The 60528-nt window shown below is 46.8% G+C and overlaps 2 protein-coding genes across 3 annotated transcripts; both read left to right on the top strand.

The window, feature by feature from the left end:
* Positions 1-15049: 15049 nt before the first annotated feature.
* LOC109782205 (cysteine-rich receptor-like protein kinase 44) lies at positions 15050-24518 on the top strand. 2 transcript variants are annotated; one of them, XM_020340811.3, is made up of 7 exons: positions 15050-15145; positions 16230-16397; positions 16510-16768; positions 16876-17110; positions 17231-17399; positions 17527-17766; positions 24177-24518. In XM_020340811.3, exons 2-7 carry the CDS (start codon positions 16287-16289, stop codon positions 24351-24353), a joined length of 1191 nt encoding a protein of 396 aa, XP_020196400.1. In that variant the 5' UTR covers positions 15050-15145; positions 16230-16286; the 3' UTR covers positions 24354-24518. The 2 variants fall into 2 exon arrangements, with proteins under 2 accessions (XP_020196400.1, XP_020196399.1); XM_020340810.3 differs by having other exon boundaries at positions 23922-24518.
* A 12201-nt stretch (positions 24519-36719) lies between these two features.
* On the top strand, positions 36720-37241 carry LOC120972898 (uncharacterized). Its single transcript, XM_040398451.1, has one exon. The coding sequence runs from the start codon at positions 36720-36722 to the stop codon at positions 37239-37241; it is 522 nt and encodes a 173-aa protein (XP_040254385.1).
* The last annotated feature ends 23287 nt before the right edge of the window (positions 37242-60528 follow it).

Here is a 60528-nt window from a genome sequence, read left to right as displayed (position 1 = left end):
TCTTCACTAAACTGAACTGAACTGCAGTGAGTCTGTAGCAGCTGATCTTGTCAGGCAGGAGGCTTCCACGGTTTCTCCTCTGGTAGTGGTACAAGTACAACCGTCCAGCTGCTAAGCTAGGACACTCTAGATTTTTTTCCTTCAGGTTACATAGACCAGAGGATTTAGAAACCACAAATGATCTTCATTCTCTATAATACACGATTCTGAATTGTTGTAGCCTATCTTGGACAGGACATGCCATGCATGTCCGTCCTCATCTACATCCAATTGGCAAGGTACAGAAAACTGCTGCAACAAACCTATACACTTCACGATAGGGCAAACACACAAATTACAATGACATACCCAGAACACGCCTAGTGCTGACAGCTCCTACAACCAATGAATGAGTCATGCCCACACATGTCACGTATGAACAAAAGAGACATACTCACTGCCATCATGCGTGTTTGCCGATTCTACCTTGATATTGCAGCAAGCAAGCAACTGAAAGAATATAATATGAATCACAAATGGTCTTAGCCTCCATGCAGCTACAATATTCAGTGTTCTCTCAACGCACCCATGAGAGCACATGTATAGATCACAAAAATAGTCTGCTCATAATAATGCACAATGCAAGACACTCCTTCTCCGATGCAATTTTTCGTTCATGCTGCAGCATCACTGTGGATCCATTGCCAGCCAGGACTTGTCGGCCTGCCTGCACAGAAAGGGAGCTAGTAAGAGCCAGCTTCAATAGGCAATGTTCTGCTTAGTACACTGATAATATAAATAGGTGCAAGTATCGACCAGCTTAGCTTTTTTCTAAGTAGTTTTAACACACACCGAAGGGATTTAATAATGATTCCAACTGACACTAATTATATACCAACAAGGAATGGAACTGCGACTTAAAGCACAGGTATAATAGCGGACATAAAAGATTACCAGCTTAATTCACTAGAGAGGGTGGTCTGGCCTGATCTCCTTAGGCCTTAGCTAGCTATATCATGCACTTTCTCCTTTCCTCGATCTGCTGTTTGTGGTCGATGTGCTTGTTCCATGTTTCAATCTGGTAGACAAGATGCAACTGCTGGTTTCAATTTCAATTTTGGAAAAATTTCAGCACAACCGAAATCGCGGAAGTTCAGTGAATTTTTCAGTGATTTCGGTTTGCATTTCGCCCAAATGACCAAAATATTCACTTGAATTCAATTGAACATTTGAATTTTTTTTGAATTCATGTGCACTACTGAAATTGCTAAAATATTTTGGCCGAAGCGTAACCTCACTGCTGCTGCTTGTTATTCCTCCTCCGCAGTCATTGTGTGGACTAACCAAACGATCATCATCTAGTATATATGGACAAAAGGCGGGAGATAAAATCAAATGAACTTATAAACTGGCAGAACCAGAGTGCTTAAACAAATTAAACAAAGCTTGTTTTGATTTTCTAGTGGTTTCTCTACAAAAGATAGCATGGTGTGGTAAACAAGCAGTGTATCGATTGAATTACAGTTTTTTATTGTGATTATGGATGGCATAACTACATATAAGCATCACGTCCAAACATCTATAGACCGTTATCCAATTTCATCTATAGCTAATATTTCACCCAGGACCACTATGTAGTATGCATCTTAAAGTATTAAGTAATAAAACAGAGTATTGTATTAAGTATGATGACATGAATGATATATTGTCTTCACCCTGTGTTCAAAGGAAAACTGCGCACTCATCTTTTTATACCTAGCGGCAACAACACAATACAAGCCATTTTTCATTTTTTGTCACTATGGTAGATTGCTTGCAAGATTTAACCCTACTATCATACACAACTCCCTAGCCGCCCACACGACCAAAGGAGGCAACCACCATCGCCACCATGACGCTTGCCGAAGAGCGAAATAGGCGGACCTCCACTTGGGACCGTCGCCCCGCCATCCAAGACCCCAACCTCATCGCCGCACACCGACACCAACAACCTGACCACTCACACCACCCACCAGCAACAGGGAAGAAAGACCCATCCTTTCCCATGGTGCACCCGACCGACCCCATCATGCACCGCGTGCAAGGGCAGACACCACAGAGTGAGAGGCAGGGCCAAGCCCCCGTGCACACCTCGCAGGGCACGACTGGCAGGCAGTCAGCCATGGGCAGGTTCGGCTAGCAGCCAAACCCTACCGAAACTCCCAAACCTTGGCCGGATCTAGATCCGAGTTTGAGCCAACCCCAACAAAGCCACCAGGCCCTGGTCGGGGATGACGCCCATTGAGGATGCCACACAGGAGGGCCAGATCTGGCCACCTCTAGCCGGATCTAATAAGGAGTCTCCCAGGTGTCGTCAGAGGAGGCCTCAATCGGTGCAGGAGATGCTCATGTGTGGGGGAGGAGAACCACACGAGGAGTAGAAGAAGAAGCTTAGGGCGCCATCCAACTGCCAAATGTACCGGAGATGGCCTGCGAGTGGTGGCATGCATGGGAGCCGATGTGGCAGGCATGACGAAGCAAAGCCACAGGTCACGAACTCCATGGCCCAAGGAACCATGGGGCACCACTGAGAAGGACCCCCGCCGCCACTGGAGGATGCTGGCGGGGATCAAGTGGAGGAAGGAAAGCGGCCCTAGGAATTGGGATTCACGCTCAAGTCGCCTGGGCGTGGCAATGCGGGAGGGAGTGAGGGCAATTCGTGAAGAAAAGTTTTATAACTTCGCACATTTTGAATATCCTGTTTGAGTCGCTTATTCGAATAGGTAACAACTATTTCGTTGGTAGAGACACACCTTTCAATTGCCAACTATCAGACCATTGATTGATATCCACAATATCGTCGAAGAAGACACGAAAGAGTCATGAGATAAAAAGTACGCATGAGTCACTTCACACCACCATCGTGGTCGCTAGCATCAACACGGGCCCAGCCGTCGTTGATAATCCACATGATCAATAATCATCGGCCCGTAGAACCAAACAAAATCATCACAGACTATTGTAAGATACTACTTCCTCCGCACTAGTGTCAAACACGCACATATATTATGGGACGGAGGAACCGAGGAAGTATAACCAAACCAAATCAATATCTTTGTTCTGCAATCGAGTCATCATTGGATTAACATACGAACTTGTTGACGTGGTAGCTAATAGAAACAAACAATTATACTTCAACTTTTTTTGGAACACGGTATAAACGCAAGCGCTCATATAAACGCGCATACACTCACTCCTATGATCGCACACACTCGCAGCCTACCCCTATGAGCATCTTCGAGAGACTGAGCCGGCATATCATTTTGAGATTTTACGAAGTCATCTTAAGCGCCTCGTAGTGAAAACGTCTCCTTCCATTGAATACTTTAACTTCTGATCCGTGTTTCACGACGGGGCCTAGGGAAACTAACAAACGCAAGTGACAAAAAGAAATTTTTAATACGTAGCTTACGTTGGCTCAGCTCGATTAAATAAGTATGGACGGTCCGCTTGTTGTCATCGGCCGATTCGCCGGCAAAAAAAAGAGAAGCTATCCACACGGAAGAGTCCTCATGCCTCTGCACTGATCGACCCACATGGCCAGTTCCACCGCCGGCGGATCCTCGGCTGCTCCACCGCGCCACGCTCCACGTACGGCCCTCCAGCTCCTCCCCCCATGGAGCCGTCGGAGACTAGCCCTGCGGTCACCACCCTTGACTCCCTCAAGGACGACAACATCGAGGACATCCTGCTCCGGCTCCCGTCGCCGGCCTCCCTCGCTCGAGCCGCGCTCGCGTCACCCCGCTGGCGCGGCATCGCCTCAAGCCCCCGCTTCCTCCGGCGCTTCCGCGAGCTCCACCCTTGGTCGCCCGTCCTGGGCCTCTTCGTCACCCACGCGGACCTCGACCAGCTCCCCGTCTTCCACCCCGCGGCCGCCGTCCGGTCCGACGCAGACCTCGCAGCCGCCGCGCGCGGGGGCGACTTCCTGCTCACCCGCCTCGAGCACGATCCGGCGTGGCGCCTCCGGGACTTCCGCAACGGCCGCCTCCTCCTCTGCAGAGGCGACTCCCTCTCCGTCTACGACCCCGTCTCCGTCTCCCACCGGCACGTCGCTGTACCCCGTCCACGGAACGAACCCCTCCCCGAGCCTGACTACATATCGGACTGCTTGCTCGACGGCCATGGAGATGGAGAAGGTGGCGCGCCGTGCTGCTTCCGCGTGGTCACCGTGCAGCGAGAGCGAGACGGCCAAAGGATGCGAGCCATGGAGTACGGCTCATGTACGGCAGGGTGGCGCGTCCACCCGTGGGTGGACGTGGATGGCATCGGCATCGGCATCGACGTGCCCGCGAAGCGCATGCGGCGGCCGATGCACGCTGCCGCGGCCGGGCTCATCTTTTGGAGATATGACCTGAATTCCTCGCTCTTGCTCGACACCAGCACCATGGCGTTCTCAATCGTCCCGCTCCCAGTTCCACGTACACGAGTGTACGCCATTGGAGACACCGATGCCGGCGCGTGTTGCCTTTTGAATATCGTCGGCGCAACCATGTTGCAAGTGTGGATGCTCAAGAAGAAGGGCGGCGGCGATGGGCATGCGTGGGAGTTGGAGAAGCAAAGCCAAATAGGCGAGCTTGCCAGCTTGAACCGGAGCTTTGACGTCCATATGGTGGCTGCCGGACTAGCAATTGTTTACTGTGTGAGTAGCAAGTATTCTCATATCGTCATTGATCTCAAGGACCTGAGCCTCAAGGACAAGTTTCGATGTCATCGTTGCATGGCTTTCCCTTTCCAAATGCCATGGCCACCTGCTGGGTTGGTGGCTACTCCTACGTGTGAGAGATCAACACCTCAACCCTATGCTTGCAGAGGTATGACTATGAGTGAATTTGAAGTTTCTTTGCTTGTCACCTGTTGCAGACAACTGATTACCATGACATGAAAATTTGAAGAAACTGATTATCGAATTGAGCTGATAATACCACCATTTGGCACTAGCAACTGTCGTGATAGACTGAATCTTTTGTTACCGATTGAATTGTGAGTAAAACTGTGTGTATCTTACCATTTACAGATGCTGCAAGTCAACATGAAGCACCTTCCTCTAGTAGAAAGCGAACGAGCAATGATGAAATGGCAAGTGGTAAAGAAACAATGGAGCCATGTATTTCCATAGCTTCTTTCAAGAATGAATCGCCGGAGAAGAAATTTTGCTATGAGATTGGACCACCGTCTTGAACAAAGAAGGCGATCAACACTTTCACGTTTCAACGTCTTGTAAGCAAAATATTCCTTGGTAACCTACATGAACTTGTCATTGCACACACACTGAACTTGTCATTGCACACACACATTGCTCAACTAGAAGATGCGTCATCAGTTCATCTTTGTTTTTTGACGTACTCATGATGTTTTGTAACTGTGTTATTAACAGCAATACTTGGTGTATTCAGATACAACTGATTCAGTTGGAGGGAGCTCCAAGTTTGTCTTGTTGAGAAGACAATAAAGACCCTGTTGTTGTTTCTTGATCTCTTGTTTCCATTTGGTATTTAAGTATATTTATGACTTGTTATAATGCAAAATGAAATATAAATACTATTGCACAATAGATCAAGAGATGAAGAGACCCTGTTGTTGTTTCTTGATCTCTTGTTTCCATTTGGTATTTATATTTCTGACGTATATATTTCCACTTTATCTTATCATATATAAGGTGGCTTGTATGTAGTTCTAAAGAACACCGGAGAGTTTTCAGAATCATAAGAAACGTTTTTTTTTGGTCATGTAGGTGTAAGTTATAGCAGGAATTTCGTGTTGTCCTAGCCTCATTGGCATTGACCAGTGATGGGCTTGGACCTGAAATCACTACTGCCACTTCCTAAAAAAGAACAATATTGCAAATATGTTCGATAAATAGGTGGTCGTCTAAGCACAATATTTTTGGACTGATATGGTGATTTGCATGTTTTATTTATTTTGAAACAGAGGCATAAGATTTGCATCTTATAATTGCAAATAGTTTAAAAGGGTTGGCAACGATTATATGTCCTTGGGAATATTACAGATATCACAACGTTCAAAGGTCTGTGAATATTTATTTCAGATGACAAATTGATATACTCTGAGAGTAGACTCTTGCAGAGAGCACGCGGGGAAGAGAACATGTGCACGAGTGCGGTTAGTGGGTGAGTGGGGCGACGAAGAATATATATACCAATGGAGAATATATTTCTTTTGGTTCCAAAAACAACACGAGTCAGAATATACAATTTTCACAGAAATTCAACCCCAGTTCATATTTTCATTTGTTTTTGCAAAAAAAAGGGACTCAAGTTGCTTGCACACAAAATCAAATCAGTCTATTTGTCACTGTCTGTCTGTGTGTCTCAGCTGCGGCCAGCCGGCCATGCAGAACAGATCGCTCTGGTGTCCTCGATGCGTCCCCCGCCGGCCGGACTTCCACTGTCTGCCGGACCAGAGTTCGCCACCGCTGACCTCTCATCTCTTCTCCCAGGGTCGATAGAGCTCCTCTGTCCCTGTCTTCTCCGTCACCGCGCATCCCCACCCCCTCTCTCATATCTGCTAGGGCAGCGACGAGGACCTCCGCCGCGGCCCAAACTTTTCCAATTTGTTCCATGTAACACGTTTGTCTCATCAACTTAATTCGGATCATCAAGAGGGGGGGACCCAACCGCAAATACAACAGCAACAACAGTAATGCTTGGAGTAGCGGATGCCAGCGTTTGTGGCCACTTGTCCGGAACAACATCCACGGAGACCATGGAAACCGAAAATGGATTTCCCTCGGTTTGACGGTAGTGATATGCGTATTTTGCTGGACTCTGGCAGCACTCACAACTTTACTGACTCTGCTTTAGTTCAGAGAATTCAGGTGCAACCCTCTAACTTACAACAGTCTCAATGTGAAAGTTGCAAATGGAGACATGCTAATGTGTAACTCTGAGGTTCAGCTTGAGTTGGTGCCAGGCCAACAATTTATAATGCATTTTAAAAGGCCGGTCGACAATTTTTTTAAACCAAAATTCTTCATAATCAAAATAAAAAAATCGGTCAATTCGGTCTAACCGAATGCCCAGGCTGACTCGTGTAGCACTAGCTTTTTTATTTTTGAGTGTTGTGTAGTACTCCCTACGTAAAAAAATATAAAAGCGTTTAGATTACTAAAATAGTGTTCTAAGTACTCTTATATTTGTTTACAGAGGGAATACTAGCTAGGAAGTAGCTACTGAGAGATTTCCCATGGGCTGATGGCATTAATGCGGTGTAGTAGTCACTTCGGGAGTCTTTTGTGTGCCAGCCTTGCTCATGCAAGCCTGCTATATCGTGTCAAGCTGTGCTACCCATCTGCTCAATTATGGGACCTCCTATTGCCCGACCTGGATTATGGGGAACGCACACACATGCACCCTTCCCTCTCGCACATGCATTTTGGCTGGCTCATCAGCCGGACAGTGTCCCTTTTTCCCTTTCATTTTTTTTTCTGTTTCTTGCTTCACTAAAAATGGTCAGGATTTTAAACAAAAATCAAATTCAAAATTTCAAAGAATTTAAAAAATGTTATCGAATTAAAAACTGTTTGTGAATTCAAAAAAATGTTCTTGAATATTAAAAATGTTATGAATTCAAAAATATGTTCGTGAGTTTCGACACAACGTTCCAATATTTGAAAAATGGTCGCAAATTCAAAAGGTATTCATGATTTTAGAAAACATATTCGTGATTCCAAAAAAAATCACAAATTACAAAAATGTACATCATTTCAGAAATTGTTCATGATTTCAAAACATATTAGCTACTTTTACAAAATGTTACAAATTTTATAAAAAATGTTCGTGAATTGACAACTTTGTCATTTCAACAAATGTGCATGATTTCAAAAAAACTGTTTACTAATTTCAAAAAATGTTCGCGAATTTGTAAACAAGTTCACTATTCCAAAAATAATTGCAAATTTTAAAATTGTTAAAGAGTCTAAAAACTGTTCAGGATTTCAAAAGAATGTTCATAAATTCAAAAAAAATGTCCGTAAATTTAAAACAATCATGATTTCAACAAAATGTTCACAAATTCGAAAAATGATCATGAAATTTAAAAGAAAAGGAGAAAAGAAAGAAACCAATAAAATAAAAATAAAAGAGAAAACCAATGAAATAGGAAAAAAGGTCTAGGAAGCCTTCTCAAAACCGGAAGAGGGACCTACGCTACTTGGGCCGAAAGAAAAAATGGGATGGTGTAAGATTTTTAGGCTTAGTTTTCCTTATAAATTTGGATCAAGTATATTTCCATATATACAATGTACAATAGTGTCATACCGTTTTGAGTGTTTTCTCAGAATAATTAGGTAAGTGATCGAAATCAACCAGCATATATGACACACACAATGGCCCTCCCGCGCGCTGGACATTCATCTTGTGGGCCCACACGTTCTTCGCCTTATCTCTTCATTTTTTGAACCGTCTCAAGTGTGCAGAAGATATGGTAGAATTGGGAGGAGCTTGCTTGATGATCGGATTGGTGCGATACGTATACATGTCCTTGCCCAAATGAATGCTGGCAAAGTTCGAACCCACGGCCTGCTTTAAGGAGCACCGTAAGGATAGCCACCAGATCAAATGCTTGTTGATGTTTAATATGCACAACTAATAATTATATCCCTTTAATTAGAGCAGACCGTACAAATAAGGTGAAAAGTTTAACGAAGAAACATAGGGCACGGTTCGACCTCATTGTCGCACCCCCGTGCGTGTGGTTTAACCATCCTCACCACAGGAACAAATGATGATATTAAAGAACAAACACCATTTTATCTTGTCAGTTCTTCATGTCTACCCAAAACAATATGTATGGATTTATTTTCAAAACTTTTTTCTTTGAGATAGTGAGACTTCCCTTAAGATGTAGCTTAACATGTAATATTGCATGATTAGCATTTTTCAAATACATGATTAATATGTTTCTATACATCAGAAACATTTTTAGCATGATTAATATTCTTTGAAAAAATATTACATGTTCAAATACACGTCTAACATTTTACAAATACATAGTTAACATTTTTAAAAATATAATTTTTGATGTCCATTAATTTCATAAACACTATCCGTTTTAGTTATACATCTAAAAACAATTTTATATAAGTTTAATATTTTTTTAAACATATGATTAATAGTTTTTCAAATACAAGTTTTTGAAACTCTTTCCAAATACATAGTTAATATTTTTTGGATGTTAGAAAACATTTTTTAAACTATATGAACATTTTTTACATTGTATAAACATTTTTTAAATATGTTTATGAACATTTAAAAAATGCAACGTATGTTTTTTCATTGCAGAAATATTTTTCTAAAACTTTTCACCATTTAAAATAAAATTCACGTATCTTTTATTTAAGCATGAATATTTTCGGGACAAGTTTGGTTTTAAATTTTTCCGTCAGTGTTGGTTGGACATAAAGACCGGTCATTCTTTCCAAACATTAATAATCACTGGCTGGAGTAGTGGTTTACACGCGAGCCTACTTGCTGCAGGTTCTGGGTACGAAATCCCACCCTCGGCATTGTTTTTTCATTTAATTTTAGGGGGACAATATGTAAATAAAAATGAGGGTTTTTCTGAAAATATACCATGCAACAGCAGATGACAGCGGGCCCTGGCCTAGCTGGCATGCGACGCAGGCCATGGATACGACTGCGTAGGTGAAATGTGAGTATTTGCACGTCCGTGCAAGTTTGATTATCAGAAACACGTAGTTTACAAATTTGTGCACTAAACTGACTGTCGCATGCAAATTCTGTAACTCTCGATGTATTTACTAAAAACAAAAGAGATTGGAACAAATGTGGCACGACCGCACGAGCAATGAGCTGGTTTTTTATACCTAGTGGCACGACCGCACGAGCAATGAGCTTTGCTACACCTACATAATTATTCTACATACAGCTATGTGAAACTGATTTGGGGAGAACTTACTTAAACTTCATAATCTACTTCTCTCTCCCCTTGATTTTCATGGGTGGGCCCGGACTATTTTTCCCTTCCAATCAAATCTCCTCAAATCAGTTTTCACGTAGCTGTACCTAGAATAATTAGGTAGGTGTAGCAAAGCCGTGGCACGAGCACATCGCCTCGGATGTGGTCTGCTAGCGCGTCACGAGCAGTCCTACCCCCGCGTCGATGGGACGGCCATGCACGATGCCTGCTTGTAGCACAGCCTTTTGTGCTCGTCGCGTGGACGTGCCTTCGCCGTGGGAAAGGAAAATAAATGGAGCTCAGCATAGCAGGGGCGGTGCGTGCGTGCGTCTCCTTGCTCACATTTTCATCGTTAGTTTCATTATTACATAGGAGTACTTGCAATGCAATGTCGAATCTAGTCCTATGCACTATAAAAGCAAATTTCAGTTTCCAAAGAACGCACGACAAAACAGTCTCCCGCCATAACAAATAAAAAACAAGACATATAAATTTTGTTGCCAAACATATACTCCCTCCATTCCCTTTTGTAGTGCGCATAGTTTTTTTTGCTCATATTCTAAAATGTAGTGCGTGCATGCTGGTTTGGACAAGTGACCCCTTGCTTGGAAACAAGGGACACACAACACCGCTTGCACATGAGTGTGGGGCAGACCGTGCATGCAGGGTCATTTTGGTACAAAGTACAGCTCCAGCTCATTGCATTGGTATAAGAGCTAGCAACTATGCGCACTATAAAATGAACCAGAGGGAGTATGAAACTGAGCCAAAAGCCCTCGTGTTGCCCCCGCCTGGCGATCAAGGGGAACTCTAGATCAGTCACAGCCGTGGCCCCATCCCCCTACCTCCTCCTCCCGCGTCGTTGTCATGAGCGCACCAGGGCAAAGCCTGGCTGGTGCCGGTGCCGGCGGGCCCCCCTCACCTCCTCGCCCTTGGACGTCTAGGGCTCGGGCATGGCGCGGCCGTTCCGACAATGGCGCAGAGGATGGCATCAAGACAGAGTGCACCTGATTTGATTCGTCCTCCGGGTGGCAAGGGAGGCGAGCGGAGCAGGCTACGAGGCCGTCTCATGGCGGCCATGGTCTGCGTGGCGCCGAGGCTGCTTTCACGCCATGTTTCGCCGTGCATGTCCATTGGTTCTCAGTGGATGCATCATCACAGACCAAGCAGCGGGGATGCGAGACTGCCGATGAAAACCGAGCCGACTTGGGTCACGGTGGACGATGGTGGCGTCTTGTGATCGTTTCCTTGTCGAAGGCATCGTCAATGCAGTTTCTCGCCTACTTGCTCTGGTTGTTCCCTGGGGAAACCCTAGATCTAGGCCTCCTAGATTAGACGATGGCGGCGCTACGTGTCGTTCTCTCTTCTGAGGGCATCGTTTTGGAGTAGATGTTGATCGAAGGGGGCAAAAGGTGGAACGACATGGCTGTTGGGGATCGTAGCAGAATTTTAAAATTTTCTACGCATCACCAAGATCAATCTATGGAGTCATCTAGCAACGAGAGAGAGGAGTGCATCTACATACCCTTGTAGATCGCGAGCGGAAGCGTTCAAGTGAACGGGGTTGATGGAGTCGTACTCGTCGTGATCCAAATCACCGATGACCGAGCGCCGAACGGACGACACCTCCGCGTTCAACACACGTACGGAGCAGCGACGTCTTCTCCTTCTTGATCCAGCAAGGGGGAAGGAGAGGTTGATGGAGATCCAGCAGCACGACGGCGTGGTGGTGGAAGTAGCGGGATTCCGGCAGGGCTTCGCCAAGCGCAAGCGGGGAGGAAGAGGTGTCACGGGAGGGAGGGAGGCGCCAGGGGCTGTGGTGCGGTTGCCCTCCCTCCCCTCCACTATATATAGGGGCCCTGGGGGGGGGGGGCGCCGGCCCCTGGGAGATCCAATCTCCAGGGGGGGCGGCGGCCAAGGGGGGTGGCTTGCCCCCCAAGCCAAGTGGGGCGCCCCCCACCCCTAGGGTTTCCAACCCTAGTCGCAGGGGAAGGCCCAAGGGGGGCGCACCAGCCCACCAGGGGCTGGTCCCCCTCCCACTTCAGCCCATGGGGCCCTCCGGGATAGGTGGCCCCACCCGGTGGACCCCCGGGACCCTTCCGGTGGTCCCGGTACAATACCGGTGACCCCCGAAACTTTCCCGGTGGCCGAAACTGGACTTCCTATATATAATTCTTCACCTCCGGACCATTCCGGAACTCCTCGTGACGTCCGGGATCTCATCCGGGACTCCGAACAACTTTCGGATTTCCGCATACTAATATCTCTACAACCCTGGCGTCACCGAACCTTAAGTGTGTAGACCCTACGGGTTCGGGAGACATGCAGACATGACCGAGACGACTCTCCGGTCAATAACCAACAGCGGGATCTGGATACCCATGTTGGCTCCCACATGTTCCACGATGATCTCATCGGATGAACCACGATGTCGAGGATTCAATCAATCCCGTATACAATTCCCTTTGTCAAGCGGTACGTTACTTGCCCGAGATTCGATCGTCGGTATCCCAATACCTCGTTCAATCTCGTTACCGGCAAGTCACTTTACTCGTACCGTAATGCATGATCCCGTGACCAACCACTTGGTCACTTTGAGCTCATTATGATGATGCATTACCGAGTGGGCCCAGAGATACCTCTCCGTCATACGGAGTGACAAATCCCAGTCTCGATCCGTGTCAACCCAACAAACACTTTCAGAGATACCTGTAGTGTACCTTTATAGTCACCCAGTTACGTTGTGACGTTTGGTACACCCAAAGCACTCCTACGGCATCCGGGAGTTACACGATCTCATGGTCTAAGGAAATGATACTTGACATTGGAAAAGCTCTAGCAAACGAACTACACGATCTTTGTGCTATGCTTAGGATTGGGTCTTGTCCATCACATCATTCTTCTAATGATGTGATCCTGTTATCAATGACATCCAATGTCCATAGTCAGGAAACCATGACTATCTGTTGATCAACGAGCTAGTCAACTAGAGGCTCACTAGGGACATATTGTGGTCTATGTATTCACACATGTATTACGATTTCCGGATAACACAATTATAGCATGAACAATAGACAATTATCATGAACAAGGAAATATAATAATAACCATTTTATTATTGCCTCTAGGGCATATTTCCAACAGTGGCTTCTACCACTTCGACTTTGTTGAGTTTCGGCGGCATGGTGCAGTAGGGTCTCGGCGGCGAATGCGTGTTGATGGACGCACGTAGGTTGGTGGCAACGTTTGGCGCCGTGGTGGCGTCGACGATATGACTGCCGAAGACTATGCAGATCTTTGCCCTAAAGATTGCTCGGTGGTTTGACGGTGATGACGACTTCTACAACGTGTGCATGAGGTGCTCGTTGAGATTCTGCTCACCGGATGAGCGCTCCCGTTTCTTCTAGAGGGTGTCTTGGGGTATGTGAATGTTCCGGGTTCCTAGCTAATGTTTTTTTTTTCGTGTTTTCATGGCGTAAGGCCCTGCTGGCATGGTCTTCATTGTAGGGTTTGTAGGTGTTGTGTGGTGGCTTTAGGTTTTTTTTTAATGTATGATGTTTGTCAGAACTTTTGTTGAATAAAGAAGGCACTATGCATCTTTCAAATGCAGAGGCCGGAGTCTCATCCTCATTCTCGTAAAAATATAAATTTTGTCAAAAACCAATACTGTGTAAGTTTAATCATGTGTCTATACAAAAGATATAGTAAATGTCTACAATAGCAAATAAATATCAATAGATCCACTAGGAAATACATTTTCGTAATGTATTAACTAAATATTGTAAATGGCGATATTTTTCTTCTATATATTTGGTCAACATTAGCAAGTTTCGACTGTTGACTAAATTTTTATGCCTTATTTTATTGTGTAAAGTTTGTACGCCCTATATTTTTCTTCTACTGTTGACTAAATTTCAGGGCATAAGGCCATGCTGGCATGGTCTTCACTCATTGTCGGATTTGTAGGTGTTGTGTGGTGGCTTTAGTTTCTTTTAATGTATATCTTTGTCAGCACTTTTGTTGAATAAAGAAGGCACTATGCATCTTTTCAATGCAGAGGCCGGGGTCTCATCCTCATTCTCGTCAAAAATCAATACTGCGCAAGTTTAATCAAAAATAGCAAATCAATATAGTAAATATCTACAATAGCAAATCAATATCAGTAGATCCACCATGAAATACATTTCCGTAATGTATTGAGTAAATATTGTAAAGGAAGATATTTTTCTTCTATATCTTTGGTCAACATTAGAAAGTTTCGACTGTTGACTAATTTTATATGCCTTATTTTATGGTGTAAAGTTTGACCCATTTTTTCACAAAAAATATAAACCTCTACAATTCCAAATCAATCTTATTAGATACATAACGCAATATATTGTTATACTATAGCTACATATTATCATAGTTGATAATGTTTCTATAAATTTAATAAAACTTTGCACTGTTTGATTTCTGGAAAAAAATTATACGCCTTGTTTTGTTGAATGGAGGTAAAGAAAAAAAAACTAAATCTAGCCTATGTAGGCAGACGGGTTAATGACTAGTCCATATAGTTCGATTATGTCTGTTCCAACCCAAACTAAGTAGATCATCAAATGGATATGTCCTGAAGAGGAGAGGAAGTGGGGAGAAATAATGGATACTGCCTCTGTTCCGTAAAGCAAGGCGTATAAATTTGGTCAAAAGTCAAATAATGAAGAGTTTAACTAAGTTTTCTTACAAAAACTATAAATCTCTACTGTGTCTAATCAATCTTATTAGATACATAATGCAATATATTTAATATAATATCATAGCTGTTGCTAATTTTTTCTATAAATTTGATTGGGCCTCATTTGGTTCTTTGGTTCATATGATAGGAATAGTATAGGAATAGGAAAATCAATAGGAAGTGTAAGCTATTGTCTTGCACTGTGAGGCCATGTGAGACAGTGCTGCTAGTGTTTGCTAGTGGTAGGACAGTAGGGACCCTAGTGTCAAAAAGAGACATGTCGCCGTGTTGTCACGGGCTGTGGTGCAGTATCGGTTTCTTGCTTTCACGCTGGCCATCATCGTCTTGTCACCCTAATAAATACTCACCCACCCACCCTCCCTAAGATGCACCCCCACCCTACCTGCCCCTTCTCCTCCCCGGAAGAGGATCCTCTTCCCCCTCCCCATCCCCAGTTCAACCTGGTGCTGCTTGACGGTGAGTTCTTCAAGCGATCCAACTCCATTTTTTTTCATGCACATCAAATGTATTGCTGACGATGCTGTCCTAGTTATGACATGCTTGCATGCACTCTTCCTGCTATCATGTATTTCCATCTCTTCTTGCTTGGATGTACTTTTCCACTCCATTTCCTACACCACCATCTGATAACCTTTTCCTTTTGTTGTTGAGAAATCTATCTGATTTTCTTGTACAGCAGCATGCAAGACAGATTTACGACTCAAATTTGTCTTTTTAGTTGCCGTTGTTTCTCGAGTTTTAAGATCGAATCTATTCAATTTTTAGGTTACGGAGACACAAATAATCTTCCATCTTCTCTTCTTTTGTTTTCTTTCTGAGTGACTATAATAAAAAATCTCTTGTGCACTTCATTTATACAGCCTTATCGACTCAGGTCCGAGTCAAGTCAACCTAGTTTCTTTATCAAGTCTCTCTCCCTCCCTCCCTCTCTCTCTCTCTCTCTCTCTCTCTCTCGGTATGTTCAGACTTCAGAGTGCCTCTTGCTTCCTTATTTCTTCTGCTTTTATTCAGGAATGGATATTGATTTTGACATGGCCGGGTAGTAATGTAGAGTACTTCCTTTAATTCTAGCCACATGATGCTTCAGATACTGGCCTAGTCTTCAGCAAAAAAATAATTATACCATTATTTTTTTCCTATATATGCTTACTATAGATTTCAGAACAATCATTTGGTACCATGGACTGTGCGACTGCATAAAATGTTTCCATTCCGTTAAAGTATTGCAAACGCAAAACTGGATGTCCTTAAGACCCTGCATATTTCGTTCATTTTTTCCCCACATCCCAGAGATGGCCAACCACCAATCTCTAAAAACCGATGATGCCTCCCCCAAATTATTGATGTTTAGGTCAACCAAGTCAAGCCTAGATTTAACCGCTGTCCAGATCCTCGCCCAAATTATTGATGTTTAGGCCAGAGTATGTGTGGGGAACTGGGGATAATGTTCTAGTCTTAGACTTTTACTTGATTTGATTTGAGGGCTATATGGCACAACAATTCTTTGTGAAAATCTAATATGAGATCCTTTTTTTATCAGATGGTGTCCTGAAAAGGTAAAAGGATAACGACGTCTAAGGTGTACTTGTTGGGGAAAATGTCATCATCAGAGGCATCGAGTATCACATTTACATTGTTAAAGGAAATCACAGATGATTTTTCCGAGGAGAAAATGATCGGTAGAGGTGGCTTTGGAGAAGTTTACAAGGTATGGTTAATCATATTATGTATTTGTTAGAAATAGTTATTTTTGGTTGTCTGTAATCAGCGCATGGTGCTTGGTATCTCTAACAACAACCCCCAATCTATACTATGAACAGGCAGTGCTAAATAATGGGGACGAAATCGCTGTAAAGAAGCTTTTCCCCATCTATGACCTTGACGATACGAAATTTGATAATGAATTCAGTAACCTTATGAGTGTTCAGCATAAAAATATCGTACGGCTGCTTCGTTACTGCTATGAGACAAAACGTGGACATACCTTTCAGAAGGGAAAATGTTATTTTTCCGAAGAAACAGAGCGAGCTCTGTGCTTCGAATATATGCAGGGAGGAAGCCTTTCCCAGCACATTTCCAGTATGATGGTTCTCTAACTCAATTCTGCAAAATGTTTTTTAGCTTGCTATCAAAATGATTCCAGCATGTTATGTATATGTAATGAACACTTTTCTGTCTTCCTGCAGAGAACTCATGCAAATACGATTGGCCAACCACATACAAAATAATTGAAGGGACTTGTGAGGGCCTGCATTACCTTCATAAAGGGCGAGGAGAGCAGCATTATATTTATCATCTTGACTTAAAACCGGATAACATATTGTTGGATGAAAATCTAGTGCCCAAAATCGGAGACTTTGGTTTGTCGAGGCTCTTTGGTGAGTCAAAGACCTACGAAATAAGCAAAAAAAAAGGAACCGCGTAAGTTGATACACGTTTGGTTCATGTGTAGATGCCACTTTGGTTTACATTCCTTATTATGAAAATATATTGCACTAACTAATCAAGTCCATTTGGTGCTATTTATATGGTGCTGTGCAGTGGGTTCATGCCACCAGAATACATAGATTATGGCAAGGTGACACCAAAGAATGATGTGTTCAGCCTCGGGGTTGTAATTTTCTACATGTTGGCTGGAAAAAAGGGCTATGGTCATTATAGAGACGCGCTTCTTCGTCAGAATTATTCAGATAAATTTATTATCGATGGTGTAAGAGAATCTCCTGTCCTTGTTCATTTTTCGGACTGCTGTACCCTAACTCTTAATTTGTGATTCATGGGGTACATACACACTAAACATGCATGTTTGTATATATATGTATATTCCAATTTTGCAGGTACAAGAATCCTGGAAGAAAAAGATGGAAGCAGTCATGGGGTATAGGTGGGACGAAACAGACATCCTAGGAGTAAGGAAATGTACCGAAATTGCAATCAGTTGCGTGCACAACAACCGGGACAATAGGCCTTCTACTACAATGATTATCGAGAAGCTGAAGAAACTAGATGCTCGCATCAAAGAAATGCTAAAGGAAGATCCAAAGCCTCCTATGCCATTGGGAAAACTTACAGACCTGGTAATGCAATCCTTCACGCTCAAGGCCTTTCATCATACTATTTTTTTTCTTAATCGAAAAGTGGATATCCTCGACCTCTCTGCAGCTATCAATCCACACAACCATACTGATTACAAAGTAATTATTGTATGTCTTACAAAGTGCACAAAATTGATATGAAGCTCAACTAGCGCCATAGAGAATAGAGGTTTTTTTAACATGCTCCCTCTTACTTCCCCTTTTCACATGAGAGGTAGGAGTATAAAAATAGATTCTAAACCGTTGATTGCATTAAGTAATGGGTTTGATTAGAAGAAGGATACTGTGCGAGATGGATTGATCAGAGGGCAAAGCCCTATATATACACAGGGTACAGACGAGCGGAGCGAGGCTCCTGGCGATCGTGAGCTAGGCTACATGCGGAGAGGACGTGGGCGTGGCCATGATCCCTGGAGCGGGACGTGGGTGTGCGTGGCCGCCGCCCGAGCCGGTGTCTCCAGTGGGTGACGTGTTCCAACAGCCCCCCGCAACCACAGCAGGGTCGTCGACGATGTTGAGGCTGGATCGGAACTCGGAGAAGATGGCCGTCGGCAGCCCTTTGGTGAAGATATCGTCGAACTGGGACGTCGAGGGTACGTGGAGCACACGAACGTCGCCGAAGGAGACGCACTCACGGACAAAGTGGAGGTCGATCTCCATGTACTTGGTACGCTGGTGTTGCACCGGGTTGGAGGAGAGGTAGACGGCGCTGACGTTGTCGCAGTAGACGATCGTCGCGCTCGCCGGTGGTCGGTGCAGTTCATGTAGTAGTTGACGGAGCCAGCAGGTGTCCGCGACGGCGTGCGCCACCGCGCAGTACTCCGCCTCCGCACTGGAGCGCGACACTGTGTGCTGCCGCTTGGACGACCAGGAGACAAGATTGTCACCGAGGAAGACGCAAAACCCGGACGTAGAGCGGCGCGTGTCCGGGCATCCGGCCCAGTCAGCGTCGGAGTACGCGACGAGGTTGGAGCTGGTGGAGCGCCAGAGATGAAGCCCGAGGTGAGCTGTACCACACACGTACCGCAGGACGCGCTTGAGCATGGTGCGGTGCACCTCGCGGGGGTCGTGCATGAACCGACAGAGTTGTTGAACGGCATAGGCGAGGTCGGGACGCGTCAGTGTCAAGTACTGAAGAGCGCCGGCAAGGCTGCGGTACTCCGCTGGATCGGAGACGGGGGCGCCGTCCGTCGCAGAGATCTTGCACTTGGTGTCGGCACGCGTGGCGACTGGCTTGCAGTGGAGCATGCCGGCGCGCTCGAGGATCTCGAGCGCGTACTGGTGCTGGGAGAGGAGGAGCCCGCCGGTGGTGCGGTGCGCGGTGATGCCGAGGAAGTGGTGCAGCTCACCCAAGTCGCTCATAGCGAACTCGGCGTGCAGAGCGGCGAGGATGGAGCGCAGCAGGTGGTCGGAGCTGGCGGTGAGCAGGATATCATCGATGTACAGCAGCAAGTACGCGGTCCCGGCGCCTCGTTGGAGGATGAAGAACGAGGAGTCGCACTTCGAGGCGTGGAAGCCGAGCGAGAGAATGAAGGCGTGGAAGCGCTGGAACCACGCCCGCGGCGCCTGGCGAAGCCCGTACAACGACTTGCGCAGCTGGTAGACGTGCGTAAGCTGGGCGGCGTCGATGAAGCCGGAAGGTTGCTGGCCGTAGGCGGTGATGTCGAGCTCGCCATGCAAGAAGGCGTTCTTCACGTCCAGTTAATGGACGGGCCAACCCGAGGAGACGGCGAGGCTGAGGACGACGCGGATCGTCGCCGGCTTCACCATAGGGCTGAAGGTGTCGCCGAAGTCGATGCCGGGCCGTTGTGTGAAGCCGCGGAGGACCCACCGTGCCTTGTAGCGAGCGAGGCTGCCGTTGGGATGAAGCTTGTGGCGAAAAACCCACTTCCCAGTCACCATGTGAGCACCTGCGAGACAGGCAACAAGAGACCACGTATTGTTTTGCAACAAAGCACGATATTCATCACACATGGCGGCGTACCAGTTCGGATCTTTGAGCGCTTGTTTGTAGGTGGAGGGAATGGGAGAGATGGGGGGGGGGGTCGGTGGCCACAACGGCAAGAGAGGAGCGTTTTTGGCTGCAAAAAGCCTGATTTGCCTCGGGTTTGCATGGTATGGGCGTTGCGGCGCGGAGTGATGGGGACAACGCGGGGTGGGAGGGGCCGGCCTAGTGGGGAGCTGGGGTTAGCGTGGCTGGATTCGACGGAGGAAGTGGCTGACAGCGGGTGGTGTGGCGATGCGGGAGTGGTGGTGGGAGTGGGGTCCAGGGTGGTGGGCGAGGTGGACGCGGGAGCGTCGGGGGAAGGGGGAGCAGGACTGGCGGGCGGCGATCCTGAGGAGGATAGGGCTGGGGCGGGATCGGTTACACGGAGCGAGGTAGATGCGCCGGCAGGTCCGGTCACGTTGGTGGGGAGGCATTCGAGGCGGATCAGATCAGGTGCTTTTTGCATGGGATTTTCTGTGGCATGTATGGGCGGGGCGATCTCTGCGTAAGGAAAAATGTGTTCATCAAAGACGACGTGACGGGAGGTGATCACTTTGCGGGACTCGAGATCGAAACAACGGTATCCCTTGTGTTCACGGGGGAGACCAAGAAGGACGCAACGACGGGACCGTTGATCTAATTTGTGTGGCGTGGTGGCGTACAAGTTGGGGTAGCAAAGGCACCCGAACGTCCGGAGATGGTCGTACGTGGGAGCGATGCCATGGAGCATGTAGAAGGGGGTGTTGTTGGAGATAGCACGGGAGGGGTGCAGGTTAAGAAGATGTGTGGCTGTGTTGAGGCTTTCGACCCAAAATTCCGGCGGCATGCTAGCTTGGAGAAGGAGAGTGCGCACGATGTCATTAGTGGTGCGGATGGCGCGCTCGGCTTTGCCATTCTACGGCGACGTGTGGGGCCAGGATAGGCGTAGGCTGAGACCGTTGTCAGAGAGGAAGGAGCGGAGGCGGACGTTGAGGAATTCTCCCTCGTTGTCGCACTGGATGCAAAGCTGAAACTGGGTGAGTACGCAAGGGTAGAAACGGATGAGGACATCAGCGACATCGGATTTGTGACGCAAAGGAAAACTCCAGGAGTAGTGACTAAATCATCAATAATAAGCAAATAATATTCATAACCAGAACAACTAGGAACCGGTGACGTCCACAAGTCGCAGTGAATAAGCTGAAAATGCGAGGTAGTAAAAGAACTAGAGCTAGGGAAAGGAAGCCGTGGCTGCCGCCTGAGCTGGCAAGCCTCACAAGTGGCCGGGGGAGGTTTACTTTTGTTACATGAAGGGAAACACTTAGCTAAACGAGATAAAGAAGCACAGCTAGGGTGCCCTAAACGTCGATGCCACAAGTCGCCGATGTCCACGGTGAGAGCGGTGGGCGACTCGCCGAAGAACGGGTAGAGGCCGGTGGAACTATTTGACCTCATGAGAGGGGTCCTGGTCGCCAGATCCTTCACAAGAAAACCATGGGGGTCAAAATCCACAAAACCAGCGGTGGCACCAGGGGGGGCGCCCAGGCGGAGGGAAGGGCGTGCCCCACGGCGCGAAATACCCCATCCAGGGCTGCTGAGGAGAGGGTGGTGCAGGAGGTGGGCCGCCGCGCCCACGGCCGCGCCCCCCGCGATCAGAGCCGCCAGCCGCTGGCTGACGCTGGACGGAGCCGCCAGCTGGTGGCTGTTGCTGCTGGTGGGAGCGCTCGCCGCTGCTCGACCCGCCGGTGGTGGCGATGAGGGCAGTGGCGCCTGCAGTCCGAGCACGCGCGTCCTGGCTGATCTCCTCCAGCATCAGTCGGGAGCGGGCCTGAACGAAGGTGGGAAAGGGCACCTGCATGGGCAGCAGAGAAGCCATGACCCCGAACCGCGGCGAGAGCCCGCGGATGAGCTGCAGGGTGAGCGTCTTGTCGGTGACGTGCTCGTCGAGGTCGTCCAGCTGGTCCGCCAGGGCCTTCAGGCGCCGGCAGTACTCGGCGATCCGCAGATCGCCTTGGACGGTTGCCCGAAACTCGGCGCCGACGTGGATGGCACAGCCCGCGAGGTTGTCGCGGAAGAAGGTGTCGAGCAGAGTCCAGGCGTGGTAGGCGGTGGTATCTGGGGCAGAGATGACATCATAGAGCTCGTCCGAGATCGTACCGTAGATCATGAGGAGGATCTGAAGGTCGTCGCGGCGCCATTGCGCCGTCTGCGAGAGAGGCGCGGAGGGGATGAGGACGTGGCTCTCCACGCCGGACTTGCGCATGAAGGATATGATGCGGCGCCACTTGGAGTAGTTGCCGCAGATGGGATCGAGCTTGAAGTCGATGTGGGCGCTGATGTTGACCGCGTGGATCAAGGGGGTGGCGCAGTCGAGGAGGACGCGCCATCGGAGAGGGCCGCGCCGAGCGGCGAGAGGGTGAGGTTGAGTGGAGCGGTGGTGGGAGGAGCAGTGCTCAAAGGGAGGGAAGCCGGTATGGAGGGCAGCGGGGTGGTGGTGGTGGTGGGCAGTGGGGAGCTGGGAGGCGCTGAAGAGCTGCCATGGGGAAGCTCCCCGGAGTCGGAGCCGGTGTCAGAGGACTGAGAGCCGGCCATGGGCAGGGAGGAAAGAACTGCTCTGGTGCCAAGAAGAAGGATACTGTGCGAGATGGATTGATCAGAGAGCAAAGCCCTATATATACACGGGGTGTCGCCCTCCTCTGGCGACACGGGGGGAAACCCTAGCCGCGCCGCCGGGGGGATCCCGCCCTCCTCCCCCGCTGCGCCGCCACTGGAGGGGGCGCCGGCGAAGCCGGGCGTGCCCTGGGAAGGTGGCGGCGGGGCGATTTCTTCGACTTGGGCAGAGATCGCGGCGGTCCAGCGTCAGGCGGCCCGTGCTGCTCGTTCTCTCGCCGCAGGGCAGGCTGGGTTGGGGCGGGGCCTCGCGACGGCGCGGAGGCCATCGGATCCAGCGGCGGCGGCCCCTGCTGGCGGGGCGTGCGGCGTGGACGGCGAGCCGCAGGCCTGCCAGATCTGGAGGTATTGCCCCCTTCCCTTCCATGCATCCCTTCCCAGTCCCCGGTTCGGTTTGGATCTTCCGGATCCACCTCCGGTGTGTTCTGGTGGAGCAGATCGGTGTCCGGGGGAAACCTTGGCCGCCTTGGCTGGCCGGCAGCGGCGACGCTGATTTTTGGCGCCGTTTTCCTCCTTGGGGGCGCTGCTGAGGGCACCATCTCTCCTCTCCGAACCATGTCCGGGTGAAAGCTCAAGATCCGTTGCGGATCGGGCGTCGGCGGCGCCCTGTGCACCGTTACCTTCCTGGAGGCGACGCCAAGGACATTGGGATAGGATGGAAGGGTCTGTAGGTGAGGGGTGGGGGTGTGCTGCCTCCCTTTCGGTGGAACGGTGTTTCTTTATACATATTCTTGGCGGCGGCTCTTGGCGGCATGGAGCAGCGGAGGCTTGGCGTCAGATATGTGGTGACGGACACGCGCAGGAGGTCGACGCTGTCTGGCGTCGTGGTGGCGTCGGCGGTAGCGAGACCGGGCAAGGCCGTTGCAACAGTACAGCTCTGAAGATGGATATGTGGTAGGTGGTTGTGGCGGCCTCATACTCGGCAGGCGGCCTGGTTGAGGAGCACGCCGGACTGGTGGGTGCCCATACCCGGCAGGCGTCCAGGTTGGGACCTCAGGTCTTAGATGTTAGGTTTGGCTGCGAGGTCTGTTTGGTATTAGGCCCAGACCGTCAGCGCCCCTTCATCAGTTAGATAGGAGTAGCGACAGAGGTTGCGAAGATGGTGGCTTTGGTTTTACTGTTGTACGACTTTGTAAGGTTTTGTGCTAATAATTAATAAATTGGCCGTATGCATCGATCAGATGCAGAGGCGAGGCCGGGGGTATTCCTCCTTTTCTAAAAAAAATATACACGGGGTACAGACGAGCGGAGCGAGGCTCCTGACGATCGTGAGCTAGGCTACGTGCGGAGAGGACGTGGGCGTGGCCACGATCCCTAGAGCGGGACATGGGCGTGCGTGGCCGCCGCCCGAGCCGGTGTCTCCACTCTCCAGTGGGTGACGTGTTCCAACATGATTAACCCTTACCTTCATACCTCTCATGTGAAACATATTTGTGCATATCCTTTGACATGTAGTACATGCAAGATAATTAATACATCCCGTGTACTTTTGCTCTTGTAGGAAAACAATGTCAAAAGGAAAAATTGTCACAATGAAGATTTAGGAAAATATATTGTGGTGGACCCGTCTGTGGAGCTCTGCTTCCCATTCGAGCCAAAGAGGGACATACCATGTTGCCTGCAGCTCATCAACAAATCGGGCAGCTTTGTTGCCTTTAACATAAACACAGACCCAAACAAGTGTCGAGCGCAGCCTAACAGAGGAATTTTGGCACCATTATCCAATTGCTACATCATCCTAACTTTGCAAGCACAGGAGAAGGTACCGCCGAAGATGACGTGCCATGATAAGGCCATTGTGCAGGCCACAAGAGTGTCGAAGGGCTTCACATCGGATAAAATCACTCAAGACTTCCTCAAGAAATCCAGCGCCGTGGATGTGGCGGAATTGCCGATTGTTTATGTTACTTCGCCACAAGGACCAAGCAATTGAAACTATTTGTCCAGTATTTGCTTACTTCTACATCACATGTGGACTGCTCCTCCATTTATCTTTTCTCTACCATCTGAACAAATGTATTGTAATGGCATTATTGATGATCTGCGTTGTTCTTGACTAGAAACAGAATAATGATTGCTATATAATTATCCAACTCTACCCTTGATGCTTCTTCCTAGGATAATATTTTCCCCTGGCTACCATGATTTTCGGCATAAAGGACCATCCGCAGAGTGTTATTGAGAGAAAAGACCACCTGCGAGTGCTATTGTCAGAACTACCGTGGCGGCAGGTCCGGCAGCCGAGACGTGGCACCTGCCGACACAGCCCATAGCGGCAGCCCGTGTGTAACCAAAATCCGGGGTTTGCAACGACTAGAACGGAACTGGAAGCGGGAAATTTTGACCTGCCGCCATAGGGCGTGGCAGCAACCTCGTTGATTAAGCACACTTTCTCTTTCTATGAATATATTAGCAGATAACAAATTGATCCAGGAATGGGTCATTGGGGTGTGGTCCAGAACATCATGATGTGCCTCAAGAGAACCAACGAAATGTTCCTGGTCTATTGAGGAGATGAAGAGCTCATCGTAAACTTATGTTGATGCTTCCTTCATGACTGATCAAGATGATTTCAAGTCACAATCGGGCTATCTGTTTACGTTGAATGGTGGTGCATTAAGTAGGAAGACTTCCAAGCAAAAGGGAAACGAAATGGAAATACGAAAACGGGATTTTGCAGAACGGAAATGACCATTTTTTAAAGGAAACGGAAATGAAACTACGTTTCTCGGCGAAACAGAAGTAGAAACAGAACTGTTTCTGGCTAATGTATTTTCTGGTTTAGGGTTGATATGCATATACCAATCCAAGAAAACCATTGCTTGAAGTCAAGCCAAACTTGGAAATCCCAAAACTAGTGACCACGTAACCCTTCGTGCATTTGAGGAGGCTTCCACACTTGGATCCTTCTCCAATTCGTCAGTAAATTGAGCAGCCGTTTAAGGGTTAGGTAACAAGTTTATTGGTTTGCTTACATGATTGAGATTTTCCGTATGATTCAAAGGTTTTCCGCTCCGCGAGCGCACCGTCTTCGGTATATATCTATTTCCAACAATATCTGATTCCCTATTTGTTTTCAGGTATCTGTATTCGTGTTCCCTTTTGAAAAAGAAAAGAAAAAGAATCAAACAAATGTGGCAGCGCGTCCGTTCCCGCTGGTTTTTTTATACCTAGTGGCACGAGCACGTCGCCTCGGGTGTGGTCTGCTAGCGCGTCACGAGCAGTCCTACCCCCGCGTCGATGCGACGGCCATGCACGATGCCTGCTTGTAGCACAGCCTTTTGTGTTCGTCGCGTGGGGACGTGCCTTTGCCGTGGCAAAGGATAATAAACGGAGCTCATCATAGCAGGGGCGCTGCGTGCGTCCGTCTCCTTGCTAACATTTTCATCGTTATTTTTATTAGAGTTAATTGTGTAGAAGTACCTATTGACACTCGATCTGACAGCTCGGGCCTACCCGTCAGGTGCCACGGTGGCCAATCGGCGCGTGCCCGCGCGCTGACGAGGACGAGTCCGGCTCGGCCGCTCTCTTACCCCGGTTTGGTCGCACCCGTTTGTCCAGCCGCACTCTCCCCTCAAACCCTAGTTCTCCCCGAGCGCGGCGATGGCGTCGGCGAGGGCGTCGACGGGGGCGGTGACCTACCGTTCTTACGTAGCGGCCCGGCTGGCGGAACCTACGGCGACGACTCCAGCTCCGCGTACTCGACCGACGACGACGATCTCTCGGAGCCGTTGTTGTCCATGGAGCAGCGGTTGCGGTTGGCGCAACTGTTGGTGGCGAACCCTAGCAGCAGCCATGAGTTGATGCATGGACTTGGCGGCGTGCTGTAAGTATCCTCCTCCTCCTCCTCTGATATATGCAATCGGGGATTTTTAGGGTTTGTTCATCCTCTGCTTTATGCAATTGGGGATTAGGGTTTGTCCAATTAAAGTGAGTATCCTAGTACAATTACAGTAACCTAGTGTAGTGCACTGCTTCCTCTCTAATTAGTTCAATTACAGTAACAATTGGGGATTAGGGTTTGTCCAATTTAAGTATTATTTCCTTGTCTTTTTCCTTTAATTTGCTAGTGTGCTATCAAATTTGCTAGGGTAGTGCAATGCTTCCTCTCTAATTAGTTCTAATTAGTACTTAATTTGCTAGTGTGCTATCAAATTTACTGTTAACTGTAATAGTAAATTTATTTAAAATTTTCCTTTATTTGTTTTCATGTTTGTAATAGTAAATTTATTAGAAATTTTTCTTTATTTGTTTTCTGTTCTGTTCTGTTAACTCAAATTGTAGACTTACTGACTTACTACAAACTTACTTTAAAGTCTTTGTTAGGGTAGAGTTACTTCAAATTTCCTTTACTCTACTGCGGCTCTCCAATTTTAGAGTTAGGGTAATGAATACATGAAATTTCATTTGTTGTGTAGTTTGGATGAAGACATTTGGGAAGTAAGGGTCCATTTTGATGCAAGAGAACCATTGGAGAGGAAGCTGTCCAGTTCAGATATTACTTATCTGAATTTGGTTGCACTGATGGAAACACAAGGATTTAATGCATATGATTGTTTGTATCACATTGAAAATCCATCTTTAGGAGAGAAAGTGCTGGATTTGGTAGACAGTAATGCTGAATTACAGATGATAAAGAGGAAGATTAAGGATAATTTGGTGCTTAATTTGCTAGTTAGGGCTTGTCCACCCCATGTTAGTGATTTTGAGAGGCAGCAATGTGAAAGGCAAGAATTGTCCACTATTGTCTACCAAGAGACTGTTGTGTTTGATCTGAGTGAGACTCATGTCTTAGCTGTTGATCAACAAGGAGTAGTGTTTGAAAGTCAGTGTAGCAGCTCTACCACACCTCATCCTTCTGGTGGTTGCACACAAGAAAACAAGAATGTAAATGCCAAGTTGAAAGTTGTTTTGGAAGAAGAAGAAGAAGAAGAGGGATATCAGGGATATGAGGTATATGAGGACAGTGATGCTTCTGCCTCTGATGAGGATGGTCAAATTGGAAGTGACCCTTATTATATGTGTGATGAGGAAGATGTAGAGATGGAAGAGGAAAAGAGACAGAGAGAGCAAGAAGTACAAGAGGAAGAATCAGATGATGAATAATAAGAGAAGGAAGAAGTGTTGCATTATGAGGGTGACACTGAAGTTGAGGAGCCATTTGATGTAGAGGAAGATAACACATTGGGATCAGAAGAAGAACAAACTATAGTTGTACCTGTAAAGAAGAAGCAGAAGCTGCAAGTTAGAAGAGGACCAACAACAAGGTCACATTCCAGTAAGTTACCAGAGGTTGAACCTGATTTCAGACCTTCATCAGATGAAGAAGAGAAGGGTTTGGTGAGGGAGAGTGATGATGATGGTTTTGAGCCCCTCTCATTTGTCCTACCAAAGAAAAGGAAGAGTAGGGCAAAGAAGAGGCCTGCTAGGAAGTGGTACAATGAGAAAATGGACCAACCACATGAACAACTCTGTCTAAAGTTGTGTTTCAAGGATCAACATCAATTCAAAGATGCTTTGTTGAATTTGCACATCACTCAGTGCTGGAATTTCAAGTATCACAGGAATTCAGACCAGAGGATAACTGTTGAGTGTACAGATAAACAATGCTAGTTCTTTATGGTGGCAACAGTTATAAAAGGGGAGAAAACCTTTGTAATTAAGAAGATGAGGCTAGAGCACACTTTCCCTAGTACTACTGAGACCACCAGGGTGAGTGCTAAGTGGCTAGCACAGAAATATGAGCACCTCTTCAGATCTGATATAACTACTGGCATTCAGGCTATAATTGAAGCCTGCATGGAAAAATATGGTGTAGATGTGCCCAAGTGCATGGCATATAGGGCAAAGAACATAGCTATTGAAGCTGTGTTAGGAGATCACAAGAGGCAATATCCTAGGCTTAGAGACTATGCTTAGACTGTCATGGACACAAACCCTGGGAGTAGAGTAGTAGTCACAACTGTAACTCCAACACCCACTGAAAAAATCCCCCATCCAGGCCCAAGATTCCATGCCATGTTCTATCGCATCAATGGAGCAAGGGAGGGGTTTCTCAAGGGGTGCAGACCATTCATTGGTCAGTTTATTCACCTTGTGCATTAGTTACATATTGTTTCATCTTTAAATGCATTCGAATGTTTTAGATGTTGATTTTGCTTGCTCATGTAGATGTTGATGGGTGCTTCATCATTAAGTTAACTACTGGTGCTCAACTACTTTCTGCCACTGGTAGAGATGGCAACAACAATATATACCCACTAACATTTGGTATTGTTGGGCAAGATGACACACCTAGCTGGTGTTAGTTTCTACACCAACTTAAAATCTTCGTAGGAGGTGAAGTGGGACAGTTTGGTCCATAGACAAAAGGTATGTGCTTGCATTACCTCACCTTGTTCTTATATGGTTGTTACCTCCTAGATAGTAGCTTAGCTAGTTTAATTGTGTGTCCTAGGGCCTACTAAATGCAGTGAATGTTGTCTCTCCTAAGTGCAACCAAAGGTTCTGCCTTTGGCATATATATGCAAACTTTAAAAATGCTGGGTTTAGGGGGGGAGACCTGAAGAAGTTTATGGATAATGCTGCCTATGCATATAGTGAACACAAACTTAACATTGGAATGAATGACTTGAGAGCTAAATGTGAGGAAGCTTGGAAGTGGCTTTGTGCAATACCCAAGAAAACATGGGCAAGGCATGCATTTAACACAAACTGCAAGACTAACCTTGTAGTCAACAATTTTTCTGAGGTGTTCAACAAGTATACCCTAGATGTTAGGAAGAAACCAATTAGGACAATGTGTGATGCAATAAAGGATAAGCAGATGGTGAGGTGGCATAGGAATAGGGAGAGTGGAAAGAATGCTAGATGGGAGATAACAACCCATTGTAGTGAGAAGCTAGAGGTTGAGAAGGAGAGGGCCAAATTTTGCAAACCTATTCAAGATGGTGTGGACTTGTGGCAAGTTACAAGTGGGCAGCAAACCCATCTTGTTAACTTGAAACTTCACACATGTGGGTGCAGAAAATGGGACCTCAGTGGCATACCATGTAACCATGCCATCTCAGCAATAAACAAGGGCAAAAGAAAACCAGAGGATTATGTTAGCAAATTCTTCAAGAAACAATTCTATGTGGCAGCTTATGAACCAATGGTCTATCCAGTTCCTGGTGAGCATGATTGGACAAGGACCCCTGGTCCAGACATTGAACCACTTGCATTTAAAGTGAAGAGGGGAAAAAAGAAAGAGAAGAGGATCAAGGGGAGATTTGAAGTTCCAAAGACAAAGGACACATCAAGAATGGGGACTATAACATGTGGCAATTGTGGACTCCAAGGCCATAGGTATACAAGCTACATGAAACAGTTGAAGCCTGAGCTGGCTTTGAGGAAGAACAAATATGTGGTATTTTGAAGTACTAACATGTTTTCCTTATTGTACATTACCTACTTATACTATTTGCTAACTGATTTTCATGTTTATGCAAGCCTACTGCAAGGAATTCAAATGCTGGTGCTGCTGCTCCTACACCACCACCAAGAGCTTCTGATCCAGCTCCTACAACAGCACTAACAACTAGAACAGGAGGTGCTGGTAGAGGTAGTGCTGGAAGACGTGGTGGAAGAACTTCTGGTGGAAGAGGATCTGGAAGAGGTGCTGGGACAGGTGCTGCAGCTGCTCAATATGGAACAGGTGCTACTTGGAGAGGTGCAGCAAGAGGTGCTGCTCGGAGAGGTGTGATACATCTCCAACGTATCTATAATTTCTGATTGTTCCATGCTATTATATTATCTGTTTTGGATGTTTTATATGCATAAATATGCTATTTTATATTATTTTGGGACTAACTATTAACCTAGGGGCCAGTGCTAGTTTCTGTTTTTTCCTTGTTTTTGAGTTTCACAGAAAAGGAATACCAAACGGAGTCCAAATGGAATGAAACCTTCGCGATGATTTTTCTTGGCCCAGAAGGCACCCAGGAGACTCGGAGATCAAGTCGGAGGAGCCACGAGGCGTCCACAAGGGGGGAGGGCGCGCCCCCCACCCTTGTGGCCCCCTCGCAGTTCCCCTGACCTAATTCCTTCGCCTATATATATTCTCAAATATTACAGAAACACCAGAAGTATCCACGAAAACACTTTTCCACCGCTGCAACCTTCTGTTCCCATGAGATCCCACCTAGGGACCTTTTTCGGCACCCTGCCGGAGGGGGATTCGATCATGGAGGGCATCTACATCAACCCTATTGCCCTTCCGATGAAGCGTGAGTAGTTTACCACAGACCTACGGGTCCATAGCTAGTAGCTAGATGGCTTCTTCTCTCTCTTTGATTCTCAATACCATGTTCTCCTCGATGTTCTTGGAGATCTATCCGATGTAATCTTCTTTTGCGGTGTGTTTGTCGAGATGATTTATGATCAGCTTAGCTATGAATATTATTTGAATCTTCTCTGAATTCTTTTATGCATGATTTGGTATCCTTGTATTTCTCTTCGAATTATCGGTTTGGTTTGGCCAACTATATTGGTTCTTCTTGCAATGGGAGAAGTGCTTGGCTTTCGGTTCAATCTTGCGGTGTCCTTTCCCAGTGACAGTAGGGGCAGCAAGGCACGTATTGTATTGTTGCCATCGAGGATAAAAAGATGGGGTTTTCATCATATTGCTTGAGTTAATTCCGCTACATCATGTCATCTTACTTAATGCGTTACTCTGTTCTTCATGAACTTAATACTCTAGATGCAGACAGGAGTCGGTCGATGTGTGGAGTAATAGTAGTAGATGCAGGCAGGAGTCGGTCTACTTGACACGGACGTGATGCCTATATTGCATAATCATTGCCTTGGATATCGTCATAACTTTGCGCTTCTCTATCAATTGCTCGACAGTAATTTGTTTACCCACCATGTTATTTGCCTTCAAGAGAGAAGCCTCTAGTGAAACCTATGGCCCCCGTGTCTATTTTCCATCATATTAGTTTCCGATCTACTATTTTGCAACCTTTTACTTTCCGATCTATAAACCAAAAACCCAAAAATATTTTATCTTTTGTTTATCTATCTCTATCATATCTCACTTTTGCAAGTGACCGTAAAGGGATTGACAACCCCTTTATCGCGTTGGGTGCAAGCTGTTTGATTGTGTGTGCAGGTATTGGTGACTTGTGCGTTGTCTCCTACTGGATTGATACCTTGGTTCTCAAACTGAGGGAAATACTTATCTCTACTTTGCTGCATCACCCTTTCCTCTTCAAGGGAAAAACGAACGCAAGCTCAAGAATTAGCAGGAAGAATTTCTGGTGCCGTTGCCGGGGAGATCTACGCCAAGTCAAGACACACCAAGTACCCATCATATACTCTCATCTCTTGCATTACATTATTTGCCATTTGGCTCTTGTTTTCCTCTCCCCCACTTCTAAAATGATTTTCGAAAAGATTTTCCTTTTTCTTCGCCCTTTTTCCATTCGTTTTTTTTATTTTCCTTTTTGTTTGTCCGTTTGCTAGTTTGGTTTGTTGCGATCATGTCTGAATCTGGGGAGGTTATCATTGAAAATCTTGAGAAAAAAATTGGATCTTGTTCTTTGGATCATGAAACTGAAACTCCTCCTAATTACAAAGCAAAAACTTTTTGTGTGGGGATGGTAATATCATTGGAAAAAGTGTCATTCAAGAATTCTTTGATTGTACGGGATCTATGATGCAATTGTTATGCTAATTGAGAAACTAGAAAGAATTTTTTTGCAAATTCCACCTGCTTTGCAAAAGGTGTTTTACGAACTTCCCAATATTAATCATCCAATAGCTAAAAAGATTGCCACCATTATCCTTATGCGAGAATTTGATTTCATAATACAAGAATCTAGGGATATTTTTGCTTTCTATAAAAAGGATGTTGAACACCCTCCGATTGAAGATATCCTCCATCATAAAGAAACTATGCGTAGTCTGGAATCTAGGGACTATCAATCTTATAGTGAAAATCTTAAAAGGAGAGTTCCTTATTCGGAAATCTCTCAAGCTTTGTACCTTGAAACTTATGAGGAATATGATTGGATTACTAGGGGAATCTATGTAGGATCTAATAGGGATTGGTTGAATAAAATGATGAAGGAACCCGTTAGAAACGAGATACGTATCTTATATGATGTTATATATGGTGATGATCCTGACTATGGGTTTATGAATGTCAAAATTACCAACCAAAGTCCTTTTCATGATTTAAGTTCATCTAGTAGAAGAGAAGTAAGGGAAAGGACAGATTTGCTAAGACGAGTTTTGGAGGATTTGATGAGGAAAGAATTGCATACCAAAGATGACAATACCTATATCTATTTGTGTTTTTATGCCTTGCTAAGGGCGTTAAACAATAGCGCTTGTTGGGAGGCAACCCAATTTTCTTTTTGTTCTTTGATTTTTGGTTCTGTTTTGAAAATAAATAATTCATCTAGCCTCTGGTTATATGTGTTTTTTGTGTTTTAATTAGTGTTTGAGCCAAGTAAAACCTTTGGGATGGCTTCCGATTATAGTTGATTTGATTTTGCTGAAAAACAGAAACTTTTGCGCCCAGTGCAGAAAATCCTAAAAATCACCAGAGCGTGATAAATCTATGAATCTTTTATGCAAGATTGATAAACAAATTGCCTATTTTGTCCTAATTTTTCAGAATTTTTAGAGTTATAAAAGTATTCGAAGTTTCTAGATTGCTACAGACTGTCCTGTTTTTGACAGATTCTGTTTTCTATGTGTTGTTTGCTTATTTTGATGAATCTATTGGTAGTATCGGGGGCTATGAACCATGGAAAAGTTGGAATACAGTAGATATTACACCAATATAGATGAAGAATGAGTTCACAACAGTATCTTAAGTGGTGATTTATTTTCTTATACTAACGGATCTCATGAGATTTTCTGTTGAGTTTTGTGCTGTGAAGCTTTCAAGTTTTGGGGTAAGGATTTGATGGACTATGGAATAAGGAGTGGCAAGAGCCTAAGCTTGGGCATGCCCAAGGCACCCAAGGTAATATTCGAGGACAACCAAGAGCCTAAGCTTGGGGATGCCCCGGAAGGCATCCCCTCTTTTGTCTTCATCCATCGGTAACTTTACACTACTAGGGAAAACCTTATACACAGAATATTACCAGCAACGCGGTTTCAAATAAGGCACTGCTGCTACTTAGCAGCTGATGATGATACGTACATAGGGTAGGTTCATAGGCCTGACCTAGATGCCCTGCCCAAGGACGCTGCCCTAGAGTCAAGGACATTCAAAGTACAACGGAAGGAACCGACTGAAATCACCTAGGAGTGCAATCCACTCGACCATATATCCCACTCGGATACCCCAATTCCACTCGACGAACATAGTGCCACTCGACCGTACGTAGAGTCACTCGGAGTACAGAAGATCTAAAGTCACCCCAGGGTGGCAACGGTCAGGCATTCACTCCTTAGCCTTAAAGATCATTTATAGTCATTTATAGCTGGCGTTACCAGTAATGTTCTTGTCTTAATTTACATTGAAACCCGTGTAACTGAGGGATGGAGGGGTCTGGCGCACTCTATATAAGCCACCCCCTCCTCTGGCACAAGGGTTCGCATCCCCTGTAACTCACACGCCTATTCCAGTTGACAGCCTCAGGGCACCGAGACGTAGGGTCTTTACCTCCTCCGAGAGGGGCCTGAACTCGTAAACTCACGTGTACAACCTTGCCGTAGCTAGGACCTTGCCTCCTCCTACGTACCCCCTATCCTTACTGTCAGAATTAGTACCACAGTTGGCGCCCACCGTGGGGCAAAGCGTCTTAGCGACTTCCGGTGAGGTTGTGGTTTTCTCGATCTCCATCAACATGGTTTCCGACGGTGGTTTGGCGATGGGCCGTGAGATCCGTCTCGGCGCGCTCGTCTTCGTCGCTGATGACTCCGCCAGGCTTCAAGAAGCCCCCCTCGATGTCGAGGCCCTTCCGATCCACGGGGTCACGCACTTCCGTGCGAGTGCCTGCGGCGTTCTTCTTCGGCAGCCGTCGACCCAGTATCGGTCGGTTCCCAAGTCATATGCACTTCCCGCTATGCGCCGCAGCAAGCGATTTGGTCGGTCGTGGCTTCAGCGGTGGGTGAAGCATGCGGTGGCCCGCCAGTCGGCCACCCTTCAAGTCGCGGCTATCGAGCCAGACGAATCTCTCTACGGACCCTTCAATCTGTCGACTGGTTCCGCAGAAACCCTCTCCGAGTGCGGGAGCTCCGATCCTGCAGCGGAAGTCCTCGTGGTCGGCCCACAGCGCAGCCCGCCTGGGTTCCGCCGCGGAGGCGGTGGTGATGGCAGCGGCGGACCGTCACGTGATCACGAAGAATACCACCCGCAAGCCCTCACTTCCGAGCAGAGAGAAGATTTACGCCGTCGTAACGAGGAGGCGCTCCACACCCCTATTATTGGGGAAACCTCTGAAGCTCGGGCTTTAGAGGCAATGCGCCTGGCCACCTTGGCTGAGCGCGTGCGTCTGGAGAATCTTCAGCATTCACTCGACAAGCGAGCCCGACGGCAGATTCCCGAATCCAGTCGACAGCAATGACAACTGTTTCCGCCTGAACCTCAGGTATACCGCACCCCGATCTAGAATCTTGCAGGTGCAGCCCGTATAGCAGAGTCAATACAACCATCCCGTTCAGAGGCTGGTAGAGGTTTGTTGCAGATCCGAGCGCTGCTCTGAGTAGCTGGTGAACAAAACTCAGCGGTATCTCAGTCGCGCAACATGATCCACAACAGGTCTGTAGTTGCAGATACAGTTCAGTCAGCACATAGTCCAAAGTCAAGTCTCCGGCGAGAAAACCGTGGCCCCCATTGAGATCAGTACCTTAAGAGAGGCCACGGGGAATATGATCATCGACATGCTCGTGACTATCACCGTCGAGCGGATTCCCCCCCTCCGAGGGGTGAATTGTTCCTGCCCCGGCGGCATGATGACAGGCGCCCGTACGGTGATGAGCGCGGAGGCCCGGTCGATTACAGAGGACCTGGGTTCGATGCAAGGTCACTTCTTATGCAGGGTTTGGTCGACAAAAACCGAGCTCACAGAGAAGGTCAAGACAGAAACCTCCCAGTCGGAGGCAGATCGTTTGTTCCAGGGTCTGAGTGTTTCAGCAGGGCCATTCTAGCAGCTGAGATTCCTCCCAATTTCAGATTGGCTATAGGTGTCAGCAAGTTTACCGGTGAGTCGAAACTTGACACTTGCTTGGAAGATTACCGAGTGGCCGTTTAGATTGGTGGAGGAAATGATGAGGTAGCCATGAAACACCTCCCATTGATGCTTGAAGGCTCTGCCAGAGCTTGGTTGACTCAGTTGGCCCCTGGAAGTATCTTCTATTGGGAAGAGTTGGCTCGGATATTCATCAAGACTTTTGAGGGCACTTGCAAACGACTAGCCGGTCTCACTGAGTTGCAGCACTGTGTCCAGAAGCCGAATGAAACTTTGAGAGATTATATCCAGAGGTGGACCACCCTACATCATACGATGGAGAATGTGTCTGAACACCAGGCGGTTTGCGCCTTCAAAGAAGGTGTACATTACAGAGAGCTCAATCTGAAGTTCGGTCGGGTGACATGACACTCGGCCGGATGATGGAGATTGCCACTCGGTATGCCAATGGTGAAGAAGAGGATCGACTCCGCAGTGGCAAAGGAAAGCCAGTCGGACAAGACAACGGAGGTGGAAACACCAGTCGGAAACAAAAACGTAAAGCAGAGCCTGCAGGTCTAGCCGAAGCTGCAATTTTGAATCAAGGAAGGTTCAAGGGGAAGCCCAAGAAACCATGGACTCCAAAGAAAGTAAAAGATCAGTCTGGGCAGGATGTTCTGGATTTACCTTGTCACATTCACACGAAGAAGGATGAAGAGGGGAACCTGATTCTGCCTAAACATACCACTCGGCAATGCCGACTCCTGATGCAGCAGTTCGGAGAGGGCCCGACCCAAGAGAAGGACTCTGATAAAGAAGAGCAAAAAGAGGAAGATGATGGTTACCCCAATGTCAATGCTACTTTGGTGATTTTTGCTGACGTAGAGAGCAAAAGTCGATTGAAGGTTATCAATAGAGATGTGAACATGGTTGCTCCGGCAACTACGACGTATTTGAAGTGGTCAAAGACTCCCATTACATTCGACCAATCAGATCACCCACCGCACGTTGCTACCCCTGGGCGGCAAGCGCTGGTGGTCGACCCAGTTGTTGGGGGAACCCGATTGACTAAAGTCCTTATGGATGGCGGCAGCGGTTTGAATATTTTGTACTCTGAGACCCTCAACGGGATGGGCATCCTGATGTCCAAGCTCCGCGAAAGCAACATGCAATTCCACTGCGTCATCCCAGGGAAGAAAGCAAGGTCACTCGGCCAGATAACTCTTGATGTGGTTTTCGGTGATTCCAAGAATTACCGGAGAGAAAAGTTGGATTTTGAGGTGGTAGATTTCCAGAGTGCTTATCACGCCATTCTGGGCAGAACTGCGTACGCTCGCTTTATGGCTCAACCATGTTATGTTTATCTCAAATTAAAGATGTCTGGACCTAAAGGTGTGATCACAGTCACGAGAAGCCGGCAAAGGGCAGAAGAATGCCTTCAGAAAGGTTCAAAGATTGCTGACGAACAGATGGCAGCAGTAGAAATTGAGGAATATAATAAAAATGCAGATCCGAGTGATTTGCTACGAGCCAAAAAGCCTGCCTTAGAGTCTGCGTTCAAGTCGATTGGCGAGACAAAGCTTATCCATATTCACCCGGAAGACCCAAATGCCGCTCCGAGCAACATCTCAACTACACTCGACGGCAAATAGGAAGCCGCGCTCACTTAGTTCCTCCGTGAGAACTGGGACATCTTTACATGGAAACCATCCGACATGCCGGGTGTACCCAGGGGACTGGCTGAGCAGCGTTTGCAAGTCGATTCAAAGGCAAAACCTGTCAAAGAGTATCTCCGTCGGTCTGCCGCGGAAAAAAGGAAGGCGATTGTTGAAGAGGTGGCTCGACTACTGGCGGCCGAGTTCATCCGTGAAATATACCATTCCGAATGGTTAGCCAACGTCGTCATGGTCCCCAAGAAGAATAATTCACTTCGCATGTGCATTGACTTCAAGCATATCAATCGGGCCTACCCGAAAGATCATTTTCCTCTCCCCCGCATTGATCAGATTGTTGACTCGACAGCCAGATGTGAGGGTCTGTCATTCCTGGATGCATATTCTGGATACCATCAAATCCGTCTATTTGGACCCGATGAAATAAAAACAGCTTTCATCACCCCATGATGTTTTTGCTATGTCACCATGCCTTTCGGCCTCAAGAATGCTGGTGCCACATTTATGCGTATGATTCAAAAGTGCCTGCTCACTCAGATCAGTCGGAATGTGGAAGCATACATGGACGATATAGTGGTTAAATCACGCAAAGGTTCCGACCTGCTGGCTGACCTTACAGAGACATTTGCCAACCTCAGAAGATACGACATGAAACTGAATCCGACTAAATGCACATTCGGTGTTCACGGCGGAAAACTACTCGGTTTTCTCGTTTCCGAACGAGGAATAGATGCAAATCCCGAGAAGATCGGTGCAATAGTACGAATGAAGTGCCCCGTGCGTATACATGACGTGCAGAAGCTCACAGGTTGCCTGGCTGCTCTATGTCGATTCATTTCTCGCCTCGAAGAAAAGGCATTGCCTCTTACCGACTGATGAAGAAGTCAGAAACTTTCGAGTGGACCCCTGAAGCTAAAGCAACATTTGTAGAGCTCAAAGCCCTGCTTTCCACCCAGCCGGTGCTTGCTGCTCCCGTCAGTAGAGAACCCCTGTTGTTGTACATTGCAGCCACTGGCCAAGTCGTCAGCATGGTACTCGCGGTCGAGCGAGAGGAAGAAGGAAAAGCTTATAAAGTTCAACGTCCAGTATATTACATTTCTGAAGTCTTGACTCCATCCAAGCAAAGGTACCCGCACTACCAGAAGCTTGTCTATGGAATTTATCTGACTACAAAGAAAGTGGCACATTACTTCGCCGACCACTCAGTTTCAGTCGTCAGTGATGCTTCGTTATCAGAGATTTTGAACAATCGGGACGCGACTGGTCGAGTGGCAAAGTGGGAAATAGAACTGTTGGGGATCGTAGCAGAATTTTAAAATTTTCCTACGCTCACCAAGATCCATCTATGGAGTATACTAGCAACGAGGGGAAAGGAGTGCATCTACATACCCTTGTAGATCGCGAGCGGAAGCGTTCCAATGAACGAGGTTGATGGAGTCGTACTCGCCGTGATCCAAATCACCGATGACCGAGTGCCGAACGGACGGCACCTCCGCGTTCCACACACGTACGGAGCAGCGACGTCTCCTCCTTCTTGATCCAGCAAGGGGAAAGGAGAGGTTGATGGAGATCCAGCAGCACGACGGCGTGGTGGTGGATGTAGCGGGATCTCGGCAGGGCTTCGCCGAGCTTCTGCGAGAGGGAGAGGTGTTGCAGGGGAGGAGGGAGGCGCCAAAGGCTGTAGTACTGCTGCCCTCCCTCCCCCCTTTATATAGGCCCCCTGGGAGGGGGGGGGGGCGCCGGCAAAGACCCATCTACATGGGGGGCCGGCGGCCAGGGGGAAGACTTGCCCCCCAAGGCAAGTGGGGCGCCCCCCCACCCTAGGGTTTCCAACCCTAGGCGCAGGGGGGAGGCCCATGGGGGGCGCCCCAGCCCACTAAGGGCTGGTTCCCTTCCCACTTCAGCCCATGGGGCCCTCCGGGATAGGTGGCCCCACCCGGTGGACCCCCGGGACCCTTCCGGTGGTCCCCGTACAATACCGGTGACCCCCGAAACATTCCCGGTGGCCGAAACTTGACTTCCTATATAGAATTCTTCACCTCCGGACCATTTTGGAACTCCTCGTGACGTCCGGGATCTCATCCGGGACTCCGAACAACTTTCGGGTTTCCGCATACTCATATCTCTACAACCCTAGCATCACCGAACCTTAAGTGTGTAGACCCTACGGGTTCGGGAGACATGCAGACATGACCGAGACGCCTCTCCGGTCAATAACCAACAGCGGGATCTGGATACCCATGTTGGCTCCCACATGTTCCACGATGATCTCATCGGATGAACCACGATGTTGAGGATTCAATCAATCCCGTATACAATTCCCTTTGTCAATCGGTATGTTACTTGCCCGAGATTCGATCGTCGGTATCCCAATACCTTGTTCAATCTCGTTACCAGCAAGTCTCTTTACTCGTACCGCAATGCATGATCCCGTGACTAACTCCTTAGTCACATTGAGCTCATTATGATGATGCATTACCGAGTGGGCCCAGAGATACCTCTCCGTCATACGGAGTGACAAATCCCAGTCTCGATCCGTGCCAACCCAACAGACACTTTCGGAGATACCCGTAGTGTACCTTTATACTCACCCAGTTACGTTGTGACGTTTGGCACACCCAAAGTACTCCTACGGCATCCGGGAGTTGCACGATCTCATGGTCTAAGGAGAAGATACTTGACATTGGAAAAGCTCTAGCAAACGAACTACACGATCTTTGAGCTATGCTTAGGATTGGGTCTTGTCCATCACATCATTCTCCTAATGATGTGATCCCGTTATCAATGACATCCAATGTCCATAGTCAGGAAACCATGACTATCTGTTGATCAACGAGCTAGTCAACTAGAGGCTTACTAGGGACACGTTGTGGTCTATGTATTCACACATGCATTACGATTTCCGGATAACACAATTATAGCATGAACAATAGACAATTACCATGAACAAAGAAATATAATAATAACCATTTATTATTGCCTCTAGGGCATATTTCCAACAGTCTCCCACTTGCACTAGAGTCAATAATCTAGTTACATTGTGATGAATCGAACACCCATTGCGTCCTGGTGTTGATCATGTTTTGCTCTAGGGAGAGGTTTAGTCAACGGATCTGCTACATTCAGGTCCGTATGTACTTTACAAATATCTATGTCTCCATTTTGAACACTTTCACGAATGGAGTTGAAGCGACGCTTGATATGCCTGGTCTTCCTGTGAAACCTGGGCTCCTTCGCAAGGGCAATAGCTCCAGTGTTGTCACAGAAGAGAGTCATCGGGCCCGACGCATTGGGAATCACCCCTAGGTCGGTAATGAACTCCTTCATCCAGACTGCTTCCTGTGCTGCCTCCGAGGCTGCCATGTACTCCGCTTCACATGTAGATCCCGCCATGATGCTTTGCTTGCAACTGCACCAGCTTACTGCTCCTCCATTCAAAATATACACGTATCCGGTTTGTGACTTCGAGTCATCCAGATCTGTGTCGAAGCTAGCGTCGACGTAACCCTTTACGACGAGCTCTTCGTCACCTCCATAAACGAGAAACATATCCTTAGTCCTCTTCAGGTACTTCAGGATATTCTTGACCGCTGTCCAGTGTTCCATGCCGGGATTACTTTGGTACCTTCCTACCAAACTTACGGCAAGGTTTACATCAGGTCTGGTAAACAGCATGGCATACATAATAGACCCTATGGCCGAGGCATAGGGGATGACACTCATCTTTTCTCTATCTTCTGCCGTGGTCGGGCATTGAGCCGTGCTCAATTGCACACCTTGCAATACAGGCAAGAACCCCTTCTTGGACTGATCCATATTGAACTTCTTCAATATCTTGTCAAGGTACGTACTCTGTGAAAGACCAATGAGGCGTCTTGATCTATCTCTATAGATCTTGATGCCTAATATATAAGCAGCTTCTCCAAGGTCCTTCATTGAAAAACACTTATTCAAATAGGCCTTTATACTTTCCAAGAATTATATATCATTTCCCATCAACAGTATGTCATCCACATATAATATGAGAAATGCTACAGAGCTCCCACTCACTTTCTTGTAAACACAGGCTTCTCCATAAGTCTGTGTAAACCCAAACGCTTTGATCATCTCATCAAAGCGAATGTTCCAACTCCGAGATGCTTGCACCAGCCCATAGATTGAGCGCTGGAGCTTGCACACTTTGTTAGCATTCTTAGGATCGACAAAACCTTCCGGCTGCATCATATACAATTCTTCCTCAAGAAAACCGTTAAGGAATGCCGTTTTGACGTCCATTTTCCATATCTCATAATCATAGAATGCGGCAATTGCTAACATGATTCGGACGGACTTCAGCTTCGCTACGGGTGAGAAAGTCTCATCGTAGTCAACCCCTTGAACTTGTCGATAACCCTTAGCGACAAGTCGAGCCTTATAGATGGTCACATTACCATCCGCGTCTGTCTTCTTCTTAAAGATCCATTTATTTTCTATGGCTCGCCGATCATCGGGCAAGTCAGTCAAAGTCCATACTTCGTTTTCATACATGGATCCTATCTCGGATTTCATGGCTTCTAGCCATTTGTCGGAATCCGGGCCCGCCATCGCTTCTTCATAGTTCGAAGGTTCACCGTTGTCTACCAACATGATTTCCAGGACAGGGTTGCCGTACCACTCTGGTGCGGAACGTGTCCTTGTGGACCTACGAAGTTCAGCAGTAACTTGATCCGAAGCTTCATGATCATCATCATTAACTTCCTCCTCAGTCGGTGTAGGCACCACAGGAACATCTTCCCGCGCTGCGCTACTTTCCGGTTCGGAAGGGGTGACTATCACCTCATCAAGTTCCACTTTCCTCCCACTCAATTCTTTCGAGAGAAACTCTTTCTCCAGAAAGGACCCGTTCTTGGCAACGAAGATCTTGCCTTCGGATCTGAGGTAGAAGGTATACCCAATAGTTTCCTTAGGGTATCCTATGAAGACGCATTTCTCCGACTTGGGTTCGAGCTTTTCAGGTTGAAGTTTCTTGACATAAGCATCGCATCCCCAAACTTTTAGAAACGACAGCTTAGGTTTCTTCCCAAACCATAATTCATACGGTGTCGTCTCAACGGATTTCGACGGAGCCCTATTTAAAGTGAATGCGGCAGTCTCTAAAACATAGCCCCAAAATGAGAGCGGTAAATCGGTAAGAGACATCATAGATCGCACCATATCCAATAGAGTGCGATTACGACGTTCGGACACACCGTTTCGCTGAGGTGTTCCAGGCGGCGTGAGTTGTGAAACGATTCCACATTTCCTTAAGTGCGCACCAAATTCGTGACTTAAATATTCTCCACCACGATCTGATCGTAAGAATTTTATTTTTCTGTCACGTTGATTCTCAACCTCACTCTGAAATTCCTTGAACTTTTCAAAGGTTTCAGACTTGTATTTCATTAGGTAGACATACCCATATCTACTTAAATCATCAGTGAGAGTGAGAACATAACGATATCCTCCGCGAGCCTCAACACTCATTGGACCGCACACATCGGTATGTATGATTTCCAATAAGTTGGTTGCTCGCTCCATTGTTCCGGAGAACGGAGTCTTGGTCATCTTACCCATGAGGCATGGTTCGTACGTGTCAAATGATTCGTAATCAAGAGACTCCAAAAGTCCATCTGCATGGAGCTTCTTCATGCGCTTGACACCAATGTGACCAAGGCGGCAGTGCCACAAGTATGTGTGACTATCGTTATCAACTTTACATCTTTTGGTATTCACACTATGAATATGTGTAACATCGCGTTCGAGATTCATCAAGAATAAACCATTGACCGGCGGGGCATGACCATAAAACATATCTCTCAAATAAATAGAACAACCATTATTCTCGGATTTAAATGAGTAGCCATCTCAAATTAAACGAGATCCAGATACAATGTTCATGCTCAAAGCTGGCACTAAATAACAATTATTGAGGTTTAAAACTAATCCCGTAGGTAGATGCAGAGGTAGCGTGCCGACGGCGATCACATCGACCTTGGAACCATTCCCGACGCGCATTGTCACCTCGTCCTTTGCCAGTCTCTGTTTATTCCGCAGTTCCTGTTTTGAGTTACAAATATGAGCAACCGCACCGGTATCAAATACCCAGGAGCTACTACGAGTACTGGTAAGGTACACATCAATTACATGTATATCACATATACCTTTGGTGTTGCCGGCCTTCTTGTCCGCTAAGTATTTGGGGCAGTTCCGCTTCCAGTGACCACTTCCCTTCCAATAAAAGCACTCAGTCTCAGGCTTGGGTCCATTCTTTGACTTCTTCCCGGCAACTGGCTTCCCGGGCGCGGCAACTCCCTTGCCGTCCTTCTTGAAGTTCTTCTTACCCTTGCCCTTCTTGAACTTAGTAGTTTTATTCACCATCAACACTTGATGTTCTTTTCTGATCTCCACCTCCGCTGATTTCAGCATCGAATATACCTCAGGAATGGTCTTTTCCATCCCCTGCATATTGAAGTTCATCACAAAGCTCTTGTAGCTTGGTGGAAGCGACTGAAGGATTCTGTCAATGACCGCGTCATCCGGGAGATTAACTCCCAGCTGAGACAAGCGGTTGTGTAACCCAGACATTCTGAGTATGTGCTCACTAATAGAACTATTCTCCTCCATTTTACAGCTGAAGAACTTGTCGGAGACTTCATATCTCTCGACCCGGGCATGAGCTTGGAAAACCATTTTCAGCTCTTCGAACATCTCATATGCTCCATGCTTCTAAAAACGCTTTTGGAGCCCCGGTTCTAAGCTGTAAAGCATGCCGCACTGAATGAGGGAGTAATCATCAGCACGTGATTGCCAAGCATTCATAACGTCTTGGTTCTCTGGGATTGGTGCTTCACCTAGCGGTGCTTCTAGGACATAATCTTTCTTGGCTGCTATGAGGATGATCCTCAGGTTCCGGACCCAGTCCGTATAGTTGCTGCCATCATCTTTCAGCTTGATTTTCTCTAGGAACGCATTGAAGTTGAGGACAACGTGGGCCATTTGATCTACAAGACATATTGTAAAGATTTTAGACTAAGTTCATGATAATTAAGTTCATATAATCAAATTATTCAATGAATTCCCACTCAGATAGACATCCCTCTAGTCATCTAAGTGAAACATGATCCGAGTTAACAAGGCCGTGTCCGATCATCACGTGAGACGGACTAGTCAAGATCGGTGAACATCTCCATGTTGATCGTATCTTCTATACGACTCATGCTCAACCTTTCGGTCCTCCGTGTTCCGAGGCCATGTCTGTACATGCTAGGCTCGTCAAGTCAACCTAAGTGTATTGTGTGTGTTCCGAGGCCATGTCTGTACATGCTAGGCTCGTCAACACCCGTTGTATGCGAATGTTAGAATCTATCACACCCGATCATCACGTGGTGCTTCGAAACAACGAACCTTCGCAACGGTGCATAGTTAGGGTGAACACTTTCTTGAAATTATTATAAGGGATCATCTTACTTACTACCGTCGTTCTAAGCATATAAGATGCAAAACATGATAAACATCACATGCAATCAAATAGTGACATGATATGGCCAATATCATTTTGCTCCTTTGATCTCCATCTTCGGGGCACCATGATCATCTTTGTCACCGGCATGACACCATGATCTCCATCATCATGATCTCCATCATTGTGTCTTCATGAAGTTGTCACGCCAACGATTGCTTCTACTTCTACGGCTAACATGTTTAGCAATAAAGTAAAGTAATTTACATGGCGTTATTCAATGACACGCAGGTCATACAAAATAATAAAGACAACTCCTATGGCTCCTGCCGGTTGTCATACTCATCGACATGCAAGTCGTGATTCCTATTACAAGAATATGATCAATCTCATACATCACATTATATCATTCATCACATCTTCTGGCCATATCACATCACATAGCACATGCTGCAAAAACAAGTTAGATGTCCTCTAATTGTTGTTGCAAGTTTTTACGTGGCTTGAATAGGTTTCTAGCAAGAACGTTTCTTACCTACGTAAAACCACAACGTGATGTGCCAATTTCTGTTTACCCTTCATAAGGACCCTTTTCATCGAATCCGTTCCGACTAAAGTGGGAGAGACAGACACCCGCTAGCCACCTTATGCAACTAGTGCATGTCAGTCGGTGGAACCTGTCTCACGTAAGCGTACGTGTAAGGTCGGTCCGGGCCGCTTCATCCCACTATACCGCCGAAACAAGATAAGACTAGTAGCGGCAAGAAGAATTGGCAACATCTACGCCCACAACTGCTTTGTGTTCTACTCGTGCATAGTAACTACGCATAGGCCTGGCTCATGATGCCACTGTTGGGGATCGTAGCAGAATTTTAAAATTTTCCTACGCTCACCAAGATCCATCTATGGAGTATACTAGCAACGAGGGGAAAGGAGTGCATCTACATACCCTTGTAGATCGCGAGCGGAAGCGTTCCAATGAACGAGGTTGATGGAGTCGTACTTGCCGTGATCCAAATCACGGATGACCGAGTGCCGAACGGACGGCACCTCCGCGTTTAACACACGTACGGAGCAGCGACGTCTCCTCCTTCTTGATCCAGCAAGGGGGAAGGAGAGGTTGATGGAGATCCAGCAGCACGACGGAGTGGTGGTGGATGTAGCGGGATCTCGGCAGGGCTTCGCCGAGCTTCTGCGAGAGGGAGAGGTGTTGCAGGGGAGGAGGGAGGCGCCAAAGGCTGTAGTACTGCTGTCCTCCCTCCCCCCTTTATATAGGCCCCCTGAGAGGGGGGGCGCCGGCCAAGACCCATCTACATGGGGGGCCGGCGGCCAGGGGGAAGACTTGCCCCCCAAGGCAAGTGGGGCGCCCCCCCACCCTAGGGTTTCCAACCCTAGGCGCAGGGGGGAGGCCCATGGGGGGCGCCCCAGCCCACTAACGGCTGGTTCCCTTCCCACTTCAGCCCATGGGGCCCTCTGGGATAGGTGGCCCCACCCGGTGGACCCCCGGGACCCTTCCGGTGGTCCCGGTACAATACCGGTGACCCCCGAAACATTCCCGGTGGCCGAAACTTGACTTCCTATATAGAATTATTCACCTCCGGACCATTCCGGAACTCCTCTTGACGTCCGGGATCTCATCCGGGACTCCGAACAACTTTTGGGTTTCCGCATACTCATATCTCTACAACCCTAGCGTCACCGAACCTTAAGTGTGTAGACCCTACGGGTTCGGGAGACATGCAGACATGACCGAGACGCCTCTCCGGTCAATAACCAACAGCGGGATCTGGATACCCATGTTGGCTCCCACATGTTCCACGATGATCTCATCGGATGAACCACGATGTCGAGGATTCAATCAATCCCGTATACAATTCCCTTTGTCAATCGGTATGTTACTTGCCCGAGATTCGATCGTCGGTATCCCAATACCTTGTTCAATCTCGTTACCGGCAAGTCTCTTTACTCGTACCGCAATGCATGATCCCGTGACTAACTCCTTAGTCACATTGAGCTCATTATGATGATGCATTACCGAGTGGGCCCAGAGATACCTCTCCGTCATACGGAGTGACAAATCCCAGTCTCGATCCGTGCCAACCCAACAAACACTTTCGGAGATACCCGTAGTGTACCTTTATAGTCACCCAGTTACGTTGTGACGTTTGGCACACCCAAAGTACTCCTACGGTATCCGGGAGTTGCACGATCTCATGGTCTAAGGAGAAGATACTTGACATTGGAAAAGCTATAGCAAACGAACTACAAGATCTTGGAGCTATGCTTAGGATTGGGTCTTGTCCATCACATCATTCTCCTAATGATGTGATCCCGTTATCAATGACATCCAATGTCCATAGTCAGGAAACCATGACTATCTGTTGATCAACGAGCTAGTCAACTAGAGGCTTACTAGGGACACGTTGTGGTCTATGTATTCACACATGCATTACGATTTCCGGATAACACAATTATAGCATGAACAATAGACAATTACCATGAACAAAGAAATATAATAATAACCATTTATTATTGCCTCTAGGGCATATTTCCAACAGTCTCCCACTTGCACTAGAGTCAATAATCTAGTTACATTGTGATGAATCGAACACCCATTGCGTCCTGGTGTTGATCATGTTTTGCTCTAGGGAGAGGTTTAGTCAACGGATCTGCTACATTCAGGTTCGTATGTACTTTACAAATATCTATGTCTCCATTTTGAACACTTTCACGAATGGAGTTGAAGCGACGCTTGATATGCCTGGTCTTCCTGTGAAACCTGGGCTCCTTCGCAAGGGCAATAGCTCCAGTGTTGTCACAGAAGAGAGTCATCGGGCCCGACGCATTGGGAATCACCCCTAGGTCGGTAATGAACTCCTTCATCCAGACTGCTTCCTGTGCTGCCTCCGAGGCTGCCATGTACTCCGCTTCACATGTAGATCCCGCCACGATGCTTTGCTTGCAACTGCACCAGCTTACTGCTCCTCCATTCAAAATATACACGTATCCGGTTTGTGACTTCGAGTCATCCAGATCTGTGTCGAAGCTAGCATCGACGTAACCCTTTACGACGAGCTCTTCGTCACCTCCATAAACGAGAAACATATCCTTAGTCCTCTTCAGGTACTTCAGGATATTCTTGACCGCTGTCCAGTGTTCCATGCCGGGATTACTTTGGTACCTTCCTACCAAACTTACGGCAAGGTTTACATCAGGTCTGGTACACAGCATGGCATACATAATAGACCCTATGGCCGAGGCATAGGGGATGACACTCATCTTTTCTCTATCTTCTACCGTGGTCGGGCATTGAGCCGTGCTCAATTGCACACCTTGCAATACAGGCAAGAACCCCTTCTTGGACTGATCCATATTGAACTTCTTCAATATCTTGTCAAGGTACGTACTCTGTGAAAGACCAATGAGGCGTCTTGATCTATCTCTATAGATCTTGATGCCTAATATATAAGCAGCTTCTCCAAGGTCCTTCATTGAAAAACACTTATTCAAATAGGCCTTTATACTTTCCAAGAATTATATATCATTTCCCATCAACAGTATGTCATCCACATATAATATGAGAAATGCTACAGAGCTCCCACTCACTTTCTTGTAAACACAGGCTTCTCCATAAGTCTGTGTAAACCCAAACGCTTTGATCATCTCATCAAAGCGAATGTTCCAACTCCGAGATGCTTGCACCAGCCCATAGATTGAGCGCTGGAGCTTGCACACTTTGTTAGCATTCTTAGGATCGACAAAACCTTCCGGCTGCATCATATACAATTCTTCCTTAAGAAAACCGTTAAGGAATGCCGTTTTGACGTCCATTTGCCATATCTCATAATCATAGAATGTGGCAATTGCTAACATGATTCGGACGGACTTCAGCTTCGCTACGGGTGAGAAAGTCTCATCGTAGTCAACCCCTTGAACTTGTCGATAACCCTTAGCGACAAGTCGAGCCTTACAGATGGTCACATTACCATCCGCGTCTGTCTTCTTCTTAAAGATCCATTTATTTTCTATGGCTCGCCGATCATCAGGCAAGTCAGTCAAAGTCCATACTTCGTTTTCATACATGGATCCTATCTCGGATTTCATGGCTTCTAGCCATTTGTCAGAATCCGGGCCCGCCATCGCTTCTTCATAGTTCGAAGGTTCACCGTTGTCTAACAACATGATTTCCAGGACAGGGTTGCCGTACCACTCTAGTGCGGAACGTGTCCTTGTGGACCTACGAAGTTCAGCAGTAACTTGATCCGAAGCTTCATGATCATCATCATTAACTTCCTCCCCAGTCGGTGTAGGCACCACAGGAACATCTTCCCGCGCTGCGCTACTTTCCGGTTCGGAAGGGGTGACTACCACCTCATCAAGTTCCACTTTCCTCCCACTCAATTCTTTCGAGAGAAACTCTTTCTCCAGAAAGGACCCGTTCTTGGCAACGAAGATCTTGCCTTCGGATCTGAGGTAGAAGGTATACCCAATAGTTTCCTTAGGGTATCCTATGAAGACGCATTTCTCCGACTTGGGTTCGAGCTTTTCAGGTTGAAGTTTCTTGACATAAGCATCGCATCCCCAAACTTTTAGAAACGACAGCTTAGGTTTCTTCCCAAACCATAATTCATACGGTGTCGTCTCAACGGATTTCGACGGAGCCCTATTTAAAGTGAATGTGGCAGTCTCTAAAGCATAGCCCCAAAATGAGAGCGGTAAATCGGTAAGAGACATCATAGATCGCACCATATCCAATAGAGTGCGATTACGACGTTCGGACACACCGTTTCGCTGAGGTGTTCCAGGCGGCGTGAGTTGTGAAACGATTCCACATTTCCTTAAGTGCGCACCAAATTCGTGACTTAAATATTCTCCACCACGATCTGATCGTAAGAATTTTATTTTTCTGTCACGTTGATTCTCAACCTCACTCTGAAATTCCTTGAACTTTTCAACGGTTTCAGTCTTGCATTTCATTAGGTAGACATACCCATATCTACTTAAATCATCAGTGAGAGTGAGAACATAACGATATCCTCCGCGAGCCTCAACACTCATTGGACCGCACACATCGGTATGTATGATTTCCAATAAGTTGGTTTCTCGCTCCATTGTTCCGGAGAACGGAGTCTTGGTCATCGTACCCATGAGGCATGGTTCGCACGTGTCAAATGATTCGTAATCAAGAGACTCCAAAATTCCATCTGCATGGAGCTTCTTCATGCGCTTGACACCAATGTGACCAAGGCGGCAGTGCCACAAGTATGTGGGACTATCGTTATCAACTTTACATCTTTTGGTATTCACACTATGAATATGTGTAACATCGCGTTCGAGATTCATCAAGAATAAACCATTGACCAGCGGGGCATGACCATAAAACATATCTCTCAAATAAATAGAACAACCATTATTCTCGGATTTAAATGAGTAGCCATCTCGAATTAAACGAGATCCAGATACAATGTTCATGCTCAAAGCTGGCACTAAATAACAATTATTGAGGTTTAAAACTAATCCCGTAGGTAGATGCAGAGGTAGCGTGCCGACGGCGATCACATCGACCTTGGAACCATTCCCGACGCGCATCGTCACCTCGTCCTTTGCCAGTCTCCGTTTATTCCGCAGTTCCTGTTTTGAGTTACAAATATGAGCAACCGCACCGGTATCAAATACCCAGGAGCTACTACGAGTACTGGTAAGGTACACATCAATTACATGTATATCACATATACCTTTGGTGTTGCCGGCCTTCTTGTCCGCTAAGTATTTGGGGCAGTTCCGCTTCCAATGACCACTTCCCTTGCAATAAAAGCACTCAGTCTCAGGCTTGGGTCCATTCTTTGACTTCTTCCCGGCAACTGGCTTACCGGGCGCGGCAACTCCCTTGCCGTCCTTCTTGAAGTTCTTCTTACCCTTGCCCTTCTTGAACTTAGTGGTTTTATTCACCATCAACACTTGATGTTCTTTTCTGATCTCCACCTCCGCTGATTTCAGCACCGAATATACCTCAGGAATGGTCGTTTCCATCCCCTGCATATTGAAGTTCATCACAAAGCTCTTGTAGCTTGGTGGAAGCGACTGAAGGATTTTGTCAATGACCGCGTCATCCGGGAGATTAACTCCCAGCTGAGACAAGCGGTTGTGTAACCCAGACATTCTGAGTATGTGCTCACTAACAGAACTATTCTCTTCCATTTTACAGCTGAAGAACTTGTCGGAGACTTCATATCTCTCGACCCAGGCATGAGCTTGGAAAACCATTTTCAGCTCTTCGAACATCTCATATGCTCCATGCTTCTCAAAACGCTTTTGGAGCCCCGGTTCTAAGCTGTAAAGCATGCCGCACTGAACGAGGGAGTAATCATCAGCACGTGATTGCCAAGCATTCATAACGTCTTGGTTCTCTGGGATTGGTGCTTCACCTAGCGGTGCTTCTAGGACATAATCTTTCTTGGCTGCTATGAGGATGATCCTCAGGTTCCGGACCCAGTCCGTATAGTTGCTGCCATCATCTTTCAGCTTGGTTTTCTCTAGGAACGCGTTGAAGTTGAGGACAACGTGGGCCATTTGATCTACAAGACATATTGTAAAGATTTTAGACTAAGTTCATAATAATTAAGTTCATATAATCAAATTATTCAATGAATTCCCACTTAGATAGACATCCCTCTAGTCATGTAAGTGAAACATGATCCGAGTTAACTAGGACGTGTCCGATCATCACGTGAGACGGACTAGTCAAGATCGGTGAACATCTCCATGTTGATCGTATCTTCTATACGACTCATGCTCAACCTTTCGGTCCTCCGTGTTCCGAGGCCATGTCTGTACATGCTAGGCTCGTCAAGTCAACCTAAGTGTATTGCGTGTGTTCCGAGGCCATGTCTGTACATGCTAGGCTCGTCAACACCCGTTGTATGCGAACGTTAGAATCTATCACACCCGATCATCACGTGGTGCTTCGAAACAACGAACCTTCGCAACGGTGCACAGTTAGGGTGAACACTTTCTTGAAATTATTATAAGGGATCATCTTACTTACTACCGTCGTTCTAAGCAAATAAGATGCAAAACATGATAAACATCACATGCAATCAAATAGTGACATGATATGGCCAATATCATTTTGCTCCTTTGATCTCCATCTTCGGGGCACCATGATCATATTCGTCACCGGCATGACACCATGATCTCCATCATCATGATCTCCATCATTGTGTCTTCATGAAGTTGTCACGCCAACGATTGCTTCTACTTCTACGGCTAACACGTTTAGCAATAAAGTAAAGTAATTTACATGGCGTTATTCAATGACACACAGGTCATACAAAATAATAAAGACAACTCCTATGGCTCCTGCCGGTTGTCATACTCATCGACATGCAAGTCGTGATTCCTATTACAAGAATATTATCAATCTCATACATCACATATATCATTCATCACATCTTCTGGCCATATCACATCACGTAGCACATGCTGCAAAAATAAGTTAGACGTCCTCTAATTGTTGTTGCAAGTTTTTACGTGGCTTGAATAGGTTTCTAGCAAGAACGTTTCTTACCTACGTAAAACCACAACGTGATGTGCCAATTTCTATTTACCCTTCATAAGGACCCTTTTCATCGAATCCGTTCCGACTAAAGTGGGAGAGACAGACACCCGCTAGCCACCTTATGCAACTAGTGCATGTCAGTCGGTGGAACCTGTCTCACGTAAGCGTACGTGTAAGGTCGGTCCGGGCCGCTTCATCCCACTATACCGCAGAAACAAGATAAGACTAGTAGCGGCAAGAAGAATTGGCAACATCTACGCCCACAACTGCTTTGTGTTCTACTCGTGCATAGTAACTACGCATAGGCCTGGCTCATGATGCCACTGTTGGGGATCGTAGCAGAATTTTAAAATTTTCCTACGCTCACCAAGATCCATCTATGGAGTATACTAGCAACGAGGGGAAAGGAGTGCATCTACATACCCTTGTAGATCGCGAGCGGAAGCGTTCCAATGAACGAGGTTGATGGAGTCGTACTCGCCGTGATCCAAATCACCGATGACCGAGTGCCGAACGGACAGCACCTCTGCGTTCAACACATGTACGGAGCAGCGACGTCTCCTCCTTCTTGATCCAGCAAGGGGGAAGGAGAGGTTGATGGAGATCCAGCAGCACGACGACGTGGTGGTGGATGTAGCGGGATCTCGGCAGGGCTTCGCCGAGCTTCTGCGAGAGGTAGAGGTGTTGCAGGGGAGGAGGGAGGTGCCAAAGGCTGTAGTACTTCTGCCCTCCCTCCCCCCTTTATATAGGCCCCCTGGGAGGGGGGGGGGCGCCGGCCAAGACCCATCTACATGGGGGGCCGGCGGCCAGGGGGAAGACTTGCCCCCCAAGGCAAGTGGGGCGCCCCCCCACCCTAGGGTTTCCAACCCTAGGCGCAGGGGGGAGGCCCATGGGGGGCGCCCCAGCCCACTAACGGCTGGTTCCCTTCCCACTTCAGCCCATGGGGCCCTCTGGGATAGGTGGCCCCACCCGGTGGACCCCCGGGACCCTTCCGGTGGTCCCGGTACAATACCGGTGACCCCCGAAACATTCCAGGTGGCCGAAACTTGACTTCCTATATAGAATTCTTCACCTCCGGACCATTCCGGAACTCCTCTTGACGTCCGGGATCTCATCCGGGACTCCGAACAACTTTTGGGTTTCCGCATACTCATATCTCTACAACCCTAGCGTCACCGAACCTTAAGTGTGTAGACCCTACGGGTTCGGGAGACATGCAGACATGACCGAGACGCCTCTCCGGTCAATAACCAACAGCGGGATCTGGATACCCATGTTGGCTCCCACATGTTCCACGATGATCTCATCGGATGAACCACGATGTCGAGGATTCAATCAATCCCGTATACAATTCCCTTTGTCAATCGGTATGTTACTTGCCCGAGATTCGATCGTCGGTATCCCAATACCTTGTTCAATCTCGTTACCGGCAAGTCTCTTTACTCGTACCGCAATGCATGATCCCGTGACTAACTCCTTAGTCACATTGAGCTCATTATGATGATGCATTACCGAGTGGGCCCAGAGATACCTCTCCGTCATACGGAGTGACAAATCCCAGTCTCGATCCGTGCCAACCCAACAGACACTTTCGGAGATACCTGTAGTGTACCTTTATAGTCACCCAGTTACGTTGTGACGTTTGGCACACCCAAAGTACTCCTACGGTATCCGGGAGTTGCACGATCTCATGGTCTAAGGAGAAGATACTTGACATTGGAAAAGCTCTAGCAAACGAACTACACAATCTTTGAGCTATGCTTAGGATTGGGTCTTGTCCATCACATCATTCTCCTAATGATGTGATCCCGTTATCAATGACATCCAATGTCCATAGTCAGGAAACCATGACTATCTGTTGATCAACGAGCTAGTCAACTAGAGGCTTACTAGGGACACGTTGTGGTCTATGTATTCACACATGCATTACGATTTCCGGATAACACAATTATAGCATGAACAATAGACAATTACCATGAACAAAGAAATATAATAATAACCATTTATTATTGCCTCTAGGGCATATTTACAACAAGAACTCCTTCCTCCGGATATCAAGTTTGAAGCTAAAAAGGCAATTAAGTCTCAAGCAATTGCAGATTTCTTGGCCGAGTGGATTGAACAGCAACAGCTGACTCAAGTTCACTCGGAGCACTGGACTATGTTTTTCGATGGATCTAAAATGTTAAACGGCTCTGGTGCTGGAGTGGTGTTAGTATCCCCAAGAGGTGACAAGCTCAGTTATGTCCTTCAGATTCATTTTGACTCTTCCAACAATGAAGCTGAATACGAAGCACTTTTGAATGGATTGCGCATGGCCATTTCACTCGGCGTCCGTCGCCAGATGGTTTATGGCAACTCAGATTTAGTGGTCAATCAAGTGATGAAGGAGTGGGATGTTAGGAGTCCCGCCATGATTGGGTACTGCAATGCCGTAAGAATGTTGGAGAAGAAGTTTGAAGGGTTGGAGCTCCACCACGTGCCCCGACTCAAAAATCAAGCTGCTGATGATCTAGCGAAGATAGGTTCCACTCGGAAGCCCATTCCCAGTAACATGTTCTTGGAGCATCTCCACACCGCATCAATTAAAGAAGATCCCTTCACTGAACAGCCCACACAGCCTGTGAGTCCGACCGATCCGACTGAAGTCGAAGTTCTAGCGGTTGTCGACCTGATCATAGAAATCTTAGTCGTCACTCCCGATTGGACGGTCCCGTACATTGCATATATGCTCAGGCAGGAGCTCCCAGAGGATAAAGTTGAAGCGCGTCAGATCGTTCGCAGGTCTAAAGCCTTCATGGTTATGGGCGAACAACTTTTCAGGGAAAGCGCGACTGGCGTTGCTCAGCGATGTATCACTCCAGAGGAAGGTCGACTAATCTTAAATGAGATTCACTCGGGGACCTGTGGTCACCATGCGTCCTCTCGGACCATCGTAGCCAAAGCATACCGAGCTGGATTCTATTGGCCACGGGCCAACGAAATGGCTAAAGATATCGTGGAAAAATGTGAAGGCTGTCAGTTTTACTCGAACTTGTCCCACAAACCTGCATCAGCTCTGAAGACCATTCCACGCGTCTGGCCATTCACAGTGTGGGGATTAGACATGGTTGGTCCTTTGAGAACTGGCAGAAGTGGTTTCACGCATCTACTTGTGGCAGTCGACAAATTACCAAGTGGATTGAGGCCAAGCCCATCAAGATTTTGGACTCCAGCATAGCCATTAGTTTCATTAGAGGGTTGATATTCCGATATGGTGTCCCTCACAGCATCATCACAGATAACGGTCCAAACTTCGACTCGGATGAGTTCAAAGCTTTCTGTGCTTCTCAAGGCACTCGGGTAGACTACGCATCCATTGCGTACCCGCAGTCGAATGGGCAAGCTGAAAGAGCGAATGGTTTGATCCTCCAAGGGCTGAAGCCTCGATTGATGCATGGTCTCAAACATGCAGCTGGAGCCTGGGTTGATGAACTTCCGTCTGTTCTGTGGGGTTTAAGAACAACTCCCAACAGGTCGACTGGTCGAACCCCTTTCTTCCTAGTGTATGGGGCTGAAGCTGTCCTTCCGAGTGATCTGCTACACAATGCGCCCCGAGTGTAACTCTTCACAGAAGCCGAAGCAGAACAAGTGCGTCAAGATGCCGTGGATCTCTTGGAAGAAGAACGAGAAATGGCTCTGATCCACTCGACCATCTATCAGCAAGACCTTCATCGATTCCACGCTCGAAACGTCAGAGGGCGAGCTTTTCACGAAGGAGATCTGGTGCTTCGAGTGGATCGGGCAGCGGCCTCACAAGCTTGCCCCCGCATGGGAAGGCCCTTTCCTCGTCACCAAGGTGTTGAACAATGTGTTGGGGAACGCAGTAATTTCAAAAAAATTCCTATGATCACGCAAGATCTATCTAGGAGATGCATAGCAACGAGCGGGGAAGAGTCTATCCACGTACCCTCATAGACCGAAAGCGGAAGCGTTTTATCAACGTGGTTGATGTCGTCGTACGTCTTCACGATACGACCGATCCAAGTACCGAACGCATGACAGCTCCGAGTTCAGCACATGTTCAGCTCGATGACGTCCCTCGTACTCTTGATCCAGTTGAGGCCGAGGGAGAGTTTCGTCAGCACGATGGCGTGGTGACGGTGATGATGAAGTTACCGGCGTAGGGCTTCGCCTAAGCACTAAGACGATATGACCGAGGTGTGTAACTGTGGAGGGGGGCACCGCACATGGCTAAAAGATTAACTTGTGTGTTTATGGGGTGCCCCCTGGCCACGTATATAAAGGATGGAGGGAGGAGGAGGCCGGCCCTCATAGGGCGCGCCCAAAGTGTGGAGTCCTACTAGGACTCCCTAGTCCTAGTAGGATTCCACCTCCCACATGGAATAGGAAAAGGGGAAGGGAGAAGGAGAAGGAAGGAACGGGGCGGCCCCCTTCCCTAGTCCAATTCGGACCAGTCCATGGGGAAGGGGAGCGGCCACCCTTGAGGCCTTTCTCTCCTTTCCCGTATGGCCCATTAAGGCCCAATACGAATTCCCGTAACTCTCCGGTACTCCGAAAAATACCCGAATCACTCGAAACCTTTCCGATGTCCGAATATAGCCTTCCAATATATCAATCTTTACGTCTCGACCATTTCAAGACTCTTCGTCATGTCCGTGATCTCATCCGGGACTCCGAACAATCTTCGGTCATCAAATCACATAACTCTTTAATACAAATCGTCATCGAACGTTAAGCGTGCGGTCCCTACGGGTTCGAGAACTATGTAGACATGACCGAGACACCTCTCTAGTCAATAACCAATAGCGGAACCTGGATGCTCATATTAGCTCCCACATATTCTACGAAGATCTTTATCGGTCAAACCGCATAACAACATACGTTGTTCCCTTTGTCATCGGTATATTACTTGCCCGAGATTCGATTGTCGGTATCATCATACCTAGTTCAATCTCGTTACCGGAAAGTCTCTTTACTCGTTCCGTAACGCATCATCCCGCAACTAACTCATTAGTCACATTGCTTGCAAGGCTTGGAGTGATGAGCATTACCGAGAGGGCCCAGAGGTACCTCTCCGAAACACGGAGTGACAAATCCTAATCTCGATTTACGCCAACCCAACAAATACCTTCGGAGACACCTGTAGAGCATCTTTATAATCACCCAGTTACGTTGTGACGTTTGATAGCACACTAAGTGTTCCTCCGGTATCTGGGAGTTGCATAATCTCATAGTCAGAGGAACATGTATAAGTCATGAAGAAAGCTGTAGCAATAAAACTAAATGATCATTAATGCCAAGCTAACGGATGGGTCTTGTCCATCACATCATCCTCTAATGATGTGACCCCGTTCATCAAATGACATCACATGTCCATGGCTAGGAAACTTAACCATCTTTGATTAACGAGCTAGTTAAGTAGAGGCATACTAGGGACACTCCATTTTGTCTATGTATTCACACATGTACTAAGTTTCCGGTTAATACAATTTTAGCATGAATAATAAACATTTATGATGATATAAGGAAATATAAATAACAACTTTATTATTGCCTCTAGGGCATATTTCCTTCAGTCTCCCACTTGCATCAGAGTCAATAATCTAGATCAGATCGCCATGTGATTTAACACGGATAGTTCACATCTTTATGTGATTAACACCCATAGTTCACATCGCCATGTGACCAACACCCAAAGGGTTTACTAGAGTCAATAATCTAGTTCACATCGCTATGTGATTAACTCCCAAAGAGTACTAAGGTGTGATCATGTTTTGCTTGTGAGAGAAGTTTAGTCAATGGGTCTGTCACATTCAGATCCGTTATGTATTTTGCAAATTTCTATGTCTACAATGCTCCGCACGGAGCTACTCTAGCTAATCGCTCCCACTTTCAATATGTATCCAGATTGAGACGCAGAGTCATGTGGATCGGTGTAAAAGCTTGCATCGACGTAGCTCTTTACGACGAACTCTTTTTCACCTCCATAACCGAGAAATATTTCCTTAGTCCTCTTTAGGTAACTAAGATAACTTTGACCGTTGTCCAGTGATCTACTCCTAGATCACTATTGTACTCCTTTGCCAAACTTATGGCGAGGTACACAATAGGTCTGGCATACAGAATGGCATACTTTATAGAACCTATGGCTGAGGCATAGGGAATGGCTTTCATTCTCTTTCCATTTTCTGCCGTGGTCGGGTTTTGAGTCTTACTCAACTTCATACCTTACAACTCAGGCAAGAACTTCTTCTTTGACTGATCCATTTTGAACTCCTTCAAAATCAAGGTATGTACTCATCGAAAGTCTTATCAAGCGTCGTGATCTATCTTTATAGATCTTGATGCCCAATATGTAAGTAGCTTCACTGAGGCTTTTCTTTTGAAAACTCCTTTCAAACACTCCTTTATGCTTTCCAGAAAATTATACATCATTTCCGATCAACAATATGTCATTCACATATACTTATCAGAAAGGCTGTAGTGCTCCCACTCACTTTCTTGTAAATACAATCTTCACCGCAAGTCTGTATAAAACCATATGCTTTGATCAACTCATCAAAGCGTAAATTCCAACTCCGAGATGCTTGCACCAGTCCATAGATGGATCGCTAGAGTTTGCACACTTTGTTAGCACCTTTAGGATCGACAAAACCTTTTGGTTGCATCACATACAACTCTTATTTAAGAAATCCATTTAAGGAATGCAGTTTTTGACATCCATTTGCCAGATTTCATAAAATGCGGCAATTGCTAACATGATTCGGACAGACTTAAGCATCGCTACGAGTGAGAAAATCTCATCGTAATCAACACCTTGAACTTGTTGAAAACCTTTTGCGACAATTCAAGCTTTGTAGATAGTAACACTACTATCAGCGTCCGTCTTCCTCTTGAAGGTCCATTTATGTTCTATGGCTTGCCGATCATCGGGCAAATCCACCAAAGTCCATACTTTGTTTTCATACATGGATCCTATCTCAGATTTCATGGCCTTAAGCCATCTATCGGAATCTGGGCTCATCATCGCTTCCTCATAGTTCGTAGGTTCGTCATGGTCTACTAACATGACTTCCAGAACCGGATTACCGTACCACTCTGGTGCAGACCGTACTCTAGTTGACCTACGAGTTTCGGTAGTAACTTGATCTGAAGTTTCATGATCATCATCATTAACTTCCTCACTAATTGGTGCAGGAATCACCGGAACTGATTTCTATGATGAACTACTTTCCTATTCGGGAGAAGGTACAATTACCTCATCAAGTTCTACTTTCCTCCCACTCACTACTTTCGAGAGAAACTCCTTCTCTAGAAAGGATCCATTTTAGCAACAAAAATCTTGCCTTCGGATCTGTGATAGAAGGTGTACCCAACAGTTTCCTTTGGGTATTCTATGAAGACACATGGGTTCGAGCTTATCAGATTGAAACTTTTTCACATAAGCATCGTAGTCCCAAACTTTAAGAAATGACAGCTTAGGTTTCTTGTCAAACCACAGTTCATATGGTGTCATCTCAATGGATTTAGATGGTGCTCTATTTAACTTGAATGCAGCTGTCTCTAATGCATAACCCCAAAACGACAGTGGTAAATTAGTAAGAGACATCATAGATCGCAGCATATCTAATAAAGCACGGTTATGACGTTCGGACACACCATTAAGCTGTGGTGTTCCAGGTGGCATGAGTAGTGAAACTATTTCACATTGTTTTAACTGAAGGCCAAACTCGTAACTCAAATATTTTACCTCTGCGATCAGATCGCAGAAACTTTTATTTTCTTGTTACGATAATTCTCCACTTTACTCTGAAATTCTTTGAACTTTTCAAATGTTTTAGACTTTGTGTTTCATCAAGTAGATATACCCATATATGCTCAAATCATCTGTGAAGTTCAGAAAATAACGATACCTGCCGTGAGCCTCAACACTCATTGGACCGCATACATCAGTATGTATTATCTCCAATAAGTTAGTAGCTCGCTCCATTGTTCGGGAGAATGGCGTTCTAGTCATCTTGCCCATGAGGCATGGTTCGCAAGTATCAAATGATTCATAATCAAGTGATTCCAAAAGTCCATCAGCATGGAGTTTCTTCATGCGCTTTACACCAATATGACCTAAAAGGCAGTGCCACAAATAAATTGCACTATCATTATTAACTTTGCATCTTTTGGTTTCAATATTATGAATATGTGTATCACACGATCGAGATTCAATAAACCAT

Source organism: Aegilops tauschii, chromosome 1 (assembly GCF_002575655.3).
Source record: "Aegilops tauschii subsp. strangulata cultivar AL8/78 chromosome 1, Aet v6.0, whole genome shotgun sequence".
NCBI classification, from domain to species: Eukaryota; Viridiplantae; Streptophyta; class Magnoliopsida; order Poales; family Poaceae; genus Aegilops; species Aegilops tauschii.
The sequence above is the reverse complement of the archived record's forward strand: the minus strand, read 5'-3'. Positions and strand labels throughout refer to the sequence as shown.

Coding starts and splice junctions, on each gene's coding strand:
- LOC109782205 (XM_020340810.3), top strand. CDS start 16,287: ATGTCATCATCAGAGGCATCGAGTATCACATTTACATTGTTAAAGGAA. Junction 17,111..17,230: donor AGCAAAAAAAAAGGAACCGC/GTAAGTTGATAC, acceptor GGTGCTGTGCAG/TGGGTTCATGCCACCAGAAT. Junction 17,400..17,526: donor ATAAATTTATTATCGATGGT/GTAAGAGAATCT, acceptor CCAATTTTGCAG/GTACAAGAATCCTGGAAGAA.
- LOC120972898 (XM_040398451.1), top strand. CDS start 36,720: ATGGGCATCCTGATGTCCAAGCTCCGCGAAAGCAACATGCAATTCCAC.